Source organism: Maniola jurtina, chromosome 14, assembly GCF_905333055.1.
Source record: "Maniola jurtina chromosome 14, ilManJurt1.1, whole genome shotgun sequence".
NCBI classification, from domain to species: Eukaryota; Metazoa; Arthropoda; class Insecta; order Lepidoptera; family Nymphalidae; genus Maniola; species Maniola jurtina.
This window is the reverse complement of record NC_060042.1, coordinates 2,083,957-2,143,912: the sequence shown is the minus strand read 5'-3', so window position 1 is coordinate 2,143,912 and position 59,956 is coordinate 2,083,957. Positions and strand designations below refer to the sequence as shown.

General features: G+C 37.2%; 1 protein-coding gene across 2 annotated transcripts; it reads left to right on the top strand.

Annotated features, from left to right (window-relative positions):
- The first annotated feature begins 23,747 nt into the window (after window positions 1-23,747).
- LOC123871788 (protein cortex) lies at window positions 23,748-36,673 on the top strand. Of its 2 annotated transcripts, XM_045915735.1 has the most exons (10): window positions 23,748-23,903; window positions 28,546-28,659; window positions 29,845-30,019; window positions 31,234-31,394; window positions 31,867-32,039; window positions 33,956-34,166; window positions 34,831-35,029; window positions 35,356-35,493; window positions 35,786-35,928; window positions 36,545-36,673. In XM_045915735.1, the coding sequence occupies exons 1-9, from the start codon at window positions 23,874-23,876 to the stop codon at window positions 35,923-35,925; spliced, it is 1,341 nt and encodes a 446-aa protein (XP_045771691.1). In that variant the 5' UTR covers window positions 23,748-23,873; the 3' UTR covers window positions 35,926-35,928; window positions 36,545-36,673. The 2 variants fall into 2 exon arrangements, with proteins under 2 accessions (XP_045771691.1, XP_045771689.1); XM_045915733.1 differs by having other exon boundaries at window positions 35,786-36,673.
- The last annotated feature ends 23,283 nt before the right edge of the window (window positions 36,674-59,956 follow it).

Sequence of the window (59,956 nt, the reverse complement as noted above, 5' to 3'; positions counted from 1 at the left end):
TGCACGCTAAGTACAAATTTAAAGAATAGGCTCGAAGGTGGTAGCCAAAGTCACGAAGTTTGACAGCTCTAAATTAAATTTAAAACTGTCAAAATATGTCTGTACTTTTCATATTACATTAGTAAGAAGAGGATGCAAATACTTTAAAATTAAGTTGTGCTCAGAACCTTGTGGCGCTAAGTGATTAAGCGTTCCAGTACGATGCCATGTAGAACCAAAGAGGTATGCGTATGGGCCCAATAAAAGCTGTCATACCCCTTCCAGGTTAGCCCGATTCCATCTTAGACTGCATCATCACTTACCATCAGGTGAGATTACAGTTAAGAATCAGTAGGAACCAATAGCATACTAAATATAAATAGCCTTTAACTAAAGTGGCAAAGAAAGTGCTGGTTTGGCCGAGAATCCTAAATTATCCGCGTATTTGTAATGCGATTAAAATGAGAACATGGTGTAAACGGCCTTGTACTAGGAGTCACCACAATGCAATGATTTGAAGGATTTCCTGAAAAAGTGTCTTATATAGTAGGTTGTATGAAGTTTTATATTTAACAATGATTTTAATAGGAAATACCTAACTTGCAAACTTTGTGATAGAAAAGTAGTTACTGGGGAACTTCTTAGCTGTACTCTACTGTAAATAAACATCACACTGCATTTTATTATAATCAAAGATTTATGGATTGAGAGTTCAGAGTGCCAACGCTTGCTTTGTATTTTTCAAAGTGACGATATAAGTATAATGTGTAAACAAGTGTAAATTAAAAATTTATACCACCCCCGACAAGTGAAGGTTACAGTAACTAGAAAAGAGTCTAACTTTCAAACGGCTGAACGAATTTTCTTGGAATATAGCTAAGAACACTCTCGATCAAGCCACCTTTCAAACCAAAAAAAATTAAATTAAAATCGGTTCATTAGTTTAGGAGCTACGATGCCACAGACAGATACACAGATACACACGTCAAACTTACAACACCCCTCTTTCTGGGTCGGGGGTTAAAAATTAGTTCTCACGCGCCATTTTAACTTTATGTGTCAAATGTCATATCAAAAGTACGATTTTAGGCCTTAGTTTAAAGGCACAAAGGTGATTACTGTACTTTTGAAATGACAGTTGACCCATAGAGTTAAAATGGCGCTCGGAAAGTCATTTTGTACGGACAGACTAATCAGCGCTGCAGTGGCCAAGTACCACTTTAATGCAATGCAACATTTTTGATGTGTGTCTCGTTTGAAGTTACATAAAAAATGTCTATTTAATTTTTTTATCATTATTTGACTCTTAGATACCTAATATAGTCTATACATCTATATCTATAAGTACTAATATTATAGATGCGAAAGTATATATGTGTGTTTGCTTGTTTGTACTTCCTTCACGCCCTAACTAAGCAACCAATCAACTTGATTTTTGGCATAGAGATAGTTGAAAGTGTGGAAAGTAACATAGGCTACTTTTTATCCCGGAAAATCAATAAACTCGGGATTTTTAAATATCCACGTGACCGAAGAAGAACGAAGAAAAAGAATGAATGCTTTTGCCGAGAAACGTTAGTTGATCAGAGTCACAGTTTTACGAATGATACCTTCAAGTGTAAGCAATACGGCTTTTACTCTTTTTCTCGATTATTTAGATTAGATCCAAAAATGAACGGAACCATGGTGACCCTAGTTGTACATCTCAACTATTTGTCTGTTCGCGTGCGGGTAATCACAATCTGGAGTTGTTAGAGCACCCCGACATGCAACGCCGGGGTCTGAGCTAAATGCGAGCCGTTCGAACATAAAAGCAGTATTTAAATAACCGTGCGGATATTTGTTTGGGCATTTTGGTGTCTTGTACTGCACTTAAGCAGAGTTCACGACAGTTAGGGAACTTCTAACATAACTCAAAGTTTAAAAAAAACCTCTATAAGAAATCTAGAAAAGAGCTGATAACTTTCAAACGGCTGAACCGATTTTCTTCGATTATAGCTAAGAACACTCTCGGTCAAGCCACCTTTCAAACAAAAAAAAACTAAATTAAAAGCGGTTCATTCGTTTAAGAGCTACGATGCCACAGTCAAGCTTATAACACCCCTCTTTTTGAGTCGGGGGTTAAAAAAGGAAAACGTCGAGGCGTAGAGGGCTCTCTCCGTCACTCGTTTCATACAATCGTAGTTCCAATTTCATTTGAATATTAAGCAACCAAAGTCCATGAAATTTTGCAGACATATTCTAGAAACTAATATCTTAAAAATTTTCACACAAATCTTTGAGCCCCTGTAATTTTAAAACTACATATTTTTAGAAAAATCTAAAACGCCACAGACAGAGATATTAGTTTCTAGAATATGTCTGCAAAATTTCATGGACTTTGGTTGCTTATATTCAAATGAAATTGGAACTACGATTGTATGAAGCGAGTGACGGAGAGAGCCCTGTTAAACTTTGACAATTTATTAAACTTTAAGGGTGTCTGGCAGCGGGTTGACACGACACTAATGCATGGCAATGCATGACGCGATTTCCAATACTATTCCGAAGAAAACATAAAAAAATTAGACTTTATACTTTGACATAAGATTTTTTACACCTTTAGTACCTGTCATCTTCCAAAGTCACCATGATTCAAAGTTTATAGTCGCTGATCGTTCCTCCCTGTGTTGGAGTCTGGAGACAATATGCAAAAAAACTTTCAGCTTTTATGAAATAATGAAGTTCTGACACGCATCGGCTTTCTCTCTGTATCGTAAATTGTTCAGGAATGTCTAGAAACAGTGAAATATTCTAAAGTCAAAAGTTCAATTTGCGTTAGAGAGAGAAAATGAAAATAAGTCCTGCTGGTCGAGTGCCGAAAACCTGGTTGGCCGGTTGTGATTGGCTGAATTTATGGCATTCTTGTTGCAACAATGCATTGTAGCCAATAGTAAGCGAGTGTCAACATTTTATCAAAAAAAAATGTTTGTAATTATCTAAAAATATACTCATTTATAGAAACCCCATAAGATAATTACAATAGTTGCGTGTGGTCACGTGCAAAATAATGTAAAAAGAGCAAAAAAATGATTATTTGAAATGTCAATTAAACTCACGTAGTCCTATTTACTTGTTTATACATACCGACATTATTCATAATTGCGGATAGATTGAGAGGCAGAAACAGAGAATTTTAATTAAAATGAAGTTTACGTGTAAGGACTAGGCAGTTTATAAAGCTGCGTCTACGCTTTGCGAACCGAATATGAACGGAGCATGGGACGAATTAGGAACATTCGCGTTGCATTCGTAATGCATTTATGAACTTTTTTTAATTTACAGACTAAGGTAGATTGCGCCTACTATTCACTTAAGGGTACCCATATATACGTGAAGAGGAAAACTGAATCCAGAATCCTACACCTTTTCTTGTTTTCCCACTTTTCAAATCCAAGTTTGACTCACAAAATAAAAATACAAAAACACTGACGAAAGATTCACTTTACCTAACATAAGTCATATTGACGGAGGATTCACTTTATCTAATTTAAGTCCTTTGTTTATATTAGTTTAAGTGGTTTGTTCATATTATGTCGTCCTCATTCTATTGCTAAGCTGTGGATAGTGTTGCTGATTATATATTTGCCAAAATTGTTTGATAGATTTAAGTTATAATTTTAATACATAATATGTAATTATTTAATGTCCCAAATAAAAAAAGTAAAAATAACATGCGGAATATAACATTTGAGAATAGCTGTCTGTTGTAAGTTCACTGAACGTCCACATTAATTGACACCGCGAACAAAACTGCTCCGCTCAGCTCGCAAGTGTAGGACAGCTTTAGAAATGAGAATCGTAACGTGGCGTTCATACTCTCCTTGTTATGTTATTATGTTATAAAAACGGGTCACTGAAAATAATATACCTACTATGGTCATCATTTGTTTTTTTTTTCCTCTCTCGTCTGGCTTTACAAAGATTAGCCAATGTCAAGTTTGTAGTTATTTTTTGTAACAAGTTAGTTAAACTATACAAGTGTGGACCCCGTCTGTGCCGGCGCTCACCGACATACGCACGGCACCCTCTTAGAGCGCTTTCCAGTCAGTTTTAACAAAAAAAAACACTCCAACTAACAACTAAGCTAACACCAACACAGACGAAGTCCACCATCAATGTGTGTATACATGATAGTTGTAACTTGTAACGTAGACAAGTACAGAATCCCTAAGTAAAAAATGCAAAAACTTCTAAAATCCCTAAGTAAATAATATGAAAATGTCAAAATAAATAAAAAAAATTGTGGAAACGGCGAGAATTAAACCTCCAGCTCCGTCCGACTATCGCGGCTTCAATGTGCCTTTAGTTCATTTAGACCACAATCTCTTCACTGCCGAAGACAAAATTTTCAATATGTATTTTTAACATTCTATGTGATTTTACACGGGAGCGTCGGGTCACCTCTGAGAATGACAAAGGTTTAGGCTATAGTCTGCCACGCTGGTCCAGTGTGAATTGGCAGACTTTACACACTTTTGAAAACATCAAAATGGTAAATGCATTTGACGATTCAAAAATACAGTATTTGTAAAAATTATTACACTATCACACTAATATTATAAAGGCGAAAGTTTGTATGTGTGTGTGTGTGTGTGTGTGTGTGTGTGTGTGTGTGTGTGTGTATGTTTGTTACTCCTTCACGCAAAAACTACTGGACGGATTTGGCTGAAATTCGGAATGGAGATAGATAATAGCCTGGATTAGCACATAGGCTACTTTTTATCCCGGAAAACCAAAGAGTTCCCACGGGATTTTGAAAAACCTAAATCCACGCGGACGAAGTCGCGGGCGTCAGCTAGTATTGAATAAATCATTTTATAGGCATAGAGATTTCCTCACATGTTTGCCTTAAGCGTTTAAGTGATTATGTAATCGTTTAAAACGCTCATAACTCTGAAAAGTTAGAGGTGTGTGCCCGGGATCGAACCACGGACCTACCAAAGAGGAGACCTACGTTTTAACCTCATTAGTAACTAGACTATCGCCGCTTTTTCCACTGCCAGACCAACACGGCTTCATTTTCTAGATGTAGATATGAAGATATAATTGTACAGCTATTAGGCAGTCTTAAGAAAACCAATAGACAGTTAGAAGCTTTTATTCAATTCATTATCTCTAAACGATCTGTACAGCGTCCACGGACTAACGGACGGTACAATACTTTGTGTCCATTGAATAATTAATGGTTGATTATTTTAGCACGGTGCTACGGGGGATCGTCGCGCAGGCAATGCAGCAAGCCAAGTTTCAGACTCTTTACGCACTGCATCTGATCCGAATCCGAGAAAATTCTGATCTGGAAAACTCGGATCGAATCTGGATACCGGTTTTTTATTATTATTTAAATTTTTATATGTCTTTTGTCCGACACCTACAGGCCAACCCTATTGGAGCTAAATTAATTATATTCTGTGACGCGTATCCGAATGCACTATATAGACAATACTTTGTGTCCATTAAATAATAAAATTAATGGTCGATTATTTTAGTAAAACGGAGGATCACCACGCACGGCATGGCGCTGGGCCAAGTTCCAGCATTAGGCTCTTTACGCATTGCATCCGATCTAAATCTGAGAAAATTCAGATCTAAAACTAAACTAAACTTTTATTTAATCCGAATATCGATTTCTTCAAAACATCTAAAATCAAAATTCTAAATTTTCACACATGGACACGCCACCGCACTGTAGTCTAATTAATAGGTAATTACAATGTTAATTACTGTAAGTCTTCTGATTTGATAATGATCAACCCATCGCCGACTTACTACTGAGCACTAGTCTTCTCTCAGAAGGAGGGGGTTGGCCATATCCATCAAGCTGGCCAAGTGCTTATTGGCATACTTCACGCCTTTGAAAGCATTATGGAGGACTCACAGGCATGCAGGTTTCCTCAAGATGTTTTCCTTCACCGTTAAAGCAATTGATATTCAATTGCTTACAAATGTAAATTAAAACTTTATAACACCCCCGAAAAGTAAAGGTTACAATACTAATAAAGAGCTGATAACTTTCAAACGGCAGAACCGATTTTCTTGGATTATAGCTAAGAACACTCTCGATCAAGCCACCTTTAAAACAAAAAAAAAAACTAAATTAAAATCGGTTCATTAGTTTAGGAGCTACGATGCCACAGACAGATACACAGATACACACGTCAAACTTATAACACCCCTCTTTTTGGGTCGGGGGTTAAAAAGTTTGAGGTGCGTGCCCGGGATCGAACCCCCGACCCTCCCGAATAAAAGGCCGCTTAACCACTAGGCTATCGCCGGTATAAGTAGGTATGTACTCACACTAAAGTACACAAGGAACAAAAATAGGTACTAACCTTTTTAACACAACCACGTAAATGTTTTAATAAAGATATTAAATATATTATGAGGATATTATCACATTTTCACTGCATTAGCGTATAAAGGGCACTCTATTTTTTCCATCAAGTTATTAAAAAACACAAGATTATACTTTGTAAAATGTCATTTGACAGATGTAATGGACCCCCGGCTATTACGGGCGCTTGTGGCTCGAACCATGCTCGAACGGAAGCTTTTTGTTTCAATTTATAGACGTTTTTAGGGATCCCTACCCAGAGGGTAAAACGGAGCTCTATTGGTGTCACTCTGATGTCTGTCTGCGTGTCACGGGTCTCTAGTTCATAGACGAAATGAGTTACAAAGCTGAAATTTTGGTATTTGACCTAGAACCGAATATTGAATTTGAAATTCAATTAAATTCTTTTCCATGGGGGCACACCCATACATGACAAAGGAACCGGAATAAAATCTTACCCTAGCATATGAGCATACTATTTTATAGAGCTCATTAAGTAGAGTACGAATGTATTTTTTTTTCTTTTTTATCTTAAATAATTATATTCATATATATGAACTCAAAATTTTCTCTTCTTTCGTTGAACATCCCACTCGACACAATAGCAGTTAAATTTTTTTAAGACACTCACTTTTTTTGATGTGACATGCGTCTGGCAGATTTTTTTCGTATAAAATATAGCCTATGTCACCCGGGCCTTTACAACGAATCTATTGACCCTCATTCATTAAAATCGGCCCAGTAGTTTAGCCGCTACGGTGGAACACACAGAATCTGGGTACAAACATACATATACACAAATACATACATACATACATAGACTGCTAAAATCATAACCCTTCCTTTCGGCTTTACCGTAGTCGGGGTAAAAATAAATAAATTGGGGGACGTCAAAGTTGTCAGTTGCAGACCATTTTTCTGACGGGGTCTAAAACTAAACGAGTTAGGATTATGAAATATCGGTAGGTATATTATGTACTATATACTGTACTGAAAAAACAATTCATAAAGTACCTAGTTTGTAAGCTGTGGCCAAATCATAATTACGTACGGAAGCCTAAAGAAACGAGGCTCGACTCGAACTTTTTTAGGGGTTCAAAAGGAAAAACGGAACCCTTATAGGATCACTTTGTTGTCTGTCTGTCTGTCCATCTGTCCGTCTGTCATGTCTGTAAAGAAAACCTATAGGTTACTTTACTTCCCGTTGACCTAGAATCATGAAATTAGGCAGGTAGGTAGGTCTTATAGCATAAGTAAAGGAATAAATCTGAAAACCGTGAATTTGTGATTACACAAAAAATAAATTGAAATGTGTTTTAATTTTCAAAGTAAGATAGTAATAAGTGGAGTAACAGATGGAAGGCCTTTACTTGTACACTCTAATACATATTTTTATTTATTTTTATACATATTAGTTTTTGATTTATTATGCAAAATGTCGGAAAAAATACTCGGGTATGGAACCCTCGGTGCGCGAGTCTGCCTCGAACTTGGCCGGTTTTTTATTTGTATAAGCAGCTTTCAACTGTAAATAAAGGATGTTTCTTTGCTTTAGACCACAATTACAAGCTTCATGCTATTTAAATTGCTATGCCGATGCATATAAGTGCAGTATTTATAGTGCAGCATATTTATGGAATTAAAATAAAATTTTGTATCGTATATGCAGCGTATCTACACTTTTTAGGGTCCGTACCTCAAAATGAAAAACAGTACACTTATAATTAAATAAAAATAAATAAAAGTTTATTTAGCTCAGTTACAAAATCACAAAAAAACAAGAATAAAAATAAAGATACAATTATTGTTGTTTATGTTATTTTTTCTGTTTCTGTTATTTTTTCTATGTTTCTGTTATTTTTTCTGTTTCTGTTATTTCTTCTGTTGTTTCTGTTATTTTTTCTGTTGTTTCTGTTATTTTTTCTGTGTTTATGTTATTTTTTCTGTTGTTTTTGTTATTTTATTGTTTGTTGTTTAAAAATAAGATAAAATGAGAAAAATAAATAAATGAGAGTATAACTTAAAAGATACAATTAAACTTAAATATTAATTAAACTTAAAACTAGAAAATACTAAAACTGTATTCTGTGAGAAGTTATAGGATCACTTTGTTGTCAGTGTGTCTATCTGTCTGTCTATCTGTCGGTCTGTCGTGTCAAGAAAACCTATACGGTACTTCCCGTTGACCACAAGCACAAATAAAGGAAAAACCCAAGGTCCAAAACTTGGACCAAGTGCGGTTTGATAGCCTTTACACACAATTACGAACATTATGGAGAACTCTCAGGCATGCAGGTTTCCTCACATTTTCCTTCACTGTTAGAGCAACAATCGACATTGACATGCGACATGTTAGAGATGCGTGCTCGGAACCAAACCCCCGACTTCCCGAATAAAAGGCAGAACTAGGCCATCATCACTCTATGTAAAAAAATCGGCCAAGTGCGAGTCAGACTCGCGCGTCGAAGGTTCCGTACTCGGGTATTTTTTCCGACATTTTGCACGATAAATCAAAAACTGTTATGCAAAAAAATAAACAAAAATTCGTTTTAGAATGTGCAATTAAAGCCCTTTTATAATGGTACCCACTTGGTATAGTTATCTTATTACGAAAATAGAAAAATACCAATTATTTTGTCATAAACACTGTTTTTTTTTGTGATGTAACCAGAAATTCACGGTTTTCGGATTTTTTCCTTCACTTGTGTTATAAGATCTAACTACCTACCAAATTTCATGTCAAAGGGAAGTACCCTATAGGTTTTCTCGACAGACACGACGGATAGACAGACAGACAGACAACAAAGTGATCCTATAAGGGTTCGGTTTTTCCTTTTAAATAAATAAAATAAATAAATGATAATTTATTCGCTGGAATGTGGATACAAGTAGGTCCTTACATCAATTGAGGTATTTTTGAGGTACGGAACCTAAACTTACTCAACAACTTAATCAAAATTGATTTCCAATTTAAAAGAAGCTGGTCAGTTTAATAAAAATTTATCGCCTTTTAACCGTTTAACCGCTTGAAGCAATTAATAGGCCGGCGTGAACCCATTAGCCGCCGGGGAAATGTCTCACTACGCCTCGCGAAGAATCTGCCTTCCTTAACAAATGGACGCTCTATAAACTATCTACTCTATCTAACAAGATGAAGTTAAACAGGACCCGACTACTACCCGCAAACTTCCGATAGATAGCGATAGATACAATTTTACTATAGATATAGTAAAATACAATTTTATTATCTCTACTAGGGGATGCCCGCGGCTTCGCCCGCGTGGAATTAGATTTTTAAAAATCCCGTGGAAACTCTTTGATTTTCTGGGATAAAAAGTAGCTTATGTGCTAATCCAGGATATTATCTATCTTCATTTCAAATTTCAGCCAAATCCGTCCAGTAGTTTTTGCGTGAAGGAGTAACAAACATACACACACACACACAACAAAATTTCGCCTTTATAATATTTTATCTCTATAGTAACATTGTATTTTTGTCGCTCGGCTATTTTAACACTGTACTATCATTTATATTTATAAGCTCAGAATTCTTTCCTCTTTCATTCGATATCCCACTCAATGCATAGCAAAAAAAAATAATTTGGAGACCCTGACTTTTTTGGATGTGACATCGGTCAGGTCGATTTTTTTCGTATAAAATGTAGCCATAATAACTAATCGATTGACATCTCATTAATCAAAATCGGCTCAGTAGTTTAGGCGCTACGGTGGAACACACATAAATAGAAACCTACATACATAATAATATGGGCTGCCATAAAATCATATACCTAAGTCATAACCCCTCCTTTTGGCTTTACCGTAGTCAGACAAAAAAGGCTGACTAATGGCCTATTTTTCAGTCGTCAAATAACTTTAATCTGAGGAACAAATTTGGAGGTTTGACAGTTTTGTATAGGATATCTGTCAATACGTCAAATCTATTCCTCAGATAAAAGTTATTTGACGATTGAAAAATCAGCCGTCATAAGACTAATTTAAATTAGATCCGCGTGGATTTAGGGTTTTTAAAAATTCCGCTTCAATTTTCCTTTTTATCCCGAAAAATCGAATACAGGATGCAATCTATCTCTGTACCAAATAGATGATGTCCGTGATGAGAACACGAATATGAAACAAGATAAAGTTGAAAACTAAAACCCGACTGCAACTATGGTGGAACACACAGAATCTGGATACAAACATACACCTACATACATACATAAATACATACATATTACATACATACATACATACATAGACTGCTAAAATCAAAACTCTTCCTTTTGGCTTTGCCGCAGTCGGCATCTAACTAAACAATTATAATATAATTTTCTTTTAACGACGCTTAATTTTCTGTTTATTTTATGGTGAACAAAACCCATTTTTTAACCCCCGACCCAAAAAGAGGGGTGTTATAAGTTTGACGTGTGTATCTGTGTATCTGTGTATCTGTCTGTGGCATCGTAGCGCCTAAACGAATGAACCGATTTTAATTTAGTTTTTTTTGTTTGAAAGGTGGCTTGATCGAGAGTGTTCTTAGCTATAATCTAAAAAAATTGGTTCAGCCGTTTAAGAGTTATCAGCTCTTTTCTAGTTTTCTTATAGAAAAGAAGGTTAGATAACCGTTAGGTTCATAATATTATGTCAATAGACAAATGTCAAGCTGTCAAGATGAACGTTGCCTAAATACATAATTATTTATTTGAAAATGATGTTTTGGAAAACTCAAATACTTTGGATCGTCGGGGGTGTTATAAATTTTTAATTTACACTTGTAGATTAATAGATACTCGTTTTATTTATGTTAGGGCTATAACACTAGTTATATAACTCAACAATTATATTATAATTTAATATTCTTGTTAAGATGTTTAGACAGTTAATTTTCTGTTTATTATATTTATGTTTATTATCTGTTTATGTATGGCTAACAAATCGGTGCTTGTTTTAATCAATAATCATTATTTTATATTCTTTTAAAGATGTCTAACCTCTTAATTTTCCGTCTGTTTCATGGGGAATTTCTAGGTTTTCTAGCTAAGAAATGGATGATGTATTATTTGTGATGAAATGTTGTATTGTTAAATTTATGTTAGAGCACTATTTATTTAGGTAGGTAACTCAATAAATATTAGGTACTTATATGAGAATACTTCTTAGTTATGTCAATACAATTTCTAAATCATAAGAGTTTAGCTGAGGCTGGGAAGATAACATCTTAATAGCAAAATTAATATAGAGTCTACTTCATGCTAATGAATATTTTTCATCTTACGGCCAAAATTAATGTAAACAATATCTGTAATTGTCGAGTTACTTACCGATGATGTTATTTGTCAAAAAAACCATACAGATTTTGAATAATTATAGAGCTACATATTAGTAATGTAATACTTATCAATAAATCTGCATTTTGACAGACAGACAGATACTCGTACATAGAGATTTGAAAAATAACAACGTTGCTATACAGTAACTTATTGACCGATTACAGATAAATTGTTTTTATAATAATTTCGGCTAGTCTTGGAGGAAACGCCCCGAGTTTTTTGTAACTCAGGAGCATTATTTTATTTTCCGACGAAAATCGTGTGTAAGATACAGATGTGTCAAACGATTGAACGATTGGCCAATATAGTAGAATGAAAACCGACCCTAGTAAAATATTCTCTAAACCGATCTCCTTCCCAGTATCTACTACTGAGTACCTAATTTAATCTCCTTATTCAGTAGAATTGGAAAATGCTAGGAAATTGTTAGTTACACTTGTAAATTATAGCCAGGTGAAACATTACAAAAGTCTGTAGAGTAATACAGTGAAGGATGGGTGAATTTTCAAAATGCGTTTTTTGTACTATTCACGACTTAAGTTACCGTTTTCAAGTGTATAGTTAATGGTTTCAGATCAAAAGAAGAAAGTGACTTATCACGCTTTACTCGACGGCACTTGCTTAGTTTTGATTTGAGGCTTTTATCTTAACTTTTCTTTTTCCAACTATAGGTACGTTTTTTGTATGATATTCATTATTAATTATTTTATAAATCATTCAAGCTTACAATTAATTTGAAAATTTCTTATTGTTTTATATTAATTAAAATAGTATTCACAGCATTTTGTTAACTCTACTTTGCTTATAGGTTATTTTTCGCGCTGTCATTAACGGAAAATCTAATAAGAATCCTAAAAATTACATACCTGGATTGACTTCAATTATTACTATCACTTACACAAACACATCACATTGAAACTAATTTGAAAAAAAAATGCACTACACTACACAAATCTATCACAACTGAATTTTTATTTACCGTTCTAGCGTTAATGTTGTATCACAATTTATTTAGAATTTTGCGCGACTATTCAACATTATAGATAAATTTTTTTTAATAAAAGTGACTATACAGATCACTTTATTTTCGTATTTTTGTACTTTTAAAATATATCAATCAGCCAGTATTCGATAGCAAATTTTAAAATCTCTTGTCTTTTCGTTAAGGAACCACTTAAAATTTGGAACACAGATTCGTACATCAGCTGTTCGCGACAAGGACGTTCGTTGAAAAAATAATGACCGCGAGGTCGTTGCTCCCGAGGCGGCTGAATGAACTGTTTTTTTTTTTACACTATAAGTTCGTTGGAACGCGCGCGCGCCGCTCGCGGTCTCTACGGCGAATGAGGAGCCTTAGAACTATTTCAAACATCTCTCCTCTAATCCTTCGTAAGTGTGGGTTTCTAATGCATCGGTGGGCGTTAGGAAGTGGGGCTATCGGTTCGGACATGGGGTTAGTGGTAATTAATTACGTGACGTCACATGAATCCGTCATATTGGATTTTAAGCTCGATTGACAATGTTAGTCCCAACAACGATGAGCAGCGGTGTTCTATTACACTAGATATGACAAATACTTTTTTTACAAAGAATATTCATTACTAGAGGATGCCCGCGACTTCGTCTGCGTGGATTTAGGTTTTTAAAGATCCCGTGGAAACTGTTTGATTTTCCGGGATAAAAAGTTGCCTATGTCAATTACCGAGACGCAAGCTGCCTCGGTACCAAACATACAAATCGGTTAAGCGGATGGGTTTTTGGGAATCCCGTGGGAACTCTTTGATTTTCCGGGATAAAAAGTAGCCTATGTCCGTCCCCGGGGTATAAGCTAACCTTGTACCAAATTTCGTCAGAATCGGTGTTGGGCCGTGAAAACGTAGCAGACAGACAGACAGACAGACACACTTTCGCATTTATAATATTAGTATGGATTAGTATAGATAGGTAGGCTCGACGTAATCACATCAAATACTTAGTATGTAATTATGCAGCCTAAGAGCACGCCTGCCTAGAAGATGTCTATTCACTCTTCTTTTGAAGGTCTCAACTCTGCAACTGGTGGGGAAAACAGAAGCCGCAAGAGCATTCCATAATATTCTGTGCGTATCTATAAAAATCATACGAGTCCAAGAAATTTCAACTATGAAGGTGTAATACTTCACAACCATTAACTTACCTTGGGTTTCCCTGTTCGTATATTTTGAAGACTTTAGTTGAAGTTCCATCAAAAGCCCGCAAAAGCCATACCAAGACGCAATTCAGCGTTCCAGTTTAATGCCTTTGCGGTGGGTTTATTAGTATATTGCGTAGTCAAGCGCAAATAAAAAGGCATAAAATAATAACTTTTTCTTTTACTCTTGGCCTCTTAACTGTGATCTCACCCGGCACTTATTAAGTTAGGTTGAAATGAAAGTGGGCTAACCTGATTAGCGAGTGGCAATTTTTATTAAACCTATATAACCCTAATCGGTTTTTAAGCGTTATCGCATCACACTAACCTAGAGCCATTTTAGATATTATAAATTTTCAAAATGCCACGATATTCCGCTTCCACACCAAGATCACAGCGCTTGCACCAAATCAGTGAATTTGACAATAAGTTAGTTTAATATAAAAAATATAAATAAGTTGCTTGTTTAATATTCTATAAAGTATTTAAAATATATCTATAAATAGTTTTGTTATTTTTTACAAAGTGATAATCACATCACACAAAATAAAATCTTCATAGATCTTTAATTATTGAAAGAAAGCGCGTTGATGTCTAATGTATGTGCTAACTACGGAACATCTTGAAACAAAGTACCCAAAGCGCGTTGATGTCTAATGTATGTACTAACTACGAAACATCTTGAAACAAAGTACCCAAAGCGCGTTGATGTCTAATGTATGTGCTAACTGCGAAACATCTTGAAACAAAGTACCCAAAGCGCGTTGATGTCTAATGTATGTACTAACTACGAAACATCTTGAAACAAAGTACCCAAAGCGCGTTGATGTCTAATGTATGTGCTAACTACGAAACATCTTGAAACAAAGTACCCAAAGCGCGTTGATGTCTAATGTATGTGCTAACTACGAAACATCTCGAAACAAAGTACCCAAAGCGCGTTGATGTCTAATGTATGTGCTAACAACGAAACATCTTGAAACAAAGTACCTACCCAAAGCGCGTTGATGTGTAATGTATGTGCTAACAACGAAACATCTTGAAACAAAGTACCCAAAGTGCGTTGATGTGTAATGTATGTGCTAACAACGAAACATCTTGAAACAAAGTACCCAAAGCGCGTTGATGTGTAATGTATGTGCTAACTACGGAACATCATGGAACGAACTACCCAAAGCGCGTTGATGTCTAATGTATGTGCTAACTACGGAACATCATGGAACGAACTACCCAAAGCGCGTTGATGTCTAATGTATGTGCTAACTACGAAACATCTCGAAACAAAGTACCCAAAGCGCGTTGATGTCTAATGTATGTGCTAACAACGAAACATCTTGAAACAAAGTACCTACCCAAAGCGCGTTGATGTCTAATGTATGTGCTAACAACGAAACATCTTGAAACAAAGTACCCAAAGTGCGTTGATGTGTAATGTATGTGCTAACAACGAAACATCTTGAAACAAAGTACCCAAAGCGCGTTGATGTGTAATGTATGTGCTAACTACGGAACATCATGGAACGAACTACCCAAAGCGCGTTGATGTCTAATGTATGTGCTAACTACGGAACATCATGGAACGAACTACCCAAAGCGCGTTGATGTCTAATGTATGTGCTAACTACGAAACATCTCGAAACAAAGTACCCAAAGCGCGTTGATGTCTAATGTATGTGCTAACAACGAAACATCTTGAAACAAAGTACCTACCCAAAGCGCGTTGATGTCTAATGTATGTGCTAACAACGAAACATCTTGAAACAAAGTACCCAAAGTGCGTTGATGTGTAATGTATGTGCTAACAACGAAACATCTTGAAACAAAGTACCCAAAGCGCGTTGATGTGTAATGTATGTGCTAACTACGGAACATCATGGAACGAACTACCCAAAGCGCGTTGATGTCTAATGTATGTGCTAACTACGGAACATCATGGAACGAACTACCCAAAGCGCGTTGATGTCTAATGTATGTGCTAATTACGAAACATCATGCAACGAACTACCCAAAGCGCGTTGATGTCTAATGTATGAGCTAACTGCGAAACATCATGGAACGAATTACCCAAAGCGCGTTGATGTCTAATGTATGTGCTAATTACGAAACATCATGGAACGAACTACCCAAAGCGTGTTGATGTCTAATGTATGTGCTAATTACGAAACATCATGCAACGAATTACCTTTAGCGCGTTGATGTCTAATATATGTGCTAACTATGGAACATCATGGAACGAAGTGCACAAAGCGCGTTGATGTCTAATGTATGTGCTAATTACGAAACATCATGCAACGAACTACCCAAAGCGCGTTGATGTCTAATATATGTGCTAACTATGGAACATCATGGAACGAAGTGCACAAAGCGCGTTGATGTCTAATGTATGTGCTAACAACGAAACATCTTGAAACAAAGTACCCAAAGTGCGTTGATGTGTAATGTATGTGCTAACAACGAAACATCTTGAAACAAAGTACCCAAAGCGCGTTGATGTGTAATGTATGTGCTAACTACGGAACATCATGGAACGAACTACCCAAAGCGCGTTGATGTCTAATGTATGTGCTAACTACGGAACATCATGGAACGAACTACCCAAAGCGCGTTGATGTCTAATGTATGTGCTAATTACGAAACATCATGCAACGAACTACCCAAAGCGCGTTGATGTCTAATGTATGAGCTAACTGCGAAACATCATGGAACGAACTACCCAAAGCGCGTTGATGTCTAATGTATGTGCTAATTACGAAACATCATGCAACGAACTACCCAAAGCGCGTTGATGTCTAATATATGTGCTAACTATGGAACATCATGGAACGAAGTGCACAAAGCGCGTTGATGTCTAATGTATGTGCTAATTACGAAACATCATGCAACGAACTACCCAAAGCGCGTTGATGTCTAATGTATGTGTTAACCACAGATCTCCAGGATCTATGTTAAAAATCTTTACAGATTCTTAACGAACAGACTGACAAGCATTAATTTTTGTATAATTAGATCAAGTATGGATTGCAGACGTTAAATCGTTTAAATTTTTTAAAACTCTAACAGTTTGAAGGAAATTTTAACTTTAACTACTTTTTAATTCTAAAACAGGTTGGCATTAAAGGTTATCATTTTATTCACAATGTTCCCTATACAAGCAAGCGTGATTTTACATAATCCGATCCAATATCGGATATTGGGTAGGATCCGATTATTAAAAAAATAATTACAAAATTCGGAATAAGGCGTAATACTATGTATTTCATTTTGCAAGCGGCACTTTCTTAAATTTTGTTTGAATTAAAACAACAATATCCAAAAAAATCCATAATAAAATAATTATAATGCGAAAGTTTGTTTATCTGACTCCTAACTTTTCACGGCCCATCCGTTTTATTGATTTTGATGAAGTTACAGAGATAACCTACATATTGGAGACGGATATAGACTCTTTTTTATCCACGAAAATGAAAGAGTTCCAAAGGATTTAAAAAAATGAAAATCCACGCGGGCAAAGTCACGGGCATCATCTAGTACCTATAAGAAATGAAAAAAAGAAAATTATCAATAAGAAGTACTTATATTTCAGAACATCTAAAATCTAAATTATTAAAATAATGAACCTAAAACTAAAAACCTAACGAAAATATTTCGTATTTTCAATAATGGTACCACAGCAGAGCATAAAAACAAATAAGCACTTATTGATCACCATTATAATATGAACCGATATATGATTTTTATACCTATCGGTAACAAGTCGGTTAGTGTAGATACGCTCTTACGCACGCACGACAATAGATAGTTAAAGAGCGAATAGAAGAGAATTAAAATGTTACGTTAATTATGAATGATGACAGCCTGCATCATAACATTTAGCTAGTTAATAATATAATCGTCTGAAAGGAAAAAATTGTTGGTTATTCCAATTATACAATCAACATATCCTCGTTTTATTCAGAAATAGTTTTGTTACATGTGAAAAACGGAACCCTTATAGCATCACTTTGTTGTCTGTCTGATTGTTTGTCTGTCCGCCTGTCGTACCTGTCAAGAAAACCTATAGGGTACTTGCCGTTGACCTAGACTCATGAAATTTGGCATTGGCAGGGAGGTAGGTATTATAGCACATGTAAAGGAAAAAATCCGAAAACCGTGAATTTGTGGTTACATCATAAAAAAAATGTAAATGTGTTCATGAACAAATAATTTAGTAATTTCAATTTTCAAAGTAAGATAAGTGGGTTATCATATGATAGGAAGTAGTACGGAACCCGCGTTGCACGAGTCTGACTTGCACTTTGGCGGTTTTTTTTAATTCAGATATCAGACTGTGATCTCACCTGGTGGTAGGTGATGATGCAGGCAATGCATGCTGGTACGGCGGTTCTTGTTAGACCCAATGCTCCTTAAGGTGCCCACGCACTCGAACTGAACTGCAGCTGAACTGCGCGTCGCGTCAGCGCCCCGCACGATATTCTCTCCAGCCGCGACGCGCGTACGTCACTGCAGTTCAGTTCAAGTGCGTGGGCACCTTTATTGGTTTCTACACGGCATCGTACTGGAACGCTAATCGCTTGGCGGAATGGCTTTGCCGGTAGGGTGGTAACTAGCCAGGGTCGTAGCTTTCTACCAATCCAGTTATTTTTTTTAAATCCCATTTACAAGACCACACCGCTCACCACTACGCCAGGGAAGGTCGTTAGGTTAGTTAGGTGGGTGTCAGGAAGTAAACCTTTAAGTTCGTAGAATAAATACGATATCGTATTTCAGTTCAATTTACGTCAAATTGATAAGGTTAAAGTCCCTTATTACTCATAATATCCACTGTGTTTAGAATTATAAAGATAACATCAGCAGCTGCCAGATCCATAGAGCTTTATTAAGCTCATAGGAATTTAGCTTTTATTATGTAAGCGATAAAAATAATATTATTCTTTGACTTCTATTCACCTTTAAGTGTACAAGCGTAGTGTCAGTTATCAGGTGTATATATTAACACATAAGTATGTCATATAATTTGACACATTAATTATTATTAAAATAAGTAGTGTTAGAAAACACCGTTATAACTGGACCCTGTACCCTGTTGTCTTTTTGCATTAACATACATCAATATACTTATGTAAATGATTGGCTGGGTAAGGGATGAATTCATGTCCGCTGTTAGTTTTAAGTTTGATAAGTATTTCAATTGACGATTGAACTAACAAGTGTAAATTAAAAAATAACACCCCCGACAAGTGAAGGTTACAGTAACTAGAAAAGAGCTGATAACTTTCAAACGGCTGAACCGATTTTCTTGGATTATGGCTAAGAACACTTTCGATTAAGCCACCTTTCAAACAAATAAAACTAAATTAAAATCGGTTCATTAGTTTAGGAGCTATGCCACAGACAGATACACACGTCAAACTTATAACACCCCTCTTCTTGGATCGGGGGTAAAAAATAAGTATGTCAAAATTACCTCAAATGTTCATAACGACACATCTATGTATTTCATACGTAGGCTTCCTTACATGCAAAATGACCGTTTTGACGTTTGACAAAAAGTTGCTGATTTGGCTAGTAGGCATCATCCCTATTGGAATAAAATTAGTTCCCACTATTTAAAATAAATACTAACTCTTTTACTTTATAACCTTAAATAAATTAAGTGTATCTTTTAATAGGAGTTCTTTTAGTTTCTCACTAAACGTGGCAAGAATTTTAATGATTTTAATGTATAACAAGAAAAACACGCAAATATTTTTATTCAACAGAATTTTTACTACTAATGTATAGAAAGGAATCGTAGAAAAAAGAATTGTTTTACTAGTATTAACTCGCAAACTTAGTATACTTATTTTTTTTAGGCAAACTGAATGTTTCTACGTTTTTCCTGCTTATAATATGGTGGTTAAAAAGATAAAAAATACTTGTACCTAACCTTTAAATTAGCTTTAATTAGAAAACAGAAACGCAGGTAGTAGACTAGTCGTAATGAGCGTTATCATCATCATCATCATCAACTCATCGCCAGCCCACTACTGAGAACGGGTCTTCTTTCAGAGTGAGAAGGGTCTCAAAGTTTAGGTCATAGCCTACCACGCTCGCGCTGACCAAGTGCGGATTGGCAGACTTCACACACCTTTGAGAATATTATGGAGAAGTCTCAGGCATGCAGGTTTCCTCACGATGCTTTCTTTTGCCTTTAAAGCAAGTGATATTTAATTTCTTAAAAAACACAAAACTCTGAAAACTTATTTTTGTTATAGTCTCTGAGATCGAACCCACGATCCCTTAAGTAGGAATCAAACGTCTTAACCACTATGCTATCACGTCTCCAGCTCTTATAGTTTTTATTTATTTATAATTCATTATTGCGCACACAAACAGAGATACATATACAGAAAACACAGAAGGGTGCAAAGACGGCCTTATTGGTAAAGCAATCTCTTGCCAGAATTAAATGACCAGAGCGCGGGATGGTGCACATTTATTTTGGAGACTGCGTGTTTTAGAGAATTAAATTTGCAGATGGGAGATAGAAAGCAGTTACAGTTAAATTGAGTGTCCTAAGTTTTCATTAAGAAGAAGGCTAAATTAATGGATGGGAAAGTACGTAGAACTGTATCGCTACACATCTCAGATGAAGGAAGTAGACTACCAACCTGATTTAGTGATTCTGAACACGCGAAAGGCGACAAAGTATCCCAGGTCCAAGCGTTCTCAAATGATCTCCCAACATTAATACCTTTTTAACCCCCGACCCAAAAAGAGAGGTGTTACCTATAAGTTTGACATGTGTATCTGTGTATCTGTATGTGGCATCGTAGCTCCTAAACTAATGAACCGATTTTAATTTAGTTTTTTTTGTTTGAAAGGTGGCTTGATTGAAAGTGTTCTTAGCTATATATAATCCAAGAAAATCGGTTCAGCCGTTTGAAAGTTATCAGCTCTTTTCTGGTTACTGTAATTTTCACTTGTCGGGGATGTTATAAATTTTTAAATTACACTTGTAAATAACTGTGTATAACTACGTTTCGTTCCAAAGCAGGGATCCCGCGATGTGCCGTTCTGAGTCGCATTTGGCCGCTTATATTTTAATTATCACGTTAAAGCTAATGACTACATAACTACTGTAATTGTTCATACAAATTAAAGTATTACCAGAAAGTAAATGTCTTCGCATTTATTCTACAAAAACGACATCGAATAAATAATTATAATTATTTATTATTTAATGTCTACTTGACCTAAAAACCAATTAGTTTTTACTCGGTTGAAGTTTTAATTATTTCTAGGTCTGATTGATGTGTTTCAAACATAAAATAATTTAGACTGTGCATTTAAATAATTGCCTGCAATTTATTTTATTTTTCTTATTTTTAGTATCTAAAATTAGAACAGAGACTTCGTCTGTGTTGGTGTTAGCTGGCGGGCGTGCTCTGCCTTTTTGGAGTGTTTTTTTTTTTTGTTAAAACTGACTGGAAAATGCTCTAAGGGGGTACCGTGCGTGTGTCGGCGAGCGCCGGCATAGACGGGGTCCATACTTGTATAGTTTAACTAACTTGTTACAAATAACTACAAACTTGACATTGGCTAATCTTTGTAAAAGCCAGACGAGAGAGAAAAAAAAATTAGAACATGCTTAATTTTTTTCTATGTGGCATGGTTTTACCTGCCGGTCTTACCCTGCATTTAATACTAACCAATAATCAAATTCAGTTACATTATCTATGGTTGTCCGAATTTCTGTTAAAATGGTATAAGGTTCAAAAATTTACATATAAATCTTTAAATAGGTACGGCCACGTAGGTAGGTCTCTGAATGAATGTGGACCCCACGAAAGTCATGTTTAATGAGTACGTCATCTCGAGATCTGTCTCCGTCGAAAATAACAGCATCGAAGCTGTCCAAGAATATAACTACCTAGGACTACTACCTAGGTAATACAACTTGGTAGTACCAACTTCGACAAGGATGCTGACAGAAGTAAACAGCTGGGCTGGGGAATATCTAGAAATTGCGTCAAATGTTCAATTCGTCAATAGGTTTTGGGGCCTAAAGACGAAAGTCTTCCATGAGTGTGTCCTACCTGTGATGACGCATGGCGCTTAAACGTGGACACTGACAGTTGGCCTTGTCCACAACTTCAAAGTCGTTCAGCATGCTATGGAGCGGGCTATGTTGGGCATCTCTCTGAGGGAGAAAGTCCGAAACGAGGAAATATTTACGTAGGAGAACCAGAGTGGCCGACATAGCTCAAAGAATTAGCCAGCTGAAATGGCAGTGGGCAGGCCACATCTGCCGCAGAACTGACGGCCGCTGGGGCAGACGTGTTCTGTAGTGGAGACAGCGTATTAACAAGTGCAGTGTGGTATGACCTCCAACCTACTGGACATCGCTATATCCAGTAGGTTGGAGGTCATACCACAAATCAAAAGTAAATGGGAATAAGTGGGAATAGTGGGTGAGTGGGAATGGGAATAAGTGGGAATAGTGGGTGAGTGGGAATGGGAATAGGTAAGTGGGAATAGTGGGTGGATGAGGAAGGCAGAGGATTGTGTGTGGTAGCACGCTCTTGGGAATTATGTCCAGCAATGGGCGCAAACAGACTGATTGATTGATAACTTTAAAACTGATGATTTTTACGGAAATCTGCTAAATAACTCTGCTAAGTAATGACAGATACCTACTTGTTTCTATAATAGACAGGGATATAATGAGTTTCTAGTACACGTCTACGAAATTACATATCGAGGTTATATTGATTGGTTAATATTCCAGTAAGAACCAAACTAGCCTACTAGGTGCATTTGTATGTACCGAAAGACAGGGAGACCACCGTTAAAGCTTAACAATGTCGTCAATTACAATGACTGATCGCACGCCATTGCCAAACATTTGCGCAAACACGCAAAAACATCTATTGCCACGCAACAATGTTCTTAGAAATACTTAACGCCATAATAATTATAGGCGTTAACGAAGGAGGTACAAAAGATAACCCCACCTATGTTAGAAAGGTGTTTACATAAAAGATTACCTATGTGGGAAAGTACATAGCAAAATTAGCAGCGTAACATTAAGTTCTATTACATGTAACATAAGGTATATTTTATATCTATTGGCGTAGTGAGAAAACATTGTTGTCATAATATCATTTAGAAAGTGCTTCTAACGTGCGTAATTATATACCTACTCACATACATTTGATTCTTATGTGGTTGAAATTAAGATCTATATTATAATAACAAGAAATCAAAATGTAACTATGTTGCTTATTTGTTAAAACCATCGATGGTTAAAACACATAACCTACCTAATAAGGATTTGAAAGACTATAATGATTTACGTATTACCTATACTTTATTGCAGTACATTTTTTTATAAAATTATTTCACAGAATATTCATGAAAATTGCTCTGTAGAAAAATATATATGTAACTACGTATCTAAAGCAGAAATTAAGGGTTCAACAAATAAGTTTGTACCTACCTAATTACGTAGGAATGAATTTTCGCGATTTTCGGATTTATTCCTTTAATAATTACTACTTGTGCTATAAGACCTACCTATTTGCCAAATTTCATGAATCTAGGTCAACGGGAAGTACCCTATAGGTTTTCTTGATAGACACGACGGACGGACGGACGGACGGACGGACAGACAGATAGACAGACAGCAAAGTGATCAGATAAGGGTTCCGTTTTTCCTTTTGAGGTACGGATCCCTAAAAATCGTTACGTTATTTTCTTCTTTCTTCTTATTTTGTTTCATACCTAGCTTATAACCATAATTTTCAAGTGACAATTGACAAAAAGGTGGTTTTCCTATTCGTTTAGCATTCATATTGTTAGTGTATGACGCCCCATCACGTACGAAATCATAAAGTGGAAGAGGGTAGCTGTAAAATAAATTGACAGTTTAACTAGCACGTACCGACCTATACTTCAGTAAACAACAGTTAATGTGCGTGTGTTCAAAATACAGTGTTTTCAAGATAAAATTGTGCTTGTTTTTGTAATTACAATGGACAGCTTAGCATTTAGCACGAAAAATGTGAGTACAAATTACATAACATACGTAATAACCGTGAAGTTGTATCGATGTAGGTACCTACTTGGAGATGTTTCAATTCTTTCGGCAATTTCATCCAGTCATTGGGTTGTAAAAGACCCTGCGAAAATCATTGCTTTTCCGGGATAAGAAGTAGCTTATATCCATAGATGTAAGATTTATCTGTATTCATCCACATGGATTTAAGTTTTAATAATCTGTCTGAAATTCTTCGGTTTCCATGACAAAAATAAGCCTGTGCCATTTTCCAGACTTCAAATAATAATTAGCCAATGATGTTTTACTAGGTATATAACATGAAATTCTGGACTTTTAGCGCTTGTTTTTAGTAAAAAGCAAATACAAGTAGGTACGAAAAGTCTGTATTTAATTTTAAAGTTCGTCAGATTTAATGACAGTCCGATAGGACTGAATAATGAATTTAATAGGGAACGATAATTCCTTGTTAAATTAATTAATTTAACAGATTTATTTATTTATTAACTATTTCTAAAATCTGTTTTACATAATAGTAAACAATCTACTAGGTAAGTGCTTATATAACAGTTAACTTAAATATTTTTAATCTAATTTATTTTTAATACTTTTGATTTTTACTGAACTATATTCAACACTCAAAATTAGATCTTTTAAATTACTCACTTTTAAAGAGTAAAAATACTTTCTTAAGTTTACTTAAAGTAAATTGTGAGTAGCTACATCTTAGGTGAGTGAATTTGAACTTTAAAAATTGAAAATGAAAACCATTTTCAAAAATTCCACACGATGAAGCCGGGGTGGATTAGCTGGTATTTCCATATAAGAAGATGGTAGTCAGTCAAAATTATAGGTTTAAAACAGAATATCTACTTAATAACACATAGGACTTTGGAAAATTAATATCGTATAATTTACTCAGAGAACTCATACCTCTAGTTTGTCGATAAATTGAAAAGTATCTACCATAACAGGTAATTTAATCTAATTGTACATACTTACTTATTATCTATGCATAAGCATTTGTCATGCCAACAACATGCAGACCTATGCTACTTTATAGAAATATAGGGTTGGTGATTAGATACTGGATACTCGTATATCAAAAATTAATGCAATGTTTTTCATAACAACGAAAATTATACCATTAAATACTAGAATATGTAGTGTTGCAGCTGATATCAAGATGTAAATAGCATGCCCATTGCTTACATCTATAGTCTATTCTGACTTTTAATAAAACTCTAACTGGATGTTTCTGTATGGGTTTCATTATCTTGAAAAATATAGGAAGGGATATTATTATGTACATAATATGTATATGATAACAGGTTTATTTAAACTTTATTCGTATACCAACGTTATATCGTGATTTAATAAATAATAAACTAACCAACTAAACTAAATAACTAAATAATAATAATTAAAATAATGAACCTAAAACTAAAAAAAAGCCTTAAAAAATATAATATAATAACTAAAATAAATTATTAAGAGAAGTCCCTTCCGCAAGATTCCGAAGATACTGGCAGCGTTCCCCCTTTGGATGGCTAGACTAATTCTTTGTCCGAGGTAGCTGCCAGCTCTTCGGTCTCCTGTGATGTCGACTAACCGTTTTGATATTTCCCTAAAAAGGCTTATAGCGCTAGGACCCCACGGACCAAGGGTCTATGTAATTCTAGATAATATGTATAGTATTTAATACTAATGTTTCCCGTGATCCGCTTAGAAGAATGTTAGGTTTTAGAGATCCGTTGGGATTTTACGAAATTTATAAATCACCATCTTTAGGCGGCGATTTATAAAACTTCTCGTTCTTAATTACTCAAATCCTTTATTTCTTACCTACATATTCGTTTTGGAATCCAGACATTTCCAAATGTTAAATAATAATTAAAAGGAATTTTCTGGAAAAATATTCATCATCTTAATCCATCGCCGGCCCACTACTGAACGGGTCTCCTCTAAGAATGACAAGGGCTTAGTCCATATGGCCATCAAATGTACCTACTCAAAATATTAGGCACATAATACTACCTAGAGATTTTTTCCTTGGTATAGGTACGTAGATATACCTATTAAGGAAAACTCTGTATAGTTATGTAAAATTTTTATTTACAGTAAGTTTAAGAAGGTTTAAGCTTATTATCCATCCTTACTTAAATAACAGACGGCATACAATATTATGACAACACATGAAATAGGCGTAATATTCCTATTGAGTCATTTTTAATAATAACAGGCTGTAGTTTAAGACTACATTGTGAAAAATAGCCACCATGCATTATTATTGATTCAGTTGCAGTAATTAGTTTCACTTTTAGCGTTCCTTACCTCAAAAGGAAATAAGGAACCCTTTCTTTCTGTCTTTCACTTAAGGCTCTTTTTCGCAGGAATGCGTGGAGGTATCAAATTTAGACAAAATATGAAATACCTACTTAGGACTTGGGCCTCTTGGAGCTGTAAAAATTAAGCTTCTAAGTAGACAAAGAAGTCAATAAAAAAAATTCTATACTGCATATTTTAACACTCGTAATAATTAGGTAAATCAAAACCTATTGGGTAACCTATAGTCCGTACAAAATGAGAACTCGCTCGCCATTTTAACTCTGTGTCAACTGTCATGTTAAAAGTGCGGTTCACCTTTTTTATAAAGACTAAAATCGTACTTTAGACATCGAGAGATCTCATTTGGTAAGCATTTAACTTCCCGTTGAAAATATCTAAATGGAATATTTATATGGTTTTTCTTTCATACATTTAGATAATTTTGGCAAGCAACAAAGTCTCACAGCACAAGTAAAGGAAAAATCTGGATTAACCCGTTAATTTACGTTTAAAATACATAAAAAAAAACATTCTTTGCTATTACCTACTTATATTTACATTTGATAATTTTAGCAACGACAAGTACAAGTATATATCCAAGGTGGTGGTACAGAACCCTCAGTGTCCAAGTCCGTCTTGCACTTTTCCGTTCTTTTTAATAAACGCCTAGGATCATTATTTATTTACGCACTGCACGGTGTTATGGGAACATCTTTATTAAAACCAATTTAAACACAGTATTTAAGACACATAGGGCTAATTTGAAAACTCCTATGAGAAACTTATAAATGACTGTTATTTATTTAACAACGTATCTTTTTATCCAACTGCTACTTTGCAAATGACTTAACAGGGGTCTCTCCGTCACTCGTTTCATACAATCGTAGTTCCAATTTCATTTGAATATTAATCAACCAAAGTCCATGAAATTTTGCAGACATATTCTAGAAAGTAATATCTGTGTCTGTGGTGTTTTAGATTTTTCTAAAAACATGTAGTTTTAAAATTACAGGGGCTCAAAGATTTGTATGTAAATTTTTAAGACCGCGTAACTTTGAAACCGAATATTTTAACAGAAATCTGGAAAACCACAGACATAGTTTCTAGAATATGTTTGCAAAATTTCATGGACTTGGGTTGCTTAATATTCAAATGAAATTGGAACTACATTTGTATAAAACGAGTGACGGAGAGACCCCTCTTAAGGCCAGTTGCATCTACACAACCTAGCACTTAGTAGAATGTGTGAGGTGACTCTCAATTAATATAAAACTCAAATATAAAAAGCCCCCGACTCAAAAACCTCTATAAGAAAACTAGAAAAGACCTGATAACTTTCAAACGGCTGAACCGATTTTCTTCGATTATAGCTAAGAACACTCTCGATCAAGCCACCTTTCAAACAAAAAAAAACTAAATTAAAATCGGTTCATTCGTTTAGGAGCTACAATGCCACAGACAGATAGACAGATACACACGTCAAACTTATAACACCCCTCTTTTTGGGTCGGGGGTTAAAGACCTAAATGATAGTAATAATATACTTCTTAATGTCCTCCGGATTGAATTTCAGCCTCGGCCTATCTCCATAGAGATTAGCCATTAGGGTCTTTGACTGTTTTTTTTTAATTCAAATATAAATTAGCCCTTGCCTGCAATCTCACCTGGCGGTAAGTGTTGATGTAGTCTAAAATGGAAGCGGGCTAACCTGAAAGAGGTAATGCAGTTTTTATTGAACCATACCCCTTTGGTTTCTACACGGTATCACACCGGAACGCTAAATCGTAACTAGCCACGGCCGAAGCCTCCCACCAGAGAATTAAAAGTACCTATCTCGACCTATTGTTAATATACTAAAATGCTGCTAAAAATATTTTCCCGCAGAAAATACTCGATTTTTATGTTAAAAAACTGAAAAATATTTGTCGTTTGTCGCCTTGTGATGTCATTGATCGAGTTTCGTGCAGCATGATGTTAATTAATTATGCTAAAAGTAAAGAAAAAATCATGATTTTTATTTAATCATTATCTAATTAATTGTAGCCCCTTAAAAGCTGGGAAACACCAAACGTGTATGCAGCACGTAAGCGTAGACGTAGCGCGTACCATGACGTTGTAATGTATGGAACACCCACTAGGCACACTGTATGAGATATGGTATACCGCTTGCGTGACGTGAACGTTCGCGTAGACGTAATGCGTGCTGTCATGTCAATGGATTCACGCGCGTCACTACGCGCGTGGTCACGTGTACGTGCTTGGTGTGAATCGGCTCTAAACCCTGACAACCTGTCACGAAACAACCTCATAATATTTGCAGGTAAACACAAAGGATCGCGATGATAGATTCGTGCTGCCTCGAGACTACATCAGCGAGATGCGACGGCGATCGTGGCATGCTGGCGACACTAACTCCTTAGACTTTAACTATTCGGTAATTATACACAGAAGATCTACAGTACAACCAAATTAATGATGCGCATAGAAATCTTCGTCACTGTTCGGCAACGGTCGTATGATACACATGATATTGACTCCTATTTGTTTATGACAAGGTGCAAAATGCAAGTGCATTGTTTAGGGCTCTTACGATTCAATGATTCGGAATACGACAATTAGCGAAGATCTGCATGGGCATTATTAATTTGGTTGTACTGTACAATGCGTTCCAAGTACAATACAATAACGCTATATAAACAAGTGTAAATTAAAAATTTATAACACCCCCGACAAGTGAAGGTTACAGTAACTAGAAAATAGCTGATAACTTTCAAACGGCTGAACCGATTTTCTAGGATTATAGCTTAGAACACTCTTAATCAAGCACCTTTCAAACAAAAAAAAACTTAATTAAAATCGGTTCATTCATTTAGGCGCTACGATGCCACAGACAGATACACAACTATACACACGTCAAACTTATAACACCCCTCTTTTTGGGTTGGGGATTAATAAAATATAGATTTCAACCTAAGTGGCAGGAGACGCGGACGCCGGCAGGGCATCATCATTTTTATGATGCCATGATGTAAATTTTCCGTCATCGTTTCACATACAACTCAATTTTATTAATTAATAACTAAACCTCCCACGACATTTCTACATGTAAGTAAATAATTCTTTTAATAATATTTGCCTTGATATATTTTGCTTATTTGTTATGCCCTGTTAACGCCACAGGGCTTCAGAAATAATGAAATCATTTAGAAATCCTCATTACATGAACTCAGTTAAACTAGCTTGCAGATGCTTGTTTTGTTCTGAGGCGTTTGACTTATAATAAAATAATTCTAAATAAGGCAAATAATAAATATAATCGATCCGGTCTGAAATCTGTCGATAAACATTGCTATTTTGTCAAAAATTCCATACAATATTTGACAAATAACAACGTTGCTAAGTACCTAACTTATCGATACCGAAATTATTTTCAGATAGGATTGATTTATTAATACTTTCAGCCGTTAGATAACAATCTACAACGCCCTCATATCAACGGCCAAAAACTTTAACAATGTTCACCACAGCGCCATATTCGGAATAAATCTAGTAAGTTATTAAATTAAAACTCATGCTTCTCACATTTTCACTAAAAATCAGTTTAATTGGAAATTTTCAGATCGGTGAAAATTTGAAACGTAGAAAATTCGTAAACCATTTGGACAAATCACTTGGCATGCACAAGGGTCCTGGCAAACAATTGGTCCAACTTTGGCCGTGCAATCCGAGGAAGAAGAGCTATTTGTCGACTGCAGACAGTGTACTGGACCTACCCACGTATAGCGCTGCTACTTGTTAGTTTTTATTTATCTACTAGCCGATGCCCGCGACTTAACCCGCGTGGGTTTAGGTTTTCAAAATCCCGTGGGAACTCTTTGATTTTCCAGGATAAAAAGTAGCCTCTGTGCTAATCCAGAATATTATCTATCTCCATTCCAAATTTCAGCCAAGTCCGTCAAGTAGTTTTTGCGTGAAGGAGTAACAACACACACACACATACACACCAACTTTCGCCTTTATAATATCAGTGTGAAGTGTGATAGGCTGGCTTGGCTGCAATCAGATCTGCTGGCAAGTGATGATACAGCCTAAAATGAAGCGCGCTTGCCTAGAAGATGCCTATTTACTCTTAACTTCAAGTCTAGAGTGAATAGGCATCTTATATTGGAATAGGAAGAATGAATAGGAATCCAATTTAATATGGGAGGAGAAAACTGAAAGGGCGTTCCAAATCCTAGCGGTTCGAATTAAAAACGAGGAGGCCTATCGTTTCATATTTACCAATGTACATATTGTAACCTGGTAGCACTTTGCTAGACCTAATTTCTGATCGACTGGCTGGTTAAAGCAAGTGACATTTGATAGACAAGTTAGACTAGAAATGCTTGCCCGGGATCGAACCCCTAACTCCTCCCATAGGAAACGAACATCTTATGCTTCAAGGGAAGGGGGTTCCTTAGGGGACGATTCAGATGGCAAGTATCATATTCAATCTTTATGCAATGCAATAAGGTTGAAAATGACACATGTCGTTTGAAAGGAGATTAGAGAAGCTCCTTATCTTGACTATGAATGCCTGTGTTAACAGGGCTCTTTCCGTCACTTACTCCATACAATCGTAGTTCCAATTTCATTTGAATATTAAGCAACCAAAGTCCATGAAATTTTGCAGACATATTTTAGAAACTAATATCTGTGCCTGAAGTGTTTTAGATTTTTCTAAAAATATGTAGTTTTAAAATTACAGGGCCTCAAAGATTTGTATGTGAATTAACAACGCGTAACTTTGAAACCGAATATTTTGACAGAACGCTGGAAAACGACAGGCATAGATATTAGTTTCTACTAGAATATGTCTGCAAAATTTCATGGACTTTGGTTGCTTAGTATTCAAATGAAATTGGAACTACGTCTGTATGGAGCGAGTGACGGAGAGATCCCTCACTATGCTATCACAGCTTGACAAGTATGTACAGTAGGTCCGAAAAGTGTGCTTCCTTTCGTTCAGTTCCAGAGCTGTTAGACTGGAGCAAGGACAACGTGCTGGTGGCGGCTCTGGGCAGCAGCTACCACAAGTGGAGCTGGAACAGCCAGGACCTCGTCAGCCGCGTGTTCACGCGCTACGAGATCCAGTCCTGCAAGTTTGACCCTCGAGGGGAACTCTTGCTTGTAAGTCCGCAAGTTCTTAAAAATGTTATAGGAAAAAAAGCAAAAAAAAAAAAAAACTGACTTAATAACTACAAACACTTAAAAAATAAAAAATAATTTAATTTATTACCAAATATATTATGTATACAATAGTTAATGTAGTTTTAAATAATAATATAATAATAGCAGTCGAATAAAGAATCTTCTCTTTTTTTGAAGTCGCTTATAAAACTTTGATACAGTATTAACACTTTTATACTTAAATCTAGCCTTATTTTATTACTTTACAAATCGTGCCCGCGTTTAATGTTGTCAAAAATATTGGTTGCACCTTTACCCTAGGCAGCCAGACTGATCCTTTGCGCAAAAAATGCCCTTCTGTCAGCAGATGAGACTATTGAGACGGTGAGGTGTCTCGTAAAATGTTCTAATTACACAGAGAAAAGGTACAATTTTTTTTAACTTTTTTTGATAGTGGTTTATTTTCTTACAGCTCGGCACACACATGCAAAGAGTAGAAATTCACAACAATGCTCGAAACAAGCGCGTGGATGTGGTTCTGTGTGAAGGAGAACGGTTAATCAGTGCCCACAAACATAAGAGTGAAGTGCACTTCTGTTCCGTCACCGCCCTCGACTGGAGTCCCACTGGCAACTCCTTCGTAATGTAAGTATAGGTACAGCCGTGTTAACAGGAGCTGGCATGTACAGTCAAAGGCCGTAAGTCGTTTAGCACCTTAATGATCATATTCGCGTGGCACGATTATTCACATGCGAAAGGTGTGTGTGGCGTGTTTATAGAAAAAGGTCGTAAGTGCGACAGGTTTTTGATGCAATAGTTTCACGGAATCGCTACTCGAGTTCTGAGGCCGACCGTACAACACCTACACACATTACGCTTGTGTAGTGTCTATGAATAAGCGTAAGTGTCATAAAAAGGCTCTGTGTTGAAAGGTTGCTTAGTGCACACAATCATAGGAGTGAAGTGCGCTTCTGTTTTAGTCGTGCCAACACAGCACAATTCACTTCTTCACAAAACATACGAGGGCGGCACTGAAAATTTCGGGAATCAAGGAAGTGACACAACATTACTATTTAAAAATGTATTTATTGCTTTTCGAAGTATTCTCCGCGAAATTTGGCACATTTTTCCATACGATGGAACCAATCATTGAAGCAACCATTCCATTCGGAAGTTGGGGTCTCCAAAATGGCCGTTTTGTAGGCGTCCACAGCTTCTTCAGGTGATGAAAATCTCTGACCACGCAATGTATTCTTTATTTTAGGGAAAGTACAGAAATCTTAGGACTTAGGTCGGGGCTGTACGGCGGATGGTCTAATAATTCTATGTTTTCTTGCTCTAAAAACTCTTTTGTTCTGTGCGCGGTGTGACAACTCGCATTGTCGTGATGGAGGATGATGCGGCGGTTGCAGTTCTCTTTACGGAGTTCAGAAACGACCTGTGGCAAACAAATGCTAGCATACCATTCTGCATTAACCGTTCTTTGTCCCCCAAGAGGAATAGTCGCAACATGGCCGGTTTTGGAGACAAACGTGGCCACCATTTTTTTTGCAACACTTCGTGAACGAACAATTTTTGTTGGCTTTAACTCATTTTCGAACACCCAAACTCGTGACTGGTTTTTTGTTTCGGGTTCGTACGCGTATATCCAGGATTCGTCACCTGATACGATGTTGTATACAGCATTTGAGGATCCTGCGTGAAATCTTTTGAGAGTTCTGACGCACCAAGTAACGCGAGCCGCTTTTTGCTCTTCACAGAGCAAATGCGGTATCCATCGGGAAAACAACTTTTTTACACCTAATTGTTCATGCAAGATTATTTGTATTTGACTCATGCCAATGTCTAAAGTTGCCTGAATTTCGCGGTATGTCACATGTCGATCTTCTTCAATCAGCTTACGCACAGCATCAACGTTTTCTTGGGTGACTGCAGTTTTTGGACGACCTTGACGGGGATCATCACTGAGCTTGACACGTCCACGTTGAAATTCAGCAAACCAGCGATAACATGTGGTTTTAGATGGGGCTTCATCAAAAAATGCAGAAATCATCCGGTCAACACACTGTTTTTGTGTTAAACCACTTCGAAAGTCATAATAAATCATCGCTCTAGAATTTTCTCGAGTCAATTCCATTTTCTCAACGACTACACAAGTTCGACAAGACCTTGTGAAAAGACCGAGAATCTTTTTTTAAATAAATAAATGGTATTCGATTTTTAAAACCAAGGAGTTTCCAATTAAAAAGATTTTAATATGACAGGGACAGTGGAAATATTCCATTCCCGATACTTTTAGTGCAGCCTATGTAAAAGAGGGTTGCTCGGTTTTTAATCTACTAGCTGATACAGTATCCGGCAGAAAATATTGCACAGAACTTCAGAATGAGTTAACGGTCTCCTAGAGCGTTGTCTCTGTCGTTCAGACGTACAAAATATCACACAGGTATGAGTGACAGAGACACCGCTCTACGAAACCGAAATCTCTTTCTAATTTTCGATGTGCAATTTTTCCTGCTTTGTGCAATTTTACCTACTGTATCTTATTATACTTCGTACAGGGGCTGTTCTTTCGGCGTAGTGATGTCGGTCACTCGCTGTGCAAAAGTAATCAACTTAAACCGCGTGGTCCACGAGCCGATCTACCTCGTGCGAGTGTCGCCCGACACTCGCTTCGTCGCCGTGTGCGCCGTCAACTCCGCGGCGGTCCTACTGCTCACCTGGCCAGCTCTGAAGAAGTACTCCAGATTCGACGCTGACTGGATGGTAAAGGTATGATGACTTCCCTAGAATCAGCCCATGAAATACCTATCCCTTTCAGTTCTGTCTGCCCCAGAAAGAGGAGAAGGACTTGAGGTACAAGGAACGAGAGAAACACTCCCGGAGTAAGTACCGGGGGGCTATCCCGCGATTCGGCCCATATAACCGAGAGGTTGGTGGGACTATGGGAGGTGGAGGGTTATTCCTCTCAGTTCATCATCTGCCCATCGCTGGCTCACTACTGAACATGAGTTTTCTCACAGAATGAGAATGTTTTGGCCTCAGTCCACCACGCTGGCCAAGTGCGGATTAGTAACTTCATAGACTTTTGAGAACATCATGGAAAAATCTCAGGCATGTGGTTTTTCTCACGATGTTTTTCTTCACCGTTAACTGCAACCTCACCTGGAGGTAAGAGATAATGCAGTCTAAGATGAAAGACAGAACAGATGAAAATGACCAGCGTGCGACTATGTGAAGTCATTGATAGCCCACAAGACCGTGGCACCAAGTGATGAATTGATTCGATGCTGACATGTAGACGTGATCGGTATGGTGACCTTTAAATAACTTCGGTATTTTGTGATGGATTTGAATCATTTAAAAACTAAAATACTCACAGTGTATACGCTATTTAACAATCAAAAATTGTGTGTTGTGGATGATCTTTACACAGACAATAACTTGGCACCCGTGGCGCAGCGCGCTGCTGGCTGTGGGTGCGGTGACGGCGGAGCTGCAGGCGGGCGTCGCCGTGTTCCACGCGCCCACATGCGGCGCGCGCGAGCGAGGGCTGGCACCGCGCCCCTACAGCCTCGACGCGATGCTGTTCAGCCAGCGCAGCGGCGAGCTCGTCGCCAGCCTGTGGAACACTGGTAACATCGCGCAGACAATAACTTGGCACCCGTGGCGCAGCGCGCTGCTGGCTGTGGGTGCGGTGACGGCGGAGCTGCAGGCGGGCGTCGCCGTGTTCCATGCACTCACGCGCGTTGTGCGGCGATGACAGCGCGGGGACAGTGGAATTGCAGCTGGAAAATTCTTTGGAGAGTTCCCACGGGATTTTAGGAACCTAGATCCACGCGTACGAAGTCGCGGGCATCGGCTAGTAATACATAAATCGAAGGCTCCGTCTGCCTTTTCCTTTCATTTGTTGTTTTTCCTACATATTTATTTTATTATTATAAATGTTAAAATGTTTCAGAAAACGTGGGGCGAAAGATCTGTTCCCAACTGGTGGTGTTCGGTGACCCCGAGACCGTGGTGGACCAGTGGGGCGACGGCCCGCGCTGGCCCGACCGAGTGCGAACCATGGTCTTCAACCCCGATGGGACCAAGCTCGGTAACCCACTAAAATATTAAAGTCAAATACAAAGCCATTTACTTATTCAAAATTGGTAGGTACCATTGTATACATGTATCTGTCTGTCTGTTTGATTAAATTTGGTACAGAGTTAGCATATATCCCGCAATCTGAGATAAACAACTTTTTATCCCGTAGCCTGTAAATTCAAAGAGCTCCTACACGATTTTTAAAAACCTAAATCCACGCGAACGAAGTCGCGGGCATCGTCTGTATTCAATATTTTTTTTTTTTCAAATACTCAGCAAGTTAATCAAAATATATTTTCCAGCTACGGCGACCCTGGACGAGGATTTGATAATCTGGAACTTTCTCCCAGAAGATAAGAGAGACAAGAAGACGAAGCGCAAACGGTTCTTAGCTCTGCCGGTTCTACACGACATGGCATCGATGGGCTTGTCTGTCCGATGAATATTATCTATAGAGAAAGAGCCTGTGAGGGTCAGACTTTCGTTATTTTATAAAAGTTGAAAGTTTCACTGCGCATTGTCCCCAATACAGCGAGGAACGATCACTGACTGTGAAGTTCAAATCATGCTATTAGTTGGGTTGCCACGATACTAAGTGTCTGGCAATGCATTATAATTCTAATATTATTCCAAAGTAAAAGTTTAAAAAACTAGCTAATGCCCACGACCTCATTCCCGTTTTCATTAGGTTTTTATAATCCCGTAGGAACTTATCGATTTTCCGGGATAAAAAGTAGCCTATGTCACTCTCTATGTCTTTAACTATATCCATGCAAAAATCACGCCGATTTGTTGCTCCGTTGCGGCGTGGTTGAAGGACAAGCCAACAAACCAATAAACCAACAAACAGACACACTTCCGCATTTATAATATGGGTACTGATTAAACTTTATACTGTAACGAAAGATTTTATACGTCTTTGCTACCTGTTATCTGCCAAAGCCACCATTATCCAAACTTCATAGTCGCTGATCGTTCCTCTCTGTGCTGGGGACAATGCCCATAGAAATTTTCAGCTTTTATAAAATAATGAAGGTCTGGCTCTCACGGGCTTTTAGTCCATTATTATTGTTTTGCTTTTAAGAATCATAGTCTAATGGATGTAATTAGTATTGTTATGCTTTAGGAAGTCACTGGATGTACTTCATCCTAATTATTTTGGTTTTCATTAAAGTTTCTATTTTATTTTTCATTGTTTTTTTATTATCATTATCATTTCAACCCATCGCATCGTCATCGTGATCCTGAATCGACGATATGGTGGCGTAAAATTAAAGGAAAATAGGGCTACTTTAGGGCTATCTGCGTCAAATGTACAAACATTTTGACGCCTGCCAGTGACGTCTTGGCCTACCAAGAGCTGATTCTTATTTAGCTCAACTGTGCCTTGCCATTCAGCAGAGTGATAGCGCCAGTATTGGGCACAATGTCCGTTATAAATGACCATTTGGACAGCATATATTTTTTGAACATTTAAATATAATGTTTTTGTGATAAGTTTTTTTTTCCCAATGTAAATATATATTTTTTCCTTTTTTATGTAAGTGATGCCATAATAATTATCTTTAGTGTAAAGAGTGCTTTGATTGCAGGTAGGAATATACCTAATTGTAGTTTTTACAATAAATAGGTTTCGTTTCGAGCATACCATGGCGTGAAAATTATAAAATCTTAGAGTAAATACACATATATAATTAATAGGTATCCATAATTATAGTACTGGAACACATTAATTATTTTTATTACCATAATAAATACATGATTAATAAATTCTTAGTTAATTGAGGGGTTTCCTTCTACCGCGGTCTGTGTGTGAACTGCCACACATGTTTTTCTGATAGCTTTATCTATTTCCTGGACATATAATGCCTCCAAGGTATACATATCATATTTTTTACATATATAGCAATATATCATCGGCGTTCAAGCTTAGATTCAATTAATAACTATGGTTACATAATTTACATAAGGACGGATAAACTTATTAACTTTTTTTTAATTCAGACAGTTATTTATGATATATTTGCGTGTTTCATGCTATTTAAATATGTAGCATGTTATATTTTATGCTAGTCAATTTATTATCTATGCAAAAAAATCTATGCTTTAATTAGGTATGAGTAAAAAACTCAATAAGTACCTAGACACTTTATACTACCTAGGTACCTATGTACTCAGTTATCAACTCCCACATACAAAAGGCTACCATAAGTTAATCATCATCATCATCATCTAAATCTATCGCTGGCCCACTACTGAGACTGGATCGCTTCTTAGAATAAGAAGGCTTTAGCCCATAGCTCATCACGCTGGCTAAGAGCGGATTGGTAGACTTTTCATACTAATTCGAGGCACATGCAAGCTATCTATGTACAAAATTATCATCATCAGCCTGTGGACATCCACTTTTGGACATAGGCCTTCCCTAAAGAGCGCCACAACACCCGGTCCTCAGCCTTCCTCATCCAGCTACTTCCCACCAGCCGCTTTATATCGTCGTCCATCGTGCTGGTGGGCGTCCCACACTATGTTTTTTTACGCGGTTTCCACTCGAAGGCTTTCCGCCTCCAACAACCATAGCCTCTAAGACAGGCATAGCCTACCCACTGCCACTTCAATTTGCTAATAGTTTGGGCTATGTACCAAATGTTAGTATCGACTATCGGGTTTTAAAAATCTTTTGGAAATTACTTGATTTTTGAGGGTCAAAAGTAGTCTATCTCCTTCTGTGCAAGCTATATTTGTAACTTTCGTTAAAATCGGTTAAACGGATGATTCATAAAAAGCTAGCAAGCAGACAGACACACTCACATTTACAATATTAGTATGGATATGAATGTAGTCATTACTCAAATCTAATCTTACAGGTTCAAAGCGTAATATACAACGCAGATTAAAATCAACGTCATAGATAAAGCTTTAACAACGTTCTTTGTGTATACTGGTCGAATAGACATTGTTTTCAAGATCCCAAGGGGTACCACCGAGATATCTTCATTGAATCGTCAGCACTGCGCGGGCCTGTGGACGGACAACGCAATACGCTTGGCTAATTTATTCCTTTATTGTACCCACTTGGCAGATACACCATTCAAACACATATTATTTAAGTACCAATGTAACTATGAATGTGCTAGCTAATCACACGTACGTAGGACTGATCTTAACTATCTGTAGTCTTAGGCCCTTTTCTGATTAGTCGGTGCAGCAGCGGTTCGACATCAGCACACTTTGTATACGCGGTACCGAAAGCTTACCGAATGTGTTACACAAGTTTAAAAATCTATTAAAGTAATGCTCCTGAAAAAAGCAATCAAAGATTATTATTATTATAATGCAATCGAAGATTATGTAAATGATAAAAGAGTGCGGATTTGACCTGCAGCTCGCTCCAGCAATACGCGGGACTTTAATTACTTTTATACCTACATGGCATAATATGATTGTATATCAAATCTTTGAAAAGAGCAACAGCCGAGTTTCTTGCTGGTTCTTCTCGTTTGGAAAGGCATTCCGAACCAGTGGTAGATGTACTCGACGATTCAAAAGTATGTACTTGTAAAAGTTTAAAAGAATTCAAAATATTTTGAATTTTGATATTTTTTTTGAATGCATGTATTTATTTGTATGGAGCGTTCCTGATTAATGCGGTAAGTGCGGAGCGGCATGGCACAGGTTTAGTTAACCCGGCATTTTACCGAGCCGGACGCACTAAAATGGCTGACTTTGATATTGCGTTGGTATTCGAAGAGATCTCTCAGCTCTGCATAATTTTCTGCAGACATGTGCGAAAGTGGAGGCGGCGCGGTATGCCTTCGACATCCGCTGATGCTGATGGCGCACTCATGCTGCATTGACTAATCAGAAAAGGGCCTTAGTACAAGAAAAATCTTGTACTAGATAAAATTCAAACGGCGAAGCATTTTAGCATCGAAGTAAAATAATTGTTGTTGTCGATATGAAAGCCCAAAAAACCTTCCATACATCTACAACCACACCAAGCGGAACCGCAAAAGCAGAAAGCGAAATTAAAATCGCCCAATATGTACGACAACTTCTTACTTTAAATCAAATAAGTACGTTCATGTTCAATTTGCTCTAACGCTATTGTTACAAACTCAAATTCTACTTACGATATATCGAAGGAAAAAATTTCCCGGAATAACAAAAAATTCGTATTGTTTTTTAAAATATGAAATCGCAAGGCGCGGGTGCTAGAACCAAGTACCTACCTAATAGCTTACAGAAGTCGTGCTGCGATTATGAATCTTCAAATTACCAATTGCACCATTATCAGGAGATCTTCCGACCATTGCTCCGACGCGTTACAAAACTAAACTACCGCTTGTCAATAAACTTAACTAGATCGATATCAATCGATCCGTGGATTCCTCTATTGTCTCCGACCTTCTGGTTTAATGATGTAAAATTATATGGACTCGCAATGTGGGCGTTAACCTGAGAACAAAGGCATCTAACGTTTATTTATACAAATAATACTTAGGGCTTGTTTAAAGCCTGGCTGCACATAACGAAGAACCTTACCATACGTAGAAGAAAAAAATTACAAAGTAATTGAGAAAGCCCAACAGCTAGTGAAGCTTGCGTCAATGGGCGGGGCACAGACATAGTTGCAAGAACCGATAGACGTTGGGCTCTTAGACGCTGGAAAGCGTAACCTTAGCAGAGCCCCCACTAGGTAGAGATAGGTGACATGAAAGGCCGATTCACACCAATTGCGTACACCTCTCACGTGCGTAGTGACACGCGTAAACCCCTAACACACCAGGTTACGCATACGTCCACGCTTTACTCAAGCGGTGTGCTATGTCTCATACAGTTCCATACATTACAATGCAATGGTACGCGCTACGTCTACGCATACGCAACGCTAACGCAGCCTGTGTGAACGAGCTAAAAATGAATCTCAGGGAGCCTCTGGATTCAGGCGGCGGCGCAAGATAGCACCACGTTTAGAACAAGGTCATTCTACCATGTGCCTACTCGTACTTAGTAGGTGTGAATTGTAAAAGTTTGCTATAGTTCGCACAAAATGACTTCTCACGCACCATTTTTACTCTATGTCATATTATGTCATGTCAAAAGTACGCTTCACCTTTAAAATAAGGAGTAAAATCGTACATTTGACATTAAATTTGACACCTAAAGTCAAAACGGCGTGTGAGAAGTCATTTTTACGCATTATAACACAATAGAGAGACAAAACAATGTCTGAAATAATGACAATAAAAGTTTGAAATTCGACATGTTTCTGAAAATATTTTACTCTGCAAACCTTTGTAGTATGACACCATGACACCTTGTTTATTAGTGCCTTTAATTTTATTATTATCTTACGTTTACTAAACACTAGGATTTTAACAGAAACTAATACGACAAGACTAGACTATACAAGACAAATAAGAGCCTACATCTACTTACGTAGGTATAGGTACGTGGAAAACATACCTATTATGGATAGGTGCAATAGCAAATTTCCGGCTAGATACTGCTAATTACAGGTAGGTAGGTAACATGTAACTATTTTACAAAGAAACATGAAAAAGATGTCTCCGCTTTTTGCACTTATTAGTGTAAACTAATTACTTGAAGCAAAAAATGAGTGTTTTACAATAGAAATAGTTTTGTTAGCGATTGGGGCTCGCAACATTGTAAGCCTCATTTGAATTGCCTAGCTAATCCGCCCCGCCTTAGCACGGGCGTGAATCTTTCTTACCTATTATCTACCTACCTACCTAGCCTAACGTGAATGTGTTATCAAACAGACTTACTTAGTCTACCTGTAACGAGAATATTAGCTACTAGCGACCCGCCCCGGCTTCGCACGGGTGGACATTTATTTTTTCTATTTCTCGGGATAAAATATAGCCTATACGGATTCGGAAGAATCCCTCTAAGTAATGGTAAAAGAAATTTTGAAATCGGTCCAGTAGTTTTTGAGCCTATTCAATACAAACATACAAAAATACAAATTATTGATCTATACTAATATTATAAAGAGGAAATCTTTATAATATTAGTATAGATCAATAATTCATCATCGTCATCATGATAATTAGTATGAACAATCAAAAAACACGGCCAAGTGCGAGTCAGCCTCGCGCACCGAGGGTTCCGTAAGTACTCGGCTATATTTTTTGACATTTTGCACGATAATTAAAAAACTATTATGCATAAAAATAAATAAAATCTATTTTAGAATGTACAGGTAAAGCCCTTTCATTTGATAGTTGATACCCTAATAATAATAGTTATTTTACTTTGAAAATTTAAACACATTTTAATTTTTTTTCTGCGATGTAACCATAAATTCAGGGTTTTCGGATTTATTCTTTTACTAGTGCTATAAGAAGTACCTACCTGCCTTTCATGATTCTAGGTTAACGGGAAGTACTCTATAGGTTATCTTGACAGACACTACGGACAGACAGATAGACAGACAAGATCCTGTAAGGGTTCCGTTCTTACTTTTGAGGTACGGAACCCTAAAAATTGCGAAAACTGCAGGTTTCAAGTAATTTTTTTTCTATTCATTTGTACCAGAAATGACAGACGACCAAAAAAACCGGATAATGCACACGAAGAAAATTGTAATGACATGTAGCCAGTAGGTATGCACTGCCAGTAGTATATAGAGTTCATCGAAATACTTTTTCATAACTAGCTAAGTAGATATGTACGAATTTGTGTTGAAACTGTATTAAGCACCGCGATAACCCGCATAAAACGCAATAAAGATGTAAACGTTTCCACGATGCGCTTAAGCGGTTATAACAATAAAATTTTAAGGCGAGAGCCGGCGGCCAGATCCGCGATACCGTTGTACACCGTCATTTAAACAGGGAAATGCCTAGTTCCAGTCCCATTAGTACATACTATCTCATAGTATGCGAGTCTATGGGTAAGCTCATGAAACTTAAGAGTGGTTTAGTTATAGTGAGCTCTAAATAAGTATAGTTTGTTTTAGCGTTTAAACTATCGTAATTTCCATTATAAATATAAGTACAAGTGCCCGTTATACAAGAGTTATAAAAGAATCTCAATCGCTCCGCATAGCGAGCTAACTCCCTTTGAAAAAGGAACCCGAATGGGTTTGAAATTAGTCGGGCTAATCAAGTGAGTAGGTACAGCCGGGAACTTGTATATTCAACTCACTCACTAACAAATTTTTACTCTTATTTGAATACAAACCAATCAAACTCGATGTAATTTCGTAGACACGGTCCACAAACTAATCTATGGCCGTAATTTGCCAGTTTTCCGTACAAATAACCAGTTTTAAAATCACTCAGTTTTAAAATTAGTTATTATATTTATTGTAAATTGAGACCGTTTAACTTTGAAACTGAATATTATAACGGAAATTTGGAAAACGCAGACATAGTTATTAGTTCCTAAAACGTGTCTAAATAGAAAACATTGAGTTTGATTCAAGATTCTTTATTTACAGAAACAAGTGTTTAAGTTCCAAACTGCATATTGGTTGAATTGAATATCTATTAAAATCAAGGCTAGAAAAGTAATAAATACAATATACAAATACATATTGAAAACCCAGTGTTCAACATCATAGAACGTGTAGGTAAATACCCAGTTACTGTGAGTAGAACAACAAAAGTAAGAAGTACTCTACTTTACCTCGTCCTCCCAATATTACTCCGACGTAGATTGCTTTATTTTGCCCAAGAACTTTTTGACCTGGTTCAGGACCTTCACATCGCCATCGCATCGTCAAAGTCTGCGCCCGTTCGTAGTCAAAATACCAAGGATACGTATATAAAGCGATTTGCCTCATGATCTTTAATTTGAACCGCTAGGATATAAAACACTCTCCAGCATCAGTTTTGCCCTCCAATTATCTATATACATATAATAAAATTGTAGAAAAGTGGTGTCTGTACAATGGAAATATATAAAAAAAAACAGGGGTTGTTATTATATCGATGCCGAACCCGAAATTGTAATTAATTTTTTTTTTGTCTGTTTGTCTGTTTGTCTGTGTGTTTGTGCACGCTAATCTCAGAAACGGCTTATTCGATTTAGATACGGTTTTCACTAATATATTGTAGTAAGCTTCACTTAGGATTTAGTGTTTATTTCATGTCAATCGGTTCATAAATAAAAAAGTTATGTCAATTTAAAGAATCACGGCGCCTCGCGCCTGAGCGTCCGTGGCTATATAAAGCGCGAAAAGTCACTATTCCACGCGAACGAAGTCGCGGGCACAGCTAGTACCTAATATGGGTACCTCCGAGTCAAGAGTGAATAGGCATTCTAGGCAAGCGTACATCTTAGGCTGCTTCATCATTTGCCAGCAGGTCTGATTGCAGCCAAGCGTTAGTCCATAAATTGAAAAAAAGTGTTTTATTAATCATGCTCCTAGAATAGAATAATTAAAATGTACCAATACAGTTTCGTAAAGTGAAATATCGTGGTAGAAACTCGATCGTTGCATTTTACTTCATTGTTTCAGCAACAATGCCATCCATAAAGGCAATTACGACACCCGCGGTGATTTTTAGTGCTGCAATTATAATTGCGGACACGTTGTAAGAACGTTTAATAGGCAAAGTTATTTATGTCATTCTCATTACACATGCCTACCTATATTTTGTCTATGCAAATTTCGCTAGGAAAATCATTTGAGGAGACTATCAAAGTTAATTTTTTGAAAATTTTGCTTTAGTTCCGGCTTTTTTTATTCAGATACAAGTTAGCCCCTGACTGCAATCTCACCTAGGTGGTAAGTGATGGTGCTGTCTAAGATAGAAGCGGGCTGACATGGAAGGGGTACGGTATACCTACTTTTTATTAAAAAAATCGGTTCATTCGTTTAGGAGCTACGATGCCACAGATACACAGATAAACAGATACACACGTCACACTTATAACACCTCTCTTTTTGGGTCAGGGGTTAATCAGAAATGAGGATATCCTTAGGAAAACTAGAGTAACCGACATAGCTCAACGGATCGCGAAGCTAAAGTGGCTGTCCATTGACAGAGGACATAGGTCGAAAAACTGGTGCTTTGATTACTGGAAACCCCAGGTGCTGGGCTTTGCAAGACCCCACACTAGTTGGACAGACGGCATCTAGTGTGGGGCAGAGACGAGCCGCAGGAAGCCGCTGGATTCAGGCGGCGCATGACCGTGGTATGTGGAAATTCTTACGAGAGACCTATCGCGCAGGTCGACCTATCGGACGTCCATCGGTTTATAATGATGATGATGAAACTAATGTAATCCTAGGAATCTCAACGTAAACTTTTTCAAATTAATTTTTTTTGAATTCATTCGAACAACTCGTAAAGTTAATAAAACGCCGCCGTTATAGAACTTGTTAGTCACATCCATTGTGCATTTTTTACGTATCAATATGCAAAGTCAGTATATTCAAATAAATTGAAACCATTATCGCATAAATTTTATGGTTCTAACCGATTGCACGGTAAAAAAGACTGTTTTTGCTTTCAATTTATGCAGAGTAAGTTATAAGTACAAAAAAATAATATTATAATGATTCACTCTATACCAGACAGTAGACACGGAATGCTAATGCGTTCGTCTAAATATATCACTAGTTCCGGGAACGAAATGTCTGGAAAAACTAGTAAAACCCCGAGGCAATTTCAGCTTGTCACTATGCAAAAACTGCACAGAAGCTAGTTGGTACGCTTGATGTGATTGGCTGGCGCGGAACTGCGCGCGCGCTGATGTGTGACCGTCATGAGTCAAAGGTTACTGAGGTTCCGCCCATTACGTGTGTTCAAAGAGTTTCCATGATGGCGGATTCATTCATTCGGATGAAGCATTCTATTCTTGACACTGCGGCAGGCCCGATTTAGAATGAAAACGTGGGGTTGATCCTAGATTGCCTAGAATATTATTGTGTATAGGTACCTAATATACGTGCACCAGCTATCTCTAATATTCTAAACATATCTATTATTTTAAATTAAAAGTATGTCTGTCTGTTACCGTTCGCGGTCTATCCGCTTAACTAATTTTAAGTTTGTTAGGTGTAAGAATAGCTTCTAACTCAAAGAAGGACATAGGCTACTTTTAGATTTCCGTACCTCAAAAGGAAAAACGGAACCCTTATACTGATCACTTTGTTGGCTGTCTGTCTATCTGTCCATTTGTCTGTCGTGTCTGTCAAGAAAACCTATAGGGTAGTTAACGTTGATCTAGAATGATAAAATATGGCAGGTAGATTATAGTACAAGAAAAAAATCCGGAAACCGTGAACTTGTGGTTACATCACAAAAACAATGAAAATGTGTTTCAATTTTCAAAGTAAGGTAACTAACTATATTTCATACATAGCCCTTTCATATAATACCGAGTGGGGTATTATATGAAAGGGCTTTACCTGTACATAAGAACACCGATTTTTATTTATTTTTATGCATAATAGTTTTTGATTTATCATGCAAAATGTAGGAAAAAATACCCGAGTACAGAACCCTCGGTGCGCAAGTCTGACTCGCACTTGGCCGTTTTTTATCCTGAAAATTCCCGAAAACCTACACAAACGAAAAGCTGCACAAGGCTACCCAACAGAGCTATCGCGGTTGCGGTTTTTTAGGCTGCCAGTGTGGTGGCCGTCGACTCGAGAAAAATAAGAATCCCGAAAAATCTGAAAGTTATAAAGGTTCCTTGCTTTCTTGCGGAACCCTAGTAAAGAACGATCACGTGCAGCTGGCCGCTGTAATTAAGTCTGGTATTGCACCACAACTGAATATATCAAATACAATCTTTCAGAAAAAATTCTTCCGTGATTGGCGAATCATGATATTGATTGAAGTATTATTTGCCGGTCCAGTGATGTTAGGCGTGTCCCTCAAGTGGATATCAGAGCGTAGCGCGCTGCCAAAGTAGATACAGGGTGTAACCAGAACGCTAGCAAAAACTAAGCGTTATTATTATACCTACTACCAATTCCAACAAACGCCGTACAAAATAAGAACTCGCTCGCCATATTAACTCTATGTGTCAACTGCCATGTCAAAAATACGGTTCACCTTTAGATATTAGTTTCTAGAATATGTCTGCAAAATTTCATGGACTTTGGTTGCTTAGTATTCAAATGAAATTGGAACTACGTTTGTATGAAGCGAGTGAATTAGACTTTTACAAGTACTTTTTAATCGTCAAAAGCATCTACCACTATTACTTATAAATATATGGTTAGACACAGAGGTTTGATGCCATCGAGACAGAGCAATCGTGCAGTAAGTGTGTGATGAAGGAGCGACCCAAACTGGGCTTACGTAGTTAGGGACCTATGTCAAAGGGTCGCTATCTAGGAATCAATAGGCTGATGTTTTGCTGATTGGATTCATGAAAAGTAAACTTTCGCACCTTTGTTTGTAAGTGCGAAAATTTGCTTCTTGTGAAACGTGCAAAAAGTTCTAAATCGTAGCAATTTTTTTTTAAAGTATTAGTCGTGATTAGCCATGCTAATCATGACTAATACTCCCCTTTCCCCTCCTACTAAGCGTAAAACTTGTGCCAGGAGTGGGTACGACAATAGTGCAACAGGTGGGGTTTGAACCGCCGACCTTTCGGAATTCAGTCCGCTCTTCAACCGTTGAGCTATCGAGGCTCTTAATGCATCTAGTTCAACAATAACCCTTTCTAAAATCCCTTTCCTTTCTAACATGCATTTATGCGAGGGTTCTCGCTCGCTCGCTCTTTAGCTCGGATCGATAATAATGCGCGTGTGCTATATAAATAATAAAGCGAGATTAAATATAATTAGTAATTTTTAAACTTTGTATTTTGATTCGTGAATATTCACAAGCTACTTTGAGTAAGACAGCAAGTATCTACTTATTATACATGTGAAAAAGTTTTTCACATAATTTTTCAAATGCTAAATGATTCATCTCTACTAGACATGCCCACCCGCTCGGCTATGCTCTAATAGTTAAAAGGGGTCTCTCCATCACTCGCTCCATACAAACGTAGTTCGTCTATCATTGGAATACTTACCAAGCAAACTCAATGGAATTTTGTAGGAACGTTCCGGGAACTAATCTCTATTCTCTATGCCTGTGGTTTTCCAGATATCCGTTAAAATATTTGGTTTCAAAGTTACGCGGTCTTAAAAATTCACATACAAATCTTTGAGCGCCCGTAATATTAAAACTACATAATATTTTTAGAAAAATCTAAAACACCACAGGCACAGATATTAGTTTCTAGAATATGTCTGCAAAATTTCATGGACTTTGGTTTCTTAATATTCAAATGAAATTGGAAATACGATTGTATGGAGTACGTGATGGAGAGAGCCCGGTTAACATAATTAACAGCAATACACGACAAAAACATTTAATTCTTGAACGTCCATTGCTTAGCGCATACGTACCTAACTATCCCGCGATATAAATGGCAGTAAACGCATTTCTCTAAATAAATGCCGGATAATAATGTATTTAAATTTACTTTTCTGCAATAGACAACATACTTTTTTTAATTAAATATATTGCTGGCCTATACTTAATCTAATTTTTTACTTCATTGTTCGACTTATTTCTTGAATAAGCATCGACTTTTTCAATTTCCGCACCACTATTTAATTAGCGTTTGCAAGTATTGTTATTGGAATAAATGGCTGAAGACGCATTTGTGTAATTGAATACTATAGTTAATTAATTGAAATACATTTTTTGCAATTGATAGCATAGGTAACTTTACAAAAAATATAAACGTTGTTTCTTTCAGAATTCTCTCAAGATATTTTTTTTTTTTAACTTGAAATCTTATCAATAAGGTTTTGAGTTTGTTGAGGTGCCTATTAGATAAGTCTCTAACCTAAAAAATCCGAAGTGGTCCAGGTGGACCCTCAGGGATCCACGAGGGACTTGACGGGGGTCTACATTGACATGACAAAAAAATGGGGGTTCACAAAAAAATTCGTAATCGGGAGTCCACGATTTATCTGCTTTCGATAGTGAAGAACAAAACTGTTGGCTTGACTTCACTTATCAATGGTTCCTTGTGCTGTGTAGATCTCATAACTCAAAATTTAAAAAACCCCCGATACCTCTATAAGAAAACTAGAAAAGAGCTGATAACTTTCAAACGGTTGAACCGATTTTCCTCGATTATAGCTAAGAACACTCTCGATCAAGCCACCTTTCAAACAAAAAAAACTAAATTAAAATCGATTTATTCGTTTAGGAGCTACAATGCCACAGACAGATACACAGATACACACGTCGAACTTATTTTTACACCCCTCTTTTTGGGTCGGGGGTTAAAAAGTACTCGTAAAGTTGGATGGAATCACTTTTTTGATCAGCCAACTTGACTTTCTGGGAAGCTCTGCACTAGACCATCCACCATCAAACCTTCAAACGAAACGAAAATCGGTTACGAGCATAACCGATCTTTCTAAGAAAAGTGCAAACATTAACAAGTGTAAATTAAAATTTATAACACCCCCGACAAGTGAAGGTTACAGTAATAGTTAGAAAAGAGCTGATAACTTTCAAACGGCTGAACCGATTTTCTTGGATTATAGCTAAGAACACTCTCGATCAAGCCACCTTTCAAACAAAAAAAACTAAATTAAAATCGGTTCATTAGTTTAGGAGCTACGATGCCACAGACAGATACACAGATACACAGATACACACGTCAAACTTATAACACCCCTCTTTTTTGGTCGGGGGTTAAAAAGTGAACCTCCCTACTTGGTAGCGCATAGACAAACATGCGCATACCTATATGTATTTAACAGTTGAACTTATGCGCAAATTGTATCGGCTAATTGCACTTACTCGGTCATTGCATTATCACCTCAAAGATTGTCACCGCGCCCTTAGAAAATGCTATTCGCTTTGCTGCTTGCTAATTGAATTCTTTAAATTCGTCCGCATTGCTCAAACGGGTAATACTAAGGCCCGGTTTCCACCAAAGTGGAGTGGAGAGTGTTCCATCGATCAATTAGATTCTTAATTTAATGGCTTAAAAAGTTATCATGTCATCGTCATCTTTTAAAAATCTGATTGGTCGACTGAACACTCTAGCCCACTTCGCTTACGTGGAAACTGGGCCTAAGGCTACCTTTCCACGGAAGCGTGGTAAGTTACTAAGCTACAGATGTAGCTACTGTAACCTACACTTGTCGGAGGTGTTATAAATTTTTTATTGACACTTGTAATATGTTTAGATTCCGTGATATCTTTTGACCATGGCAGATGTTTCGGAATAATAAATCAAAATTTAAAACCCCCCGACACAAAAACCTCTATAAGAAAACTAGAAAAGAGCTGATAACTTTCAAACGGCTGAAACGATTTTATTCGATTATAGCTAAGAACACTCTCGATCAAGCAACCTTTCAAACGAAAAAAACAAATTAAAAGCGGTTCATTCGTTTAGGAGCTACGATGCCACAGACAGATACACAGATACACACGTCAAACTTATAACACCCCTCTTTTTGGGTCGGGGGTTAAAAAGTAGCCTAGATAGCATAAGTAAGTAGCATAGATGACTGTCTCTGAGATACAAAATCGAAAGAACTAGAAGAGTTTTAGCCATTGTAGGATAATAAAAAGCAAAATAACATTTCCATTTATTTTAACGACTCCTGTTTCTATCATCCGATACGATTTATCATCCCGAGAACTGCACCTTATTTGATACATAGACAATAAATGCCAATTTATTTTTGTATCGGAACTTCAGGACCAATATTCCATACATTTGAATCGATGCGGCGCACCTTACATGCTCTAAGTACAATCAGTCACGATTTTATGCTATTGTTTTTACAGGATTTTAGCATTTATTGCCATTGGAATAAGGTTTGCGGAATCACTCAGGGTTGCCCTGTGTACAGCACGATCTGTCGCTGCAATAACTCTTATAATTGACGTTAGCCACCCAGTGCGGGGGGCTGTAACTAAAGTGGTATAACTCAAATTACTCGCCCCGGTATTCATCTATCGCTGAGAATAAACCCGAAACTCATCATAATCAACCCAACGCTAGCCCAATGTTTCACTTTAATATAGTTAATGCTCGCGATTTCGTCTTTCTTTGATTTTTCGGGATAAAAAGTAACTTATGTCCTTCCCCGGGATGTAATGTACCAATTTTCATCAAAATCGGTTTAACCTAGGAGCCGTGAAAACCTTCCAAACAAATAGACAGACAATTTCGCATTTACAATATTATAAATTCGCTGCTCTCAGACCTGGGCACGTTTGGGACTCTCATATCTAGTTTTAAGTTTACGTAGAGCTTGTCTATTTTGAAATGACGCGCCCTACCACCGCAATTTACACATCTAAATCAACAAAATTATGTAGTGGGGCGCGTCATTTCAAAATGACAAGCTCTACCTACCTAATTAATTGTCACCATTCTTGTACTAAAAGTGTACAACGGTATCCAATTTGAATAAATGACTTTGAATTTGTATTATAAAAAGTATAGAAGTATGAGTTTGTATAATTTTGCGGTTATATCACTTTAGCTTTTCGCTTCCTCTCGTCGCCATAAGTCAGTCGCGTGCGGTACATCGCTATGATAATTTAATTGTTGTGCGTGTCCCACCAATATTATAATAGCTATTTTGTTGCTAAGACCTAGATTATTAGATAGACAAGTGCTTAGTAGAAACCCTCAGTAGAACCTAGAAAGCTACCGTCCTAAGTATGTCCTTATTTTTCCATTAGGCATTAAATAATGCATCTAAGTACAAAACATAATGCTACTGACACATAATTATGCTCGTATAAATCATTCTGTTGAGCATTTATATACACACCATATTTTTCAATTTTTGTAATACTTTGATAATAGGTACGCCTACTTCGCTATCACTATCATCATTATCATCATCATGATAAACCCATCGCCGCGCCGGCTCACTACAGAGTATGGAGCTGGTTTCAGAATGAGAAGGATTTAGGTCATAGCTAGGCTGCCCAATTACTGATTGGCAGTCTTTGAGCCTTTGGCAACATTATGAGATACTCTCAGGCATGCAGATTTCCTGATAATGTTTTGCTTCACTGTTAATCAAATGATATTTTCGGGGTATCGGCAAGCGTGATAATGAAATCCGCTCTGTACTGGCCTTTCCGTGTCCCGATACAGCTGGCAGATGCCTGCAGGTTGCTTCACAAACCTTCCAGATTAACCCGCTTCCATCTTTGACTGCATCATCACTTACCACCACATGAGATCGCAGTCAAGGGCTAACTTGTATCAGAATAAATACTTAAATAAAAAACCTTTGAGAACATTACGGAGAACTATCAGGCATGCAGAATGCTAGAGTTGCGTGCCCGGGATTGAACCCCCAACCTCCCGAGTAGGCTGATGTCGTATTCTTAACTACTAGGCTATCAGAACCCTGTGATACGTAATCATAAGTCCCCGGTGGTCCAGTATCGGGGTATCGGCGCGCGTGTTAATGAAGTCCGCTCTGTAATGGCTTATCCGTGTTCCGATACAGCTGGCAGATGGCTGCAATCTGCGCTTCATGTCGACAGCCGCTCTCACTGCGCAACTACTAATATTTTCGCTTAGACCGATCAGCGTTTAGATACGAAGGCAAGAGAGATTGATAATCAAGATCAAAAGAGTGTTCGTTTCCGTTTCATAGGACGATTCATCGCAACCGTCTTTAAGTAAGAAGTAGAATCTACTTTGTCACCGGGATAGAGTTTTGACTTGCCACATGTTCCTGAACAAGTGTTAACACCCCCGACAAGCGAAGGTTACAGTAACTAGAAAAGAGCTGCCGGGCGATTCAGAACACTCGATTCGGTAAGTTACCGTTCGATAAGACGTACTCTTCATTGAAAAATACGTCTTATCGAACGATAACTTACCGAATCGAGTGTTCTGAATCGTCCGGCTGATAACTTTCAAACGGCCTGAACTGATTTTCTTGGATTATAGCTAAGAACACTCTCGATCAAGCCCCTTTCAAACAAAAAACTAAATTAAAATCGTTTCATTAGTTTAGGAGCTACGATGCCACAGACAGATACACACGTCAAACTTATAACACCCCTCTTTTTGGGTCGGGGGTTAAAAAAGGTAGGTACCTAGTCACTTACACATTTCAAACGTTTCGAAACAGGTGGAATAATAAGATTGCTGGTTCGAAAGTCTTATTATACCTACTTAGACTTCCAAAATCGTATGTTCGTAAAAAAAGTATGTTTTTATGTAAATGGTTTTCTATTAAAATCAATGTAAAGTACATCTATTTGCGCAAGCCGTTAAGATCTGTGTCACTCATGAACTAAACTAAACGTCCATTAGAGCACGGATCTATTGAGAAGAATTGCTGAATTAATTCCAAGTCATACTCGTACGAGATGGAGCGATATCCAGTTAGTTTAACTTGGTTTAACTTTGTATTGATACCCGGCTAGCATGGGTAGAAGATAAAAATTATATCCCCCGATTATATCCACTGATGTCATACAAATTAGTGGATATAATCGGGGATATAATTTTTATCTAAGTACTACCCATGCTAGCCGGGCTAGGATAGTTACTTACTCTACTCTACTCTACTCTAAGGTAGGATATATTCAATGGATGTTCACATAGCGTGAATGGTGGCACTGAAATGTTGTCTATGAAGGGCAAAAGAAACCCTAATAGGTATTTGTACTCTGTCGTATTGGTTACGACAATATAGACAGACAGACACACTTTCGCATTTATAATATTAGTATGGCCTATATAAGTATGTCTGCCTGTCAATATCGAAGAGAATATCAAAGAGTTCCTACGGGATTCTTAAAAGCCCATCCGTTTAACCGATTTACTCGTATATGAAATTTGGTAGTTACAGAGGTAGCTTTCATCCCGGAAATTTACAAACATAATTTTTATCCCGGAAAATCAAAGAGTTCCCACGATTCGATTTAGCAAAAACCTAAATCCACGCGGACGAAGTTGCGATCTTCATCTAGTAAATTCTAAAAGTTTCTATTTTTTTGGAGGTTTTGTCGATAAAAAGGTACCTAACCTAAATTCAACGACATTGGTACATTTACCAATATTAGGCACTAGCGGATACCCAGCGTGTGCTATTTCGCTAAAAAAATATGGGCCTAATGCATTGTTTTAGTGGCCTAAACCAGCTTCGCATTATTGTCCTTCTAATGAAACCGTTTCGGGGCACATCGGTGGGATAATTTCAAAGTTTATAACGGACTAGGCAGACACATTTTTGTCTTTTTACCCGACTACGGTAGAGCCAAAAGGAGAGGTCATGATTTTTATATGTTTGTATATATGAAAAATAGCAATTGTTATGAAAACATGTACCTATTTCGAAATAATGAGTAGAATAGAAACAGCAGACTCGGTCATGCCGTAAATCATCGTCGACTCTCAGCCTGCGGGCCACTGCGAACTTCTGATGCTAGATTTTACATAGATATAATAATACCACTATACAGTATGAGCTTGTAGATAGGAGGCATACAAAGAAGTATGTTACTTTGCTATCAAAACCGTTCAAGTGCAAATCAGACTCCCGCACCGGGGGTTCCGTACTTGGGTGTTTTTTCCGACATTTTGCACGATAATGAAAAACTATTATGCATAAAAATAAATAAAAATCTGTTTTAGAATGTAAAGGTGATACCTGGTAAAGTATTTTACTTAGTTATCTTACTTCTTAGAGAATGAGGTGGGTTGGCGCGACCATTGCCAAAATCCACACACTTTGAGAGCATTCAGGCATGCAGGTTAGCCGGTTTTTTCGTTTGGGTTTCAGATTAATTGTAGTATAAAATAATATACCTAAAACTATTAATTAGTTTAGTTGTTACATCTATTGGCACTCCGAGACCTAAACATTAGGATGTCGGTGACGCGGCCTTGAAGTTTTTACCTATCCTTAAATCGCCCAACATAATAATAATTATCCATACTTAGTATTATAAATGCGAAAGTGCGTCTGTTTATCTGCTACGTTTTCACGGCCCAACCGCTGAACCGATTTTAATGCAATTTGATACAGACTTGGGAAACATCCCGGGGAAGGACTTAGGCTACTTTTTATCCCGGGATTAAAAAAAAACCGAAATCCAGGCGGGCGAAGCCACGGGCCCTCTAGTGTATAGTAAAGTTTTAATACCTGAATGGCAAAAATATTTCGATGAGATAATAATATTATCACGAACTGATACGTTTCGTTTTATAAATAAAAAACCGATTCCGTTGAAGTTGATGATGTTGCATGTACTTATTAGGAAAAAGGAGTGGAGGTATTTCGCAACCTTCTAAATATTTCGAATTCTTTCATATCAATGTTGCATCTGTTAGTGCAAAGTACCGCATGTAGATACTTCTGGAATGTGTTTTTCAACAAAGGGCATGTAAATGAACTTGCGATAATTGTTACAAAACAAGTACAATTGTAAACCATTATTCGAAGCCAATGTAACCAGCGGTAGACATAGTTCGTCAGAGGCCCAGGGCAGCATCGATAAAATGGGGCCTTCTATTTTTCAAGAATTTGCGTCCTAAAGGAATACTATGAAGGAATTAATGAAAAATGAGCATGAACAAAACGAACGACTACTCCTCTTAATAAACGCTGGAATACTGTTAAAATATTTTCGGTGAATTTTTTATAAATATCGAACTAAGTTTATCATTATATTGAAATACTAGCCGATGCCCGCGACTTCGCCCGCGTGGATTTAGGTTTTTCAAATTCCCGTGGGAACTCTTTGATTTTCCGGGATAAAAAGTAGCCTATGTGCTAATCCAGGATATTATCTATCTCCATTCGAAATTTCAGCCAAATCCGTCCAGTGGTTTTTGCGTGAAGGAGTAACAAACATACACACACACACACACACACACATACAAACTTTCGCCTTTATAATATTAGTGTGATAAATATTTATGAACTCCTCTTTCCAGGATTCCACATAAGCTTATGTAACCAATTATTTATTATTGTTGATCAATAAATTCATATTCAGAAAATAAATATTATTTCATTTCATCCATCCATCCATACTAATCCATACTAATATTATAAATGCGAAAGTGTGTCTGTCTGTCTATCTGCTACCTTTTCACGGCCCAACAGTTTAACCGATTCTGACGTTTGGTACAGCGTTAGCTTATATCTCGAGGACGGACATAGGCTACTTTTTATCCCGGAAAATCAAACAGTTCCCACGGAATCTTTAAATACCTAAACCCACGCGGACGAAGTCACGGGCCTCCTCTAGTATATTATAAATGAAAAAGTGTGTCTGTCTATTTGTTTGCTACCTTTTCATGGCCCAACAGTGTAACCGATTCTGTCGAAATTTGGTACGGGGTTAGGTTATATCCCGGGAACGGGACATAGGCTACTACTTATTATCCCAGAAAATCAAAGAGTTCCTGCGGGATTCCTAAAGACTCATCCACTTAACCGATTTGTATGAAAGATACCGAAGTAGCTTGCGTCCCTGTAATCGAAATAGGCAACTTTTTATCCTAAAAAATCAAACAGTTTCCACGGGATCTATAAAAATCTAAATCCACGCGGACGAAATCGCGGGCATCCTCTGGTTTCATAAATATTCATTTATGAAACCATTCAACCAACCAAAATTTGCTGTCATTCATTTTACTAAAGGACTTCTCAAGGTTTGGAGGCCTTTTAAAACCAAGGCCCCCTCCGCCCTACCCTGAGTCCGCTACTTAGCGTAAACTGTAACCACAATCCACTGTGGATCGGTACATAGTAAGAAGGATCGCAAATCGTCAAGTGTTGATCGAAGATTCTGCCATAATAAGGTGGTGAGCACAGCAATCTTTTCTAGACATAATATGGCCAAAGTGGCAGAAAATAGCGGCTCGATGACGCACGCAACTTCATCCGCGTGGATTTAGGTTTTTTGAACTCTTTCATTTTCCAGAACAATAGTAGCCTATATCCGCCTCCGAGATGCAAGCTCTACCTTTACCAAATTTTGTCAAAATTGGTTTAACGGATAAGCATTCACGTTTATAAAATTATAATAATTAATTTATTATAAGTCTACTTCTAAAACTTTTTATTTTATTTTTGTATTTTTTTTTATGATTTTTATAAAATATACCTATGCACGTATAAATAAATACGTACCTAAATATCTATATTTTCAACATAACTGATTCCCTCTACTACACAGCAAAACCCGATAAATTATAATAACTCTATTGATAAATTATTTATTATTATTTTCAAAAGAGTTTTTGTATGGGCTTCTCACGAACAGCAATTAAAGAATGCTGAAATGGCGTGATGAATATAATTATTTGAATTTCGCACTAGTGCCTTGTATAATTTTATTGAAGGTTCAAATGAACCGCCAACGATACATCTGCTGGGAATCTTGAGAAAAAAACCGTAGCACGTTACGGACGGACCACTTGTGACCACTTTTTTGCAGCCATGGCCATGATGGCCAGCGTAGTATATTATGTGGCTGCCCTTCTCATTCTGTGTGCCTAGTGGGAGATTTTTAACCTATTCGATCGCGTAAAAGTTAACTGCGTTTTGTATAGAATTGAAACAGCCCCATCTAGTGACAAGAAGATGGCGCTGTTTCAATTCCATACAAAACGCAGTTAACTTTTACGCGATCGAATAGGTTAAAAATCTCCCACTAGGCACACTGAGAGGAGACCTGTGTTCAGTAGTTGACCGGCAATGGGTTGATCATGATGATTTTCAAATGGCATTTGTTAGAAACGCGCATTCTATGATACTTCACTGCTTTTATTATATTTATTTGTCCTCTTATTCACAAGTTGTTTGCTATGTAGGTACCTGTAACGACCCGCTTCCTCTCGCAATGTAATCACAGTCTGAGATACCGCCGCGCCCGCGGGCCCCATTTCTCCCCAGCGGGTAGCAAAAGGTAAACTACTAGAAAAACCCCTTCTACGGCATAGACAAACGACATAAAACGAGCCGCAGGGAGCCGCTGAATGGTGAGGATGCAATACCTTGGCGTAATCTGGCAGTCCCTAGTAGTAGAATGCCTTTTTTTTTTTTATTCACTATAGGCAAGCGCTTGACCACAATCACACCTGATGGAAAGTGATGATGTGGTCTAAGATGTTAAGATGAATTGTTAGAAACGCGTTGTTCTATGCTTTGTAGTTCAAAAGTATTTATTGTTCCTCTTATTCACAAGTTGTTTAAATAATATGTAGGCACCTGTAACGACCCGCTTCCTCTCGCAATGTAATCACAGTCTGAGATACCGCCGCGCCCGCGGGCGCCATTTCTCCCCAGCGGGTAGCAAAAGGCAAACGATTGCAAATTGGTACATGTTATGTTATTTGGATTGTTTATGTTTCCACTTTTGGTATTATTGTAGTACATTTTACTCTCATTAGCTCTTTAGGAGAACTGTTGCCATAAATGTACCTACTCGTATATGCTTAGCTCTATAGACCTAAAGGTACTGACACATCATCTCAAACCATCGGATTGGCAGACTTCACACACCTTTGAGAATTTTTGAGCATATTATGGAGAAATCTCATTCATGCAGGTTTCCTCAGAATATTTTCCTTCCCAGTTTTGGCAAGCAACTCTTGCTTTATGTGTAAAGGAAAACATTGTGTGTAAACCTGCATACCCATTAACAGTACTCAAAGGTTTGTGAAGTCTGCCAATCTGGCACTTAGGTAGCGTGGTAGACTATGGTCAAAATCCTTCTCACTCTAAGAGGAGACCGTGCTCTGTGTGCATAGTGGGAGATTTTTAACCTATTCGATCGCGTAAAAGTTAACTGCGTTTTGTATAGAATTGAAACAGCGCCATCTAGTGACAAGAAGATGGCGCTGTTTCAATTCCATACAAAACGCAGTTAACTTTTACGCGATCGAATAGGTTAAAAATCTGAAATCTCCCACTAGGCACACAGTACTGGGCCGGCGATGGGTTAATCATGATGATGATGATAGTGATAATGAAGTAGGCATGCCTATTATCATTATATTAATAGAATTGAAAAGCATGCTCACGAGAATGCTTTTTATGAGCACGTGTGTCAATAGCATTATGTTTTATACTTAGATGCATTATTTAATGGAAAAAATGAATTGTAAGAAATAAGGACATACTTAGGAAGGTAACAGTTACATTACAGATAGGAATGTGCCAGTAAAAACACCTGCGGTGCCCCTTTGCTTAGGTGAAGTAAACAAGTAGGGAAGGCAGAAATACCTAATACCTATCTAGTCTTGGTCTAGTTTAAAAAACTAAACTCAACTGACTTTGAATTCCAATAATGTCGGTGTAACATAAAACTGATTTTCATTAGTCTTACGGCCGAATTCACTGAATCTACCTTTATTTAGGAACGTAGTCAGTATTTGATTTTTGACATTTTGTCCATACAACCATCATACAACCATAAAAGAAATATTAACAAGTATAAATTAAAAATTTATAACACCCCCGACAAGTGAAGGTTACAGTAACTAAAAAAGAGCTGATAACTTTCAAACGGCTGAACCGATTTGGATTATAGCTAAGAACACTCTCGATCAAGCCACCTTTCAAACAAAAAAACTAAATTAAAATCGGTTCATTCGTTTAAAAGCTACGATGCCACAGACAGACACACAGATACACACGTCAAACTTATAACACCACTCTTTTTGGGTCGAAGGTTAAAAAACCGGTCAAGTGACTCGCAAACGAAGGGTTTCCTATCGTACAAAAAATTACGTAATTAAAAAACTAAAAAACGCGACTGCTAGTAAATAGTAACTGGTAACTAAAAAAAGCAAGCTTTGTATTCTATAAAATAGAAATTGATAAGGTCATAAACATAAATGTTAGAAAATGAATGGCAGGCAGGGGCAAGCTAATAGTCCTAAATAGTTCATCAGGTATCAGTTTATGGGAAATTATTCATAACTAGCTGATGCCCGCAGCTTCGCCCGCGTGGATTGGTCAGATCCCCTGCAGCATCAGGATTGAGGAGTTGGAATCCAAATTTTTTATGAAACAGTGTCGCAAAGTTGCTCTATCGATTAAAAAAGAAATGACGCAAATCGGTTCAGAAATCTCGGAGATTTCGGTGTACATAGGTAGAAAAACACAACTCCCTTCTTGAAAGTCGGTTAAAAAAGTAGCCTTTGTTATACCCTGGTCAATCCTCTACTTGTATGTGAAAATCCCGTTAAAATCAGTTCAGCCGTTCCGAAGATTAGCCTTTTCAAACAGACAGACAGACAGACAAAAATTTTAAAAACGTGTGATTCAGTTATGGTATCGTTCAAATAACCATATGACCTTAATATGTGGTAGTTATTTCGAAATTACAGACAGACACTCCAATTTTATTTATTAGTATATATAGATATCTATAGGTTTTGATTCCCTTCTTGACAGACAGACAACGAAGTAATCTTATAAAGGTTCCTTTTTCCTC

What these genes read in the sequence shown, in the direction of transcription:
- LOC123871788 (XM_045915735.1), top strand. Translation starts at nt 23,874, where the DNA reads ATGGACAGCTTAGCATTTAGCACGAAAAAT. An exon ending in TAGCATTTAGCACGAAAAAT is followed by an intron (nt 23,904 to 28,545) that starts GTGAGTACAAAT and finishes TAATATTTGCAG; the next exon opens with GTAAACACAAAGGATCGCGA. An exon ending in ACGCTGACTGGATGGTAAAG is followed by an intron (nt 34,167 to 34,830) that starts GTATGATGACTT and finishes ATCTTTACACAG; the next exon opens with ACAATAACTTGGCACCCGTG.